We start from the raw sequence: 72,089 nt of genomic DNA, 5'->3' as shown, positions 1-72,089 counted from the left end.
TCCCCTTTGTATTCCAGTCCTCGAGATAAAGGCCAACATTCCATTAGTCTGTGATTTTTTATCTGTGCCCGAGCTTTTAGTGATTTGTGTACATGGACACCCAAATCCCTTTGCTTCTGCACCGTTCCCAGTCTCTCACTTTAAGAAAATACTCCAATATTTCCTTTTTGCATCCAAAGTGAATGATCTCACACTTCCCCACATTGAACTCCATCTGCCACAGTTTGTTCATTCACTTAAACTGTCTCTTTGTAACTTCCTGCTCCCATCTACACCACTTACTGTGCCTCCTAACTTAGTGTCACCTGGAAACTTGGATCTACAACTCTCTATTCCTTCATCCAAGTTATTGATAAATATGGTGAAAAGCTGAGTACAGATCCCTGGGGATACGATTTTTAAAATTCGCCAATCAAAGAACATTCCCTTTATCCCTACTCTCTTCTCCGACCACCCAACCAATTCCAACCCAAGTCACAAAGCAACTTTCAATTTTGTGCACTTTTATTCATTCATCTCTTGTGCTGAACCTTATCAAATGCTTTCTGGAAGTCCATACAGACAACATCCATATTCAATCCCCTGTCCATCTTGTTAGAGAGCTCAAAACGTTCAACTGGATTACTCAGACATGAGCTGCCCTTCACAATCCATCTTCACTCTCTTTGAACAGCTCATTTTGTTTCTGATGATAGATTTCAGTAATTTCCCAACAACTGACTTTAAACTGACAGGTCTATATTTTCTTGGTTTCTCCCTCCCTCCTTTCTTAAATAACGGAGTGACATTTTCAAATTTCATATCCAAAAGCACAATTCCTCAGTCTAGAGAGCTATGGGAAATTATGACTAATGCATCTGCAATTTCCCCACCCGTTTCCTTTAATACCGTGAGGTGGGAACCATCAGGTCCTGGAGATTTCATTCTTTTTTTCCAGTTATTTATTTATATGACTGTGTATAACAGGACTGAGTGTTTCAGCACTGAGTGTGTGTATAACAGGACTGAATGGCCCAGCCCTGACTGTATAACAGGACTGATTGTCCCAGCACTGAATGTGTGTATAACAGGACTGAGTGTCCCAGCACTGACTGTGTGTATAACAAGACTGAGTGTCTCAGCACTGACTGTGTGTATAACAGGACTGAGTGTCCCAGCACTGACTGTGTGTATAACAGGACTGAGTGTCCCAGCACTGAATGTGTGTATAACAGGACTGAGTGTCCCAGCACTGACTGTGTGTATAACAAGACTGAGTGTCCCAGCACTGACTGTGTGTATAACAGGACTGAGTGTCCCAGCACTGACTGTGCGCAGAGTGTATATGGGCTGTGGGCGGAGATAAATGGGTGGGGTAGAATCCATGATAGGGTGGAGTGAACTGGGGTAGTCGGTGGAGATTAATTCGGTTGGAGGAGGGTACAGAGATATGGAGAGGGCGAGGACCATGGAGGGATTTGAATACGAGGATGAGTGTCTTAAAATCGAGCCTTTGTCGGACCGGGTGCCAATGTAGTAACACACAAACAGAAACTAACGGTTCACTGCCCGGCAGACAAGTGGGGAAGACACTGATGTCCGCGGAGGAACAGTCAGGTTCACAGCAGCAGTCGAGTTCGCAGACTTCGCCAGTCAGGTCACAGGTACAAATGAGAACGGCTGGAACAAGACACACACAGTGAGATCTTACAACAGAGCACGGACGGTCTCAAAGACCACCTCCCTCCCTTGTCTGAATCCACGATCGCGTCTTCACCATCTCCCAAAATCAATCTGCAGACTTATCCTCCCACTGCTTTCTACTCACCGAATTACAGCTTCCAGATACCCAGCACAACCCAATTAATAATAATAATAATTATGTGGAGAGAATAGAGAAGCTGCGATTACTCTCTTTGGAGCAGAGAAGGTTCAGGGGAGATTTACCAGAATGGTCCCGGGGATGAGGGACTTCAGTTCCCGGGAGAGACTGGAGAAGCTGGGATTGTTCTCCTTAGAGCAGAGACGGTTAAGGGGAGATTTAATAGAGGGGTTGAAAATGAGGAGGCGTTTTGATGGAGTCGATGGGGAGAAACTGTTGACACTGGCGGGAGGGTCGGTAACCAGAGGACACAGATTGAAGGGAATTGGGAAAAGAGCCAGAGGGAGATGAGGAGAATGTTTTTAGGCAGCGAGTTGTTCTGATCTGGAATTCACTGCCTGAAAGGGCGGTGGGAGCAGATTCAATAATAACTTTCAAAAGGGAATCGGGTCAATCCTTGAAGGGGGGAAATTTGCGGGACTGTGGGGAAAGAGCAGGGGAGTGGGACTAATGGGATCGCTCTTTCACAGGGCCGGCACAGGCGCGATGGGCCGAGCGGCCTCTTTCACAGGGCCGGCACAGGTGCGATGGGCCGAGCGGCCTCTCTCTGTGCTGTTTGATTCTCGCTCACTTTAGGGCTCCGACCCACGGCCCGTTTGGCGGGGAGGCGGGAGAGTGACTCCCCCCCGAGCCCAGCTCGACACCGGCCGCTGACAGAGTTCAGATTCACGGGGCCCGCAGGAGTCCCCGAGTAACTCCCCCCGTCACCCCCCCCCCTCCCCTCTCAGGCCACTCCCGGGTGCGGGCCCTCCCTCTGTCGGCCTCGCCCCCGCCCACAGCACCGCCCGCCCGGCGTCATCCTCCCGGCGCCGGCCTGTTGCTAAGGGAACGTGGCACACGACCCGCGCGACGCATGCGCGGCTTCCCTGGCCGCAGCGCACGTACGCGGCTTGACGTCAGCGCGCAACGTTGAGTGACGCTCCCGCGTGTCACGTGATGTGAGGAGTCAACCCAAGAGGAGTGGGAGGGGGCTGAGGTGAGAGCTGTCAATCAAATTGCTCGGAGTCAGCACTCACTGCGCACAGGGTTTGTAGAATTTGTTTAAAAATGCCAAATCTGGAAGATTTAAATTAAAATAGAAATGTAGAAAAAAAGGGAAAAAATTGCAAATAAAAACAGAATTGTCCAAACTCACATAATGCCACTATTAGTCTTCTCTACCTGGGGCATAGGATGAGCAGAATGTTTGAACAACTTCTTGAATGCAGATATATGGAATGGACCAACAAAGGAAGCAGTGGGGCCTGATTGTATCAGCAAATTCCAGCGAGTTGGCTAGGTATCTGATAGCGATACCTTGGGATATGACAACCTCGAAATTGGGATCTTTATTTTTTTTGTACATGTGCACTAGCTTTTACTGATTGGTGTACCTGGACACCCAAATCCCATTGCTGCTCTACTGTCTTTAGTTTCTCATCATGAAGAAATTAATCCAATTTCTCACCTGGTGCCTGCAATAAATGGTCTTTGTTTAACTCCCCACATTTTTACTGTCCGGCTTTATTTCCACTCTTCACTGTTCAATAACAACAGACACGGTGAGACTCGATCTTTTAAAAAAAAAATTCAAAATATATTTATTTCATAAAATTGATGGATACACACAGTTCAATGTTAATATCACAGTTACAATTCAAAACAACACAATACAGATCGTACAAACTACGGTTCCATTATTACAATTCAACACACAGTACATATCGTCTAATACATGCTGCACAATACAAGGTGAAATGGCCTTACACGGTGGCCTTTCCCCATAGAGCCTTTACGCAGACCGCACCTCGCTTCACTGCATCCCACAGCACGTACTCCTGGACCTTGGAGTGTACCAGTCGGCAGTACTCGGTCGTGGACAGCTCCTTCAGCTGGAAGTCCAGCCGGTTTCGGGCGGACCATGGGGGCACCTTAACGGAAATGATGGTCTACCAGCAGCAGTTGATATCTGTCTTGGTGTATGTCCCGGGGAACTGCCCGTAGTGTACAGTGTCCTGTGTTACCGAGCTGTTGGGGGTGAAACCTCTTCGACTCCACGGTATAGAGGTCCTGGTCTCTGTGGAGAGGGTTTTCACCTTTTACCCGAATACACGGATCTATTCGCCCACATTCATGTTAGTGTTTGGCAAACACTGTCTGATGTCTTTCACACACCTGTCGAACCTTGGGGTCAGAGACGGAGGGGTAATTTCACCTTCACTGCTTGGGCGGTAAACTGACGGAGCAGAAATTAAAATCGGGCCGGTACTATAAGCAGCGGGTGATCCGCTCGACCAGCTCAGCCCCCAGCGATGGTCAAAATTTCCCTCCACGTGTTGTGAACCGATGCAGTTTGAGAAAACGGACCAACTTTTGGGCTTCCAAGATTAATACTAGGGTGTAGGCCAGGAAAGGTGTGGCCGATTTTAATCATCCCCGCCTGGCGGAAATGAGGTGGATGAGACGAGTAAATGATGCCAGGTCACGTGCCGCCCGTTTAATACTGTCGGTCCTGCCTCCGCCACCGTGGGTGGGGTCCTGTGAAAAGGGGCCAGAGCAACACTCACCTGATTCCGGTCAGACCACGTGTAATATGTAAATCAGAGTATGATGACGTACACGGGACACCATTTAATGCTGGGCACAAATGGGAGGAGGAGCCGCCCTTTCGATGGGCATTGAGTGGTACAGAACAATGAGAAGTTTGTTTTTTAACATATATTTCGTGGGGCAAGGAGGAGCAGGAGAGCTTACCCTTGGCCTGCTCTGACCTTGCGAAATCTCCCGGCCCCTGATCGTCTCAGAAATGTATCAGGAGATTTCCTTATAGATCTGTGTAACCAGGCCCAGCCTAATGTCCCATTAAACTCCCTGCAGTGAGTAAACATTGCTGCACAGCAGCTCAGAGAGGAAACGATCTCCGGAACTCCCCACTGGAGTTTGAAATTACATTAATATTTTACCAGTTTGTAACGGTCCGGGTGTTGGTCCATTATTATTCTGTTCTGATCAAAACAAATGTCCCAATGAACAGGACGCTGTCTGACACTGACAGCTCACCCTCAGTCCATCCCACCGGGCAGTGTGTGTGATGGGAAATAATCATCAACCGAAAAGGAGCATTTGATTTTATTCATTTCAGGATTAAACATTTAATATTGAAATCATATTATTTCCAGACTAATGACAGCAACCAATTTCACGTCATAATTACATCTTGTATCATTTCACAACACAGCTTTTGTTGGGTAAAATATAATTCCTGTCTGGTATTTCCAAATTTATTTAAAGTATTGGATTGATATCAGTTACTTTCATGAAGTCATTGATGTCAATGGATGGTAAAATCTTACCCCACCGCCAAACCGGAAAATCTACTCTAATTGACATTTTATTTAATTTCGGATGAAAAGTCTTGAGAGATTTCTATGATTTAACTAATGTAACAATTAGATTCAGTGGGTATTTTACCCCGTTCTTCAGCTCCTCTCTGAATTTAGTCTGGGTCACAGCATAAATACACGTGTTGGTGCAGGAACTGAGAAGTTGAAGCATGAATCCGGCTGACTCAATGTCACTGACCGTATAGTACTGGATGTTTGTTATACGCGTAGAGATAATGAAAAAAACGAGTGTGCTCCATAACAATATAAAACTGCCTGATATACTGAAGAGTAAAATGATGGATTTCCTTCGGTTCTCCATCTCTGGGTCCTTGTGATTCTCTCCTTTGCTGCGGCCCCGGAGTCCCCTGCGGACTCTGTTGGCCGCTAAAATGTGCCTGGCGGTGAGAACATTGAACAGTAAAATCAGAATGAATGGGAGGCAAGGCATCAAAACAAGATAAAAGAACTCAAACGCTGCCCATGCGGGTGAAGTGAAAATAATCGGTTTCCAGACACAACCCCGGGGTACATTGTCCATTATATATTCCGGGTCAGTTATAAAGTACCAGGGAATGTTTAGTAAACAGCTCAGCGCACTCACCACCCCGATAACAACAGCCGCCGTTTTCTCGGTACAATATTTTGTTTTCAGCTTCTGACAACAAATGGCCACAAATCGATCAAAAGTGAAAACCACTGTAAACCAGACAGAGGCCACCGTGACTGCAAAACTCAGGATGACAATGAGACGGCACACGGGGGTAATGGTCGAAAATGAAACTGGGAAATAAATCTCAACAATGCGCGACATTATGACATCAGTGATAACGACCAGGAGATCGGCCGCCGCCATTCCCACCAGGTAGCGAGTGATACATTTGGAGAGTCCGCACTTTCCTTGGGACAGGATCACAATCGCCACCAAATTAACTGTAAGAGAGAGAAACGGAATCTGAGAAATTACTGATCAGACCTGGAGCCAAAGCTGCAGTTTGAATTGATCTGGGGTGAAATTTCCAGCTTTGTTGCTGCGGTAGAAACTGATTCGCTGACCTGGGCAGCGCTTTCGGGCAGAGAAATGTTTTTAAACACAATTATCAATAACGAATTGAGAAATTAATACGAAAGTCAATAAAGAGAGCACCGGATCCACTGGAAGAGCTGAGTGAGGGCACGTTGCCGGTGGGGAAGGGAGAAGGGGTTTTACGGAACGGCAATCCAACGGGTTAAATCCGTATTTGGGCTCCAGATGGAAGGGAAAGTGACTGATGGCCGGGAAGGTGAGAGGACAGGGGGCGGTGCTGCTGGTTTGTTGCTCAGGGTTAAGAGAGCCGACAGTGGCCGGCACAAAACGGAAAGAACAAGATACGCGACGGTGAATTTGAAGTTTCGGAACGGATTGGAAGAGACAGCTGGAGGCCGAGCCAGTGAGTGAGATTAGGAGGGAGAAAAAGAAAAGGACATGTCGGAGCTGGAGTGGAGTCAGGAGCAGGTGGTTTTCGAAAGCGGATACATTGAAATAACGGGTGAGGAGACAGAGGATTCAATCTAGTGGGAGGAGAGGCTGGGATTCACAGGGAGAGACTGCAGCAGAGTGTTAGAGGAAATCTAATCGAGTGGTCCCAGTAACAAAACACGATTGATGAATTTAACCTTTAATTTCTGTGGTTATTGGTGTCAATGAACAGCTCGTTGTTTACATAATGTGTTCAATAAAATTACTTTGCACATTCAATTAAAATTAAATTGAAATGCATTAATTGAATTAGCCGCTTTCTTTATTGCATTAAGCTGACATATAGATTCTAGAATACAATATCCTAATAATTCAATGTGATCAAGAAATCACTGATTTTATTCATTAAATACATTTCAAACATTTTTATGTATCCAGTCAGTAAACAAGTAAAAGAAATATTCACATGAACAGACTGAGGACCCGATTGCAATAAACACACTCGGCGCGAGTACAATAAAACTCTCACAATCTGACAACATCCTAATAAAACCTTCAAGTCACATTTCCTCTTCATATTTGTACTGGAAGTTTCAGCAGTTCATTCCGACAAATTAGTCACATCGCTGCCGCTCTCTCTCTCTCCTCCCCTCCCTCTCGCTTTCTGTGCATGTGTCTTTCTCTCTCTGTCTTTCTCTTTTCCTCGTTGCTTTTCTCCCCTCTCGTTTTTCTTCTCAGCCCCTTTCTGTATCGCTCCTCTCTATCTCTCCGCGCTGCCTCTACACTCTTTCTCAATGCCCCTTTAACATCGGAGTAAATCCTAACATCCTGCGCCTGTTTTCACTTCACGAGCCCCGTGTTCCAACGACCCTATTCTTAGTGTCAGTTTAGCGTCTGTGAACAGTTCAATTTTTCTACAGATCATTCAAGTCTCCAGCTGTTCACCTACACTGTTCACTTCATCTCCAATTCATGGAATAAACAGAATCGAATGCCTCTTCCAGACACACCTCACAATAATTGAAATTCCTTCTCATGTAATTTTAAAGTACAGATTTAGAAGGAGGCATTGTTCAATTAACAAAACGCGAAAAACACCGGTGCTGCTTATAATCGACAGCTAAATAGAAGGGGTCATGATTCCAACAGATAAAGTGCAAACTGATACAACATAACCTCAAAATATTGCATTTCACAGTGAATTCATCCACAGTGAAGCAGAGAATGAGATGTGAAAGAATCAGCAACAACTCAGTTCAGTAACCAGAACTCTGGAGCTACGTCAGAAACACACACAATGAAATAATATCTCATAACAGTGGTAACCAATAAATACATTGAAATCCCAGTTAAACTGAACCATGTTATTGTGGAGGGAGGACATTGCGCTGCCTCCTTGTAACACTGAGACCGTGAGCTGTCTCATTATCAATTACTGAAAACACATTGATGAAAAAATATTCCAGGACAGGTTAGTTCCACAACATGAAACTGTTAACAGCTCCTCATGGTCTGATACCAGCTCTTAGCCCAGACACTGATTCTAATATATTCAGTACATAGATTATTCCAATAACAATGCCAGGAGAGGGCGAAGATGGGAAGGGGTGGATCATTAAACCCGAGGATGAAAATTGTAAATGTTAGGCGATTGGGAAATGGGAATTTGTGAGGGTCAGTGAGGCCGAGCAGGACCTGGTGCTGTTTGGAAGGTGGAATTTGGGTGACCGGCCAGGAGTGCATTGGAGGAATGGAGTCTACGGATATAATGCAATTTCTGGAGGACCGAATGTCTGGAAGTTATAGACGAACCATTATTCGACAATAAATTCAGTACAGTGAATAATCCAATAACAATGTCAGGATTGGAAATGCAAAGATCATAACTGAGATAATGCAGTTGTTACAAGACCGAACATTTTGAAGTTAAGTACATACCATTATTCAACAATACATTCAGTACAGCGAATAATCCAGTAACAATGCCAGGGTTAGATAAACAAAGTTTATTACAGATATAATGCAACTCCTACAAGACTGAAAGAGCAGAGACTTTAAACAATCAATCATTCAACTGATAGAACAGAACAGGCGGCTGTGTAAAACATGGTGGGCGTAAAAATAATTAGCCAGTACAGCAGCAGAGTTAACACCGATTTACAATGTTCATAGGTGAGTTAACAGCTTACCTGGAACTCCAATGGCTGCAAGAACAGGATAGTAAATGCGTTCTATCTGAAACATTACTGAATATCCCATTTCTGTGAGAAGCAGCGACTTCTGCTGATCTGAAAACCGCAGCTCCGGCAGGCGCTCTGCGCTGATACATTGCAATGAGCCTGATTTATACAGGGGCTAAATCTCCACTGACACGGTTATACCCCTGATCATTGCTATTACTTACAGTCACCTGAACAAACACATTACATCAGCAGCTTTGACTCCAATGGAAATAAAGACGTGGATATATCACAAACATCTCAAAGTCTTGGGCATCATCTTAATGAGACTTCTCTCAGGAATAAAGTTAAAAGCTGTGCTCAGAAAGGACTGGTCCAATAACAATGAGCGGCTTCATTTACAGTTTTCATATAATTGTATTGATCATGTTCATTCTTTCCATTTAATTCATAAATTTTACGTATTTCACCGTGTGTACACTGAATGCAGGGACAAAAGCAGACCCGTTTCACTCTGTTCCTGCAGTTTCACAGTTAAAATATTACTTTTGTGTCTCTGACACAGGGACAGTTAAAGGCCACGTTTATGATTGCAGCCGAGAAATGACAGTGGGTGATATTAGGGGTCGGACAAGAACGCGCTTCATTGCCATTCCTCTCTCCGTTATTTTACTGCAGATGTTTACCCGTTTATTTTACATTGGTTGACGGCTCCAGTAAAATTGCTCCCGTGTAACCCCGAGCTGAGCTCATGACCCGATTTGACCTCCATCACAAAGGGCCCGTGCCTCCCTCACTCGCCTTCATTCATTCCTCAGCCCATTGCCATTGAAACCCTCCTCATTGCCTCTGTCCCCTCCAGACTCCATTCCTCCAATGCACTCCCGGCCGGTCACCCAACTTCCACCTTCCAACCAGCACCAGGTCCTGCTCGGCCTCACTGACCCTCACAAACTCCCATTTCCCAATCGCCTAACATTTACAATTTTCATCCTCGGGTTTAATGGTCCACCCCTTCCCATCTTCGCCCTCTCCTGGACACCTGCATTAATCCCACCCGTGACCTCCTCATTCATTGATCACTGGCCTCTTTTGTTGGGACTACCCTCGCCGAGTTCCACTCACCTGTCTGATTATAGAATCAAAGAAAGATTGTAGCAGGGTCGGAGGCCATTTGGCCCATCAAGTCCGTGCCGGCTCTATGCAAGAGCAATCCAGCCAGTCGCACTCCCCCGCCCTTTCCCCATTGCCCCTATTTTTTTCCTTTCGAGTACTTATCCAGTTCCCTTTTGAAGGCCATGATTGAATCTGCCTCCACCACCCCCTCAGGCAGTGCATTCCAGATCCTAACCACTCGCCGTGTGAAATAACTTTTCCTCATGTCTCCTTTGGTTCTTTTGCCAATCACCTTAAATCTCTGTCCTCTGGTTCTTGACCTTCCTCCAATAGGAACAATTTTTCTCTATTTACTCTGTCGAGACCCGTCATGATTTTGAATACATTTATCAAATCTCCTCACAACCGTCTCTGTCCCAAGGAGAAAAACCCCAGCTTCTCTATTCTATCCAAGTAACCAAAGTCCCTCATCCATGGAATCATTCTATTAAATCTCTTCTGCACCATCTCTAAGGCCTTCACATCTTTCCTAAAGTGCGGTGCCCAGAACTGGACACAATATTCCAGTTGTAGCCAAACCAGTGTTTTAGAAAGGTTCATCATGACTTGTTTGCTTTTGTACTCGATGCCTCCATTTATAAAGCCTATGATCCCGTAGCTTTTTTAACGACTTTCTCAACCTGTCATACAACCTTCAACGATTTGTGTACATATACCCCCAGATCGCCCTGTTCCTCTACCCCTTTTAGATTATATTGCCACTCGTCATTCTTCCTACCGAAATGTTTTACATCACATTTTTCTGCGTTAAATTTCATCTGCCACGTGTCCGCCCATTCCACCAGCCTGTCTCTGTCCTCTTGAAGTCGATCACTATCCTCCTCACTGTTCACTACAGTTAGCCAAACCCTAACCCTACAGCTGTAGCAGGAGCTTCTCTCCCCACCCTGTCACCGTTATATCTGATGTCTCTAAAGGTTCAATCCTTGGCTCCCTCCTCTTCCTCATCGACATGCTGCCCTTTGGTGTCATTTTCTGCAGCCATGGACCAGTTTTCAGATATACTCTGTCAAAACCACCGGCTCTCTTGACCCTTCCAATGCCTTTGTGATGTCAGACTGACATTCTGTTTGAGATGAGCCACAAATTCCTCCAGTTAAAAATTGGGAAATCATAATCTTTGACCCCACAATCTCCACATCCTTGACACGGATTCCATCCCAACCCTTCCCGTTTTGACTGGTTAGCCCCTCACCAATCACCAAAACCCTTACTGACCTGCACTGGATACCAGTCTCCTCAGCCTGCAAATCATCTGTTTTCTTTCTTACACTTACATCCACCAGGCCCTCACCCCTCGCTATCTTTGTAACTTCCTCCAACGCTGCAGCCCCTGCCAAACACCCCGCTCTATCACCTCTTGCCGCTTGTGCATCTGCAGCCCATTTGCCCTATTGTTAACAGCCGTGCCTTCAGCCTCAGCTCCAGAATGCCCTCCCTAAACACCCCTTATCTCTCTCTCCCCCTTTTCAGGTGTCACCCATGGCTCAGTGATAGCAGTCTTGCTTCTGACTTAGAAGGTTGTGAGTTCAATTCCCACTCCAGAGCCTTGAACACATAATCCAACCACACATTGCAGTGGAGTATTGAGGAAGCGCTGGATTGTTGAAGGGTCAGTACTGAAGGATTGATGTACTGTTGGAGGTGCCGACTTTCGTATGACACATTAAATCGTGAAACAATCTGCTATCTTATGTATGTGTAAATAATCCCTTGGCACCATTGGAAAAAGAGCTGGGGAGTTCTTCCCGATGTCCTTGCCAATATTTATTCCTACACCAACATTAGTAAAACGGATTTTCTGGTCACTTTTCTGATTGCAGTTTGTGGGAGCTTCCTGTGCGCAAATTCGCTGCTGCGTTTCTCTACATTACCATAATGAATACACTTCAAAATTTTCGTCATGAAGAGTAAACCGTTTTCGGACGCCCTGAGGTCTTGAAAGGCGCTACATAAAGGCAAGTTATTACCTTCATTCAGACCCTCCGTGAAACTCATCGCTTGCTTCAAGCTTCTGTCATCCCTCCTAATATCTCCTTCTTTGGACAGGGGTCAATTTTTGTCTGATTATACCTCAGTAAATCAGCTTAGGATATTTATCTGTGTTAATCCGCTATATAAATACAAGCAGTTATTGTTATATTTTACCATCCTCCAATCTCTTCATCCGAACATTGGTGGCCATTCCTTCGGGAATCTAAATTCTACTGTCGTAAACCAACCTTACCCTCTCCATCTCTTCATTTGTTTCTCCTCCTTTTAGACCCTCCTTAAACGCACGTTTTGACAAAGGTTTTCGCCAGTCCTCCTGATATCTTCTTATTCCTTTATTGCCCGTTTATACCCACTCCTCCCTGAAGTCCCTTGGGAATGTTTATTACATTAAAGGCGATCTGTAAATGCGAGTTGTTATTGACTTCCATTGGAATGTGTTCATTAGTTGTCCACTGTATGAGCAAAAGTAATTTCTGGGCTAATATTCTTGTACCAGATAGAGATTTGTATAATAAACGGAATTGTAGAGATAAATGAACATTAACAACTACTCGTGGACAATGTTATGTTTGAACAACATAACTCTATTTATCTACAGACAACGCATTCTGGAGGGCGGATGCGTCTGAACTCACGGCTGTCAAAAGTGGGACAAATGGACACGGGAGGCATTCTTTCGGGAGCCCTTCATTTAAGATGAGACCAACTATAGTGACCAGGATGAAGATTTATTAGTTATTCTCTTTGGTTAAAGTCCGTAGTTCCACAGTATAGTGTGCAGTTTGGGCGCCTCATTATGGAAACAACATTAAAAGGGCACAATACAGATTCTCTCGAATGAGGCCAGGGAAGGGAAACTGCACGAGGAAAGATGTGAAATACCGGGATTTTTTGTATGGAAATGGAGAAGAGGAGACATGAATTTCAAATCATGAAGGTGTTTGATAGAGTAATAGAGAATTACTGTATCATTTGTTTGTGAAGATCAGTGATAGTGTAATAGAGAATTACTGTATTCTCTGGCGGTCAGGATCAGTGATAGAGTAAAAGTGAATTACTGTATCCTCGGGTTGTGAGGATCAGTGATAGAGTAATAGAGAATTACTGTATCCTCTGGTTGTGAGGATCAGTGATAGAATAATAGAGAATTACTGTATCCTCTGGTTGTGAGGATCAGTGATAGAGTGATAGAGAATTACTGTATCCTCTGGTTGTGAGGATCAGTGATAGAGTAATAGTGAATTACTGTATCCTCTGGTTGTGAGGATCAGTGATAGAATAATAGAGAATTACTGTATCCTCTGGTTGTGAGGATCAGTGATAGAGTGATAGAGAATTACTGTATCCTCTGGTTGTGAGGAGCAGTGATAGAATAATAGAGAATTACTGTATCCTCTGGTTGTGAGGATCAGTGATAGAGTAATAGAGAATTCCTGTATCCTCTGGTTGTGAGGATCAGTGATAGAATAATAGAAAATTACTGTATTATCTGGTTGTGAGGATCAGTGATAGAATAATAGAGAATTACTGTATCCTCGGGTTGTGAGGATCAGTGATAGAGTAATAGAGAATTACTGTATCCTCGGGTTGTGAGGATCAGTGATAGAATAATAGAGAATTACTGTATCCTCTGATTGTGAGGATCAGTGATAGAGTGATAGAGAATTACTGTATCCTCTGGTTGTGAGGATCAGTGATAGAATAATAGAGAATTACTGTATCCTCTGGTTGTGAGGATCAGTGATAGAGTAATAGAGAATTCCTGTATCCTCTGGTTGTGAGGATCAGTGATAGAATAATAGAAAATTACTGTATTATCTGGTTGTGAGGATCAGTGATAGAATAATAGAGAATTACTGTATTATCTGGTTGTGAGGATCAGTGATAGAATAATAGAGAATGAATATATCCCCTGGTTGAGAGGATCAGTTACAAATGGTCATCAATTTCAGTTCATCATCAAAGAGTTTGAGTGTAAATTCTTCATGCAGATATTTATTTGGAGCATGGAATGTTTTACCACAGAGAATGGAAAAACCAGAAAAGAGACAATTGCAACTTTTACCATTGCATCATTTATGAGAAAATTGAATATAATATTTGACATTTATGAAGAAAAAGAGCATTTGGGAGAAACTTTGCCATGGCATACGTTTTGCATTGCTTCAACCATGAACTGGCAGTGACACGATGGGCCAAATGGCCTCCTCCAGTTCTGTAAAATCCTAGATTTAGATTTGTCCTGTTCTTGGATGAGCCTGGAGGCCGGTGTGCTGCCCCGTATCTAATAATACGGTACTGTAACCCAACTATAAAATTGTTCCCCTTTATTATCTTAACTGGATATTGGTGTTTCTGCACTGCCCAATATCTAACAATACGAGAGTGTAATCAGGAAGGTATCAATATTTCCCCACTTATAATCTGACCGGAAATGTGTGTTTCTGCACTGCCCGATATCTAAGAACACGATTGCATATCCCTTCGCTGTATAAACAGTTCCTTTTTAAAATATGAACTGGATAATCACGTTTCAGCACTCCCCAATAACTAACAATATGATCGTGAAACCCAGGGATGTAACAATAGTTCCCCTTTTTGTCTGAACTGGGTATTCGTGTTCCTGCATTGTGCAATATCTACCAATACTATTGTCTAATCCAAGGATGCATCAATATTTCCCGTTTTAATCTGAACTAGATATTGGTGTATCTGCACTGCCCCATATCCAACAATACGATGGTGCAACCCAAGGATATAACAACAGTTCCCCTTGACAATCTGAACTATATATTCAAGTTTCTTCACTGCCCAATATCCAGTAATATGACCGTGTAACCCAAGCATGCATCCATAGTTCCCTTTATAATCTGTCCCGGATATTCATGTTTCTGTACTCTCCAATTTCTAACAATACGAAAGAAACGGAGAAATGTAACAAAAGTTCCCCCTCATAATTTACTGGATATTCGTGTTTCTGAACTGCCGCATATCTAACAATATGACTGTGTATCCCAAGGATGTGACATTAGTTCCTCTTCACAATGTGAACTGTATATTGGTGTTTCTGCTCTGCCCCCTTTCTATCAATATGACATTGTAAACCTGGGATGCATCAATAGTTTCCCTTATAATATGAACTGGATAATCGTGTTTCCTCATTGTCCAATATCTAATAATGCGGTTGTCTAATTCAGGGATGCATCAATAGTTCCCGTTTTAAATTGAACTGGATATTGGTACGTCTGCACGGCCCCGTATCTAACAATACGATAAAGTCACCCAGGGAAGTAACAGTAGTTCCACCTGACCTGAATTGGACATTCGTGGTCCTGCACTGCCCCTTATCTATCAATACAATGGTTCAACCCAGGGACGTAACAATAGTTCCCCTGATAATCTGAACTGGATATTCGTGTTTCTGCGCTGTCCAATATCTTACAATGCGATAGGGTAACTCAGGGATGTAATATTTGTGTTTCTATATATGTGTCACACGCCTCACCAATTTTTAAAATTCGGACACAGGAAACACTTCTTAAGATGAAGCTGATCCCAATCAATAAAATGCTTCATTTCACACCAAGTAAACTCACAAACCAATCGGTATTAATGGCTTCACAAATTCATTCAGTACGACTTAACTGTACCTATTAATATAAAATAAAGTATATGCAGCACTTCCCCACATCAGCGGGTGGTTTTGATTGACCTAAACAAAATGACTTCTGTCTGTACTCCTGTTACCTAACCTTCTGAGTCTGTGAAAGTTTGTCCTCCCCGGAGATCACTCTGACACTGGTAATTCTATGCAGTACCTACCATTTGGAAGAGGTGAACTCTGTCCCTGCCAGAAACAGGTCCAGCTCTCGCTTGAAGGAATTCGGCGAATCGGCGTCCATTGCATCAGCTGGCAGCTTGTTCCAGAGGTTCCCTATTCTCTGAGAAAAGAATCACTTCCTGACATCTAACCTAGTCCTGGCTTTGTACAACTTAAAATTGTGTCCCCTGGTCCTCCCTAAGCAAAACAACCTATTCGCTTCATCATCCTGTACACCTCGATCAAATAAACCCTAAGTCTACGCTTCTCCAAAATGCAAAGTCCCAGCTCTTTTAGCCTATCTTGATTACTAAGACGTTTCAAACAGGGAATTAATCTAGTGGCCCTCGTCTGCAGCCTTTCTAAAACCTCAATATCACCAACCATGTGGGGAGACCAAAACTGGAAAAAATATTCAAACTGAGTCCTGACCAACGTCTTGTACAAGGACAAAATTGTAGGTGTTGCTTTATAATCAATTGGAGTTCAACGTGGGAAAGCGTGAGGTTATCCACTTTTAACCTGAGAAAGTATGATCGGAGTATTTTTTTAAATGGCGAAAAGCCAGGAATTGTGGAGGAGCAGAGAGATTTAAGGGGCTAAGTCTAGGAATCAATAAAAGCTAGTGTACAGATGCGAAAAATAATTTAAAATGGTAATGCCACGATGGCATTTACCTCAAGAGGACTGGAATACATAGGAACATAGGAATATAGGAACAGGAGGAGGCCATTCAGCCCCTCGAGCCTGCTCCGCCATTTGATAAGATCATGGCTGATCTGTGATCTAACTCCAGATACCTGCCTTTGGCCCATATCCCTTAATACTTCTGGTTGCCAAAAAGCTATCTATCTCAGATTTAAATTTAGCAATTGAGCTAGCATCAATTGCCGTTTGCAGAGGAGAGTTCCAAACTTCTACCATCCTTTGTGTGTAGAAATGTTTTCTAATCTCACTCCTGAAAGGTCTGGCTCTAATTTTTAGACTGTGCCCCCGACTCCTAGAATCCCCAACCAGCGGAAATAGTTTCTCTCTATCCACCCTATCCGTTCCCCTGAATATCTTATAAACTTCGATCAGATCACCCCTTAACCTTCTAAACTCTAGAGAATACAACCCCAATTTGTGTAAACTCTACTCGTAACTTAACCCTTGAAGTCCGGGTATCATTCTAGTAAACCTACGCTGCGCTCCCTCCAAGGCCAATATGTCCTTCCGAAGGTGCGGTGCCCAGAACTGCTCACAGTGCTCCAGGTGCGGTCTAACCAGGGTTTTGCATAGCTGCAGCATAACTTCTGCCCCCTTGTACTCTATTCCTCTAGATATAAGGGCCAGCATTCCATCAGCCTTATTGATTATTTTCTGCACCTGTTCATGACACTTCAATGATCTATGTACCTGATCCACGAAGTCCCTTTGGACATCCACTGTTTTTAACTTTTTATCATTCAGAAAGTACCCTGTTCTATCGATTTTTGATCCAAAGTGGATGACCTCGCATTTGCTTAAATTGAATTCCATTTGCCACAGTTTTGCTCATTCACTAATCTATCAATATCCCTTTATGTTTTTATCTACACTGCTTACAATGCCACCAATCTTTGTGTCATCGGCAAATTTAGATATGAGACTTTCTATGCCTTCATAGAAGTCGTTAATACATATTGTGAATAATTGAGGCCCCATACAGATCCCTGCGGGACTCCACTAGTCACATCCTGTTAATCTGAGTACCTACCCATTATCCCTACTCTCTGTCGCCTTTCGCTCAGCCAACTTCCTAACCAAGTCCGTACTTTTCCCTCGATTCCATGGGCTTCTATCTTAGCTAACAGTCTCTTATGTGGGACTTTATCAAATGCCTTCTGGAAGTCCGTATAAATAACATCGTTTGACATTCCCCTGTCCACTACTTTAGTCACCTCTTCAAAAAATTCAATCAGGTTTGTCAGGCACGACCTACCTTTTACAAATTCATGCTGGCTCTCTCTGATTAACTGAAAAATCTCGAGATGTTCAGTCACCCTATCCTTAATTATAGACTCCAGCATTTCCCCACAACAGATGTTAGGCTAACTGGTCTATAAATCCCTGGTTTGCCTCTCTCTCATTTCTTAAAAAGCGGAGTGGCATGTGGAATTTTCCAATCCAGAGGGACAGTTCCTGAATCAAGAGAACTTTGAAATGTTATAGTTAAGGCATCTGCAATGTGCTCACCTACTTCCTTTAAAACACTGGGATGGAAACGATTTGGTCCTGCGGATTTGTCACTCTTTAGTGCTATTATTTTCTTCATTACTGTTGCTTTACTTATGTTAATTTTATTGAGTCCCTGTCCCCGATTCAATATTAGTTTTCTTGGGATTTCCGGCATGCTATCCTCTTTTTCTACTGTAAATACTGACGTAAAGTAATTATTCAACATTTCCGCCATTTCCCCATTGTCAATCACTATATCGCACTTTCAGTTTTTAAGGGGCCAACATTGCTCCTGACCACCCTCTTTTTCCTAATATAACTATAAAAGTTCTTCGTATTGGTTTTGATATCCCTTGCAACTTTCTTTTCATAATCTATTTTTGTACCTCTTACTTTCTGTTTTGTGACACTTTGTTGATCTTTGTATCTTTCCCATTCGCCAGGATCTGTTTCATTTTTTGCCTTTTTGTTTGCCCTTTCCTTATATCTTATACTGACCCTTACCTCTTTAGTTGCCCATGGCTGCATTTTTGGCAAGTAGAATTCTTGCCCCTCATGGGTATAAACCGGTTCTGTATCACGTTAAATGTTTCATTAAACATTTCCCACCGATCATTAGTCGTTTTACCCATTAACAGGTTTGCCCATTTACTGTGGACAGTCTCGGTCTCATCTCATTGAAGTCGGCCTTACCCAAGTCTAGAATCTGAGCAGCTGATTCACTTTTTTCCCCTTTCAAACACTACCTTGAACTCGAATACAAGGAGGTGGAAGTTATGTTACAGCTGCACAGAACTCTCTTGCGACCCCATCTGGAGTACTGCGTTCAGTCATGGGCACCGAACCTTAGGAAGAATATATTGGCCACCGGAAACATGTAATCTCCTGGGAACGGTTACAAAACAGAAAAACGATCAAAGGCCGATCAGCAGGGCGAATTCTGAAAAATTGCTCCCCGACATCTTCAGGAGATCGAAACCAGTCCAGGACATGACATTTGTCATGCGTAGGTTAACTGTAAAACCACTCACCTTCTATATGATGCGATCTCTGCCCCAGTCAAGAGCCGGCACAGATCTCTCGAGAAGGCAGAGAGAGACACAGCACCCACCACACCAGCCGGCAATGCATCCCAGATGCTCACTGCTCTCTGGGAACAGAAGACCCGCCTAACATCTGGACGATTCTTAGCTCTGTGTCGTCGAAACGCCAGGCCGCTGCTTCTCCCCAACTGGAAGGAACCTATCACTGAGCGCGCTACCCAGCCTTGCGATGGGAGCTATTTCAACGTTCGGTGCGCTCTTCCATTGAATTACATCCTGTGCCGAGCGTTAGGTTTTTCTCCAGTTAAAGTAACGCTTGCCTGTAATTTTGAGTAAAGGTGAGGCGAGTCCATGAGGGTCTTTTCACAATTGTATCCAAAATTGGAAGCATCAAGCGTTTGCAGATACCGGATTAAACCGAGGCCTCATGCATCCACCATTGAGCTACATCCCCACAGCAATGGCAGCGCCACTTCAGAAATAAACAAGTGGGCTTTCCGCTTCGTCTCTCTCGGACAACGAGATGCCCAGCGGTCTCGCATGCTCCCAATGTTCAAGCTCTGCTTCAGTTCACGGGGTTTCTGCTCCTCTTTGCTTTGAACTTTGCAAAAATAGGGAAATAAAAAAAACAATTGCTAATGGTCAGTGACTAGGCTAATGGTCAGTGACTAGGCTGAAATCCAACCTCTGAATCATAAAGTGAGATGGAAGAATGAGAGAGCGTCAAACAGGAACAAGAGGTGGGACTGCTCGCTCGACATTGCACTGTCACACATTCCGGTCAGTCGGCGGCTGCTCTGAGCTGAACTACTGAGGGGACCGTGAGATGAAGTCCTGCTCTGGGACAATTTAACGCTTGTGGAGCCTCAGAAGTTGGAACTAGTTTCATCCCTAGAGCACGATTCGTTTCTCCGCGTGTAATTTTGGTGAAAGTATATATAAACTTCTCTGATCGAAGTTTATAAGATATTCAGGGGAACGGATAGGGTGGATAGAGAGAAACTATTTCCGCTGGTTGGGGATTCTCGGAGTAGGAGGCACAGTCTAAAAATTAGAGCCAGACCTTTCAGGACCGAGATTAGAAAACATTTCTGCACATAAAGTGTTGTCGAAGTTTGGAACTCTCTTCCGCAAACGGCAATTGATATTAGCTCAATTGCTAAATTTAAATCTGAGATAGATAGCTTTTCGGCAACCAAAAGTATTAAGGGATATGGGCCAAAGGCAGGTATCTGGAGTTAGATCACAGATCAGCCATGATCTTATCAAATGGCGGAGCAGGCACGAGCGGGTGAATGGCCTAATCCTGTTCCGATGTTCCTAGGTGTAGGAGCTTTCTGATTCTGCATAGGAGCTGCAACGGTCTGTGTCGGACCTGGCTGGATCTGTGTAGGAGCTGTTTGCGTCTGTATAGGAGTTCTCAGGGTCTGTGTCGAAGCTCTTCTGGTCTGTGCAGGAACTGTCTGCACCTGGATTGGCGCTGTCTGCATGTGTGCAAGAACTATCTGGATCTGTGTTGGGGCTGTCTGGGTCTGTGTAGTTGCTGTCTGTGCTTTTTTTTATTCGTTCATGGGATGTGGGCGTTGCTGGCGAGGCCGGCATTTATTGCCCATCCCTAATTGCCCTTGAGAAGGTGGTGGTGAGCCGCCTTCTTGAACCGCTGCAGTCCATGTGGTGAAGGTTCTCCCACAGTTCTGTTAGGAAACGAGTTCCAGGACTTTGACCCAGCGTCGATGAAGGAACGACGATATATTTCCAAGTCGGGATGGTGTGTGACTTGGAGGGGAACGTGCAGGTGGTATTGTTCCCATGTACCTAATGCTCTTGTCCTTCGAGGTGGTAGACGTCGCGGGTTTGGGAGGTGCTGTCGAAGAAGCCTTGGCGAGCTGCTGCAGTGCATCCTGTGGATGGTGCACACTGTAGCCACTGTGCGCCGGTGGTGAAGGGAGTGAATGTTTAGGGTGGTGGATGGGGTGCCAATCAAGCAGGCTGCTTTTTCCTGGATGGTGTCGAGCTTCTTGAGTGTTGTTGGAGCTGCACTCATCCAGGCAAGTGGAGAGTATTCCATCACACTCCTGACTTGTGCCTTGTAGATGGTGGAAAGGCTTTGGGGAGTCAAGAGGTGAGTCACTCGCTGCAGAATACCCAACCTCAAACCTGCTCTTGTCGCCACAGTATTTAAATGGCTGGTCCAGTTAAGCTTCTGGTCAATGGTGACCCCCAGGATGTTGATGGTGGGGGATTCGGCGATGGTAATGCCGTTGAATGTCAAGGGGAGGTGTTTAGACTCTCTCTTGTTGGAGATGGTCATTGCCTGGCACTTGTCTGGCGTGAATGTTACTTGCCACTTATGAGCCCAAGCCTGGATGTTGTCCATGTCTTGCTGCATGCGGGCTCAGACTGCTTCATTATTTGAGTGGTTGCGAATGGAACTGAACAATGTGCAATCATCAGCGTACATCCCCATTTCTGACCTTATGATGGAGGGAAGGTCATTGATGAAGCATCTGAATATGGTTGAACCTAGGACACTGCCCTGAAGAACTCCTGCAGCAATGCTCTGGGGCTGAGATGATTGGCCTCCAACAACCACTACCATCTTCCTTTGTGCTAGCTATGACTTCAGCCACTGGTGAATTTTCCCCCTCATTCCCATTGACTTCAATTTTACTGGGGCTCCTTGGTGCCACACTCGGCCAAATGCTGCCTTGATGTCAAGGGCAGTCGCTCTCACCTCACCTCTGGAATTCAGCACTTTTGTCCATGTTTGGACCAAGGCTGTAATGAGGTCTGGAGCCGAGTGGTCCTGGTGTGAACCCAAACTGAGCATCGGTGAGCAGGTTGTTGGCGAGTAAATGCCACTTGATAGCGCTGTCGACGACACCTTCCATCACTTTGCTGATGATTGGGAGTGGACTGATGGGGCGGTAATTGGCCGGATTGGATTTGTCCTGCTTTTTGTGGACAGGACATACCTGAGCAATTTTCCACATTGTCGAGTAGATGCCAGTGTGGTGGCTGTACTGGAACAGCTGTCTTTGTCTGGATAAGAGCTGCCCGGGTCTGTATAGTTGCAGTCTGTGCCTTGGTAGGAGCTGTCTGGGTCTTTGTAGGAGCTCCTTAGACCTGTATAGAATCTGCCTTGGTCTCCTTAGGAACTGTCTGGGACAGTGTGGGAAGTCCAAAGATCTGTGTAGATGCTGTTCTTTGCCAATGTAGGTGCTGAATGTGCTTGTGTGGGAGTTGGCTGGGTCTGGCGAGGAGTTATCTGGGTCTGTTTAGTCGCTTAATAATTCTGTTTACGAGCTGTCCGGATGTGTGTATGAGCTGTCTGGGCCTATGTAGGAACTGTCTGGATGTGTGTAGGAGGCGTCTGGGCCTGTGTACGAGCTGCCTGGGCCTGTTTAGGAGCTTTCTGCGTCCGTGCAGGAATCAGCCGGGTCTGTGTATGTGCTCTCTGGGTCCGTGTAGGCGTTGTCTGTGTCTGAGTTGGAGCTGCCTGGGTCTGTCTAGGTGTTGTCTGGATCTGTAAATGTGCTGTCTGTGTCTATGTAGTTGCTGCCTGGTTCTGTGTAGGAGCTGACTGGGTTTGTGTAGGAGCTGACTGAATAAATCTAGGGGCTGTCTGGGTCATTGTAGGAATTCCATAGGTCTGAGTAGGACCTGTCTGGGGCTGTGCAAGAGTTACGTGAGTTAGTATTCTTGGTCTGCGTATCAGCTGCCTGGTTCTTTGTAGGAGCCGTCTGGGTCTGTGGAGGAGCTGTCTGGGTCTGTATAAGATGAATCTGGGTCTGTTTAGGAGTCTCCATAGGAGCTGCCTTTGACTGTGTAGGAGATCCCCGGGTCGGTGTACGAGCTGACTGGGTCTGTGTAGCAGCTGACTGGGTCTGTGTAGGAGCTGTCTGGGTATGTGGAGGAGCTCATTGGTCTGTGCAGGAGCTGTCTGGGTCTGTGTACGATCTGTCTGGGACCGTGTAGCTGCTGTCTGGATCTGTGTAGGAGCTGTCTGGGTCCATGTAACCGCAGTCTGGGTCTGTGCGGGAAAAAAAATCAGTGCCTGCGTCGGCGCTGTCTAGGATTGTATAGGAGCTCCCTGGGTCCGTGTAGGAGCAGTCTGGGTCTGTTTAAGAGAGTCTGGGTCTGTGTAGGAGCTGCCTGGTTCTGTGTAGCAGCTGTCTGGTTCTGAGTAGGAGCTGGCTGGGTCTGTGTAGGAGCTGCCTTTTTTTTATGTACGAGCTGTGCGGGTCTGTGTATGATCTGTCTAGGTCTGTTTAGGAGTCTCCGTAGAAGCTGCCTATGTCTGTATAGGAGCGCCCTGGGTCTGTGTACGAGCTGACTGGGTCTGTGTAGGAGCTGTCAGGGTAAGCGGAGGAGCTCTCTCTGTCTGTGCAGGAACAGTCCGTGTTTCTGTCACAGCTGTCTGGGACTGTATGGGAGCTGTCTGGTCATGTGTAGACGCTGTCTGGGTCTGTCAATCTATTATCTTTGTCCAGGCATGAGTTGTCTGGAACTGTGTATGAGCTGTCTCGATCTGTGGATGAGCTGTCTGCGCCTGTGTAGGTGCTCCCTTGGTGGTTTATGTGCTGTCTAGGTCTGAGCAGGAACTGCCTGGGTGTGTGTTGGGACTTCATAGAACTGTGTAGGAGCAGCCTGGATCTCTGTAGGAACTGCCTGCTTCTGGGCCTGTGAATGAGATGCCCTGGTCTGTGTAGGTTCTGTCTGCTTCTGTGCAGGAACTGCCTGGGTCCGTACAGGAGAGTGTCGGTCTGCGTAGGAGCTGCCTGTGAATGATTAAGAGGGTCTGGGACTGAATAAGAACGTCATGGATCTGTGTAGGAGCTGCCTGGTTCTGCGTACGAGCTATCCAGGTCTGTATAGGAGCTGTCTGGGTCTGTGTTGGATCCGTCTCGATCTGTTGAGGTGTCTCCGTAGGAGCTGCCTGTGTCTGTGTAGGAGCTCCATGTGTCTGTGTACGAGCTGCCTGAGTCTGTGTAGAAGCTGTCTGGGTAGGTGATTGAGCTCACTAGGCCTGTGTAGGGGCTGTCTGGGTCTGTGTAGGGGTTCCCTGCGTCAGTGTGGGAGTTGCCTGGGCCTGTGCAGGTGCTGTCTGGGCCTGTGTATGTATTCTGTAGGTATTTAAGTTTGAAAGTGATGTATTTCAATCCGAAACTAGGGTCTTAAATCTAAACAAAGGAAACTACGAAGGTATGAAGCGCAAGTTGGCTGTGGTTGATTGGGGAACTTCATTAAAAGGTATGACGGTAGACAGGCAATGGCTGGCGTTTAAGAATTAAAACATAATTTGCAGTAAATATGCATCCCTTTAAGGCACAAAAACCCAACAGGAAAAGTGGTCCAAACGTGGCTAGCAAGAGAAATTAAAGATCGTATTAAATCAAAGGAAGAGGCATGTAAAGTTGCCAGACAAAGCAGTAAGCCTGAGGATTGGGAGCATTTTAGAATTCAGCAAAGGCGGACCAAGAAATTGATAAAGAAAGGGAAAATAGAATATGAGAGTAAACTTGCGAGAAACATAAACACGGACTGTAAAAGCTTCTATAGATATGTAAGAAGGAAAAGGCCAGTGAAGGCAAATGTGAGTCCCTTATAGACAGAGACGGGAGAATTTATAATGGAGAATAAGGAAATGGCAGAGAAATTAAACAAATACTTTGTGACTGTCTTCACGGAAAACACAAAAAGACCTCCCAGAAATATCAGCGGAACATGGGTCTAACAAGAATGAGGAAATGAAAGAAATTAGAATTAGTAAAAAAAAATAGTACAAGAGAAATTAATGGGACTGAAAGTCAATAAATCCCAAGGACCTAATGATTTAAATCCCAGGGTTTTGAAAGAGGAGGCTATCGAGATAATGGATGCATTGGTTGTCATCTTCCAAAATTCTATAGATTCTGGAACGGTTCCTGCAGATTGGAGGGTAGTAAATGTAACCCTACTATTTAAGAAAGGAGGGAGAGAGAAAACAGGGAACTACAGAACTGTTAGCCTGACAACAGTAGTATGGAAAATGCTAGAATCTATTATAAAGAATATGATAACAGGACACTTAGAAAATAATAATAGGATTTGGCAGAGGAACTCTAAGGTAGTAATCACTGGATTTCTTCCAGTGCCACGGGCAAGCGAGAATAGAAATAGGAGGATAGAGCAGATGAATGCATGGCTGCAAAGGTGGTGCAAGGGGGAGGGCTTTAGATTCATGAGGCTTTAACAATCATTTTCCAAATTTTCCTGGATACAGGCGTAGTGCCGGAGTTTTGGAGGACTGTTAACGTTGTACAATTGTTTAAAAAGGGAGCAAAGGATAGACCGAGTAATTACAGGCCAGTCAGCCTAACCTCGGTGGTGAGGAAATTATTGGAATCAATCTGAGGGACAGGATAAATTGTCATTTAGAAAGGCGCGGACTACTCAAGGACAGTCAGCACGGGGTTAAGCACGGGAACAGTCGGTTAAGGGTAGGTCGTGTCTGACAAACTTTATTGAATTTTTAGAGGAGGTGACAAGGAGGATTGATGAGGCTAACGCAATTGATGTAGTCTACATGGATTTTAGCAAGGCTTTTGACAAGGTCCTACATGGCAGATTGGTCAAAATATAAAGGCCCTGGCATCCAAGGGAATGAGACAAATTGGATCCAAAATTGGCTCAGTGGCAGGAAGCAAAGAGTAATGGTCGATGGGTGTTTTTGTGACGAGACGGCTGTTTCCTGTGGGGTGCCGCAGAGCTCGGTACTACGTCCTTTGCCTTTTGTGGTACACATTAACGGGTTGGACTTTTAAAAAATTCTTTCATGGGATGTGGGTGTCGCTGGCGAGGCCAGCATTTATTGTCCATCCCTAAATGCCCTTGAGAGGTGGTGGTGAGCCGTCTTCTTGAACCGTTGCAGTCCGTGTGTTTAGGTTCTCCAACAGTGCTGTTAGGTAGCGAGTTCCAGGATTTTGACCCAGCGACGATGAAGGAACGGCGATTTATTTCCAAGTCGGGATGGTGTGTGACTTGGAGGGGAACGTGCAGGTGGTGTTGTTCCTATGCGCCTGCTGCCCTTGTCCTTCTAAGTGGGAGAGGTCGCGGGTTTTGGAGGTGCTGTCGAAGAAGCCTTGGCGAGTTGCTGCAGTGCATCCTGTGGATGGTCCACACTGCAGCCACTGTGCGCCGGTTTTGAAGGGAGTGAATGTTTAGGGTGGTGGATGGGATGCCAATCAAGCGGGCTGCTTTGTCCTGGATGGTGTCGAGCATCTTGAGCGTTGTTGGAGCTGCACTCATCCAGGCAAGTGGAGATTATTCCATCACACTCTTGAGCTGTGCCTTGTAGATGGTGAAAAGGCTTAAAAATAGGGGGCATGAATAAGAAATTTGCAGATGACACAAGGATCGGCCATGTGGTTGATAGTGAGGTGGAAAAATTTTGACTGCAGGAAGATATCAATGGACTGGTCAGACGGGCAGAAAAAATGGCAAATGGAGTTCAATCCGGAGAAGTGTGAGGTAATGCATTTGGGAGAGCAAACAAGGTAAGGGAATACACAATAAATGGGAGGATACTGAGAGGTGCAGATGAAGTGAGGGACCTTGGAGTGCATGTCCACAGATCCGTGAAGGTAGCAGGACAGGTAGAGAAGGTCATTTAGAAGGCATATGGAATGCTTTCCTTTATTAGCCGAGGCATAGAATATAAAAGCAGGGATGTGATGCTGGAACTGTATAAAACACTAGTTAGGCCACAGCTTCAGTACTGCGCACAGTTCTGGTGACCATATTACAGGAAGGATGTAATCGCACCAGAGAGGGTGCAGAGGAGAGTTACGGGGATATTGCCAGGACTGGAAAATTTTAGTTACGATGACAGGTTGGATAGGCTGGGGTTGTTTTGCTCAGAACAGAGGAGGCTGAGAGGTGATTTGATTGACGTATACAAAATTATGAAGGTCCTAGATAGAGTGGATAGGAAGGACCTATTTCCCTTAGCGGAGGGGTCAATAACCAGGGGTCATAGATTTAAAGTGATTGGTAGAAGGAGTAGAGCAAAAATGAGGATTTTTTTCACCCAGAGGGTGATGGGGGTGTGGAATTCACTGCCTGAGAAGGTGGTGCAGGCAGAAACCCTCAACTCATTAAAAAACATACCTGGATGTGCATCTGAAGATCCGTGATCTGCAGGGCTACGGACCAAATGCGGGAAAGTGGGATTAGGCTGGGTAGCTCGTTTCTCAGCCGGCCCAGACATGATGGGCCCAATGGCCTCCTTGTGTGCCGTAAATTTTCTATGATTCTATGACATGGATTTAGGAAAGGGAAATCATGTTTGACAAACCTATTGGAGTTCTTTGAGGATGGAACTAGTAGCATAGATAAGGGGGAACCAGTGGATGAGGTGTATTTTGATTTTCAGAATGCTTTCGATAAGGTCCCACACAGGATGTTGGTCAACAAAGTTAGAGCACATGGAATTTGAGGTAATATACAGGTATGGATTGAGAATTGGTTACAGACAGAAAACGGAGAGTCGGAATAAATGGGTCTTTGTCAGTTTGGCATACTGTGACTAGCGGGGGACCGCAGGGATTGGTGCTTGGGCTCCAGCTATTCACAGTCTATATCAATGATTTGGATGAGGGGACCAAATGTAATATTTCCAAGTTTGCTGATGACACAAATCTGGGTGGGAATGTGAGTTTGGAGGAGGATGCAAAGGTGATTCAAGCGGACGTAGACAGGCTAAGTGAGTGGGCAAGAACATGGCAGATGGAATAGAATGTGGAAAAGTGTGAATTTGTCCACTTTGGTAGGAAAAGAGAAATGCAGGGTGTTTTTAAACGGTGAGAGATTGGGAAATGTTGATGTTCAAAGAGACCTGGGTGTCCTTGTACATGAGTCACTGAAAGCTAACATGCAGGTGCAGCAAGCAATTAGGGAGGGAAATGGTATGTTGGCCTTTATTACAAGAGGATTTGAGTAGAAAAGTAAAGATGTCTTACTGCAATTACATAGGGCCTTGGTGGGACCGCACATGGAGTATTGTGTACAACTTTGGTCTCCTTACCTAAGAAAGGATATACTTGCCATAGACGGACTGCAACAAAGGTTAACCAGACTGATTCCTGGGGTGGCAGGATAGTCGTATAGGGTAGATTGGGTCGACTAGGCCTATATGAACTAGAGTTTAGAAGAATGAGAGGTGATGTCATTGAAACATACAAAATTGTTGCAGGGCTCGACAGGGTAGGTGCAAGGAGGATGTTTCCCCTGGCTGGGGAGTCCAGAACCAGGAGTCACAGTCTCAGAATTAGGGGTAAGCCATTTCGGACTGAGATGAGGAGAAATTTCTTCACTCAGAGAGTGGAATTCTCTCCCAAAGAAGGCTGCAGAGGCCAAGTCACTGAATATATTTAAGAAGGGGATACATAGATTTCTTGACACAAAAGGCATCAAGGGGTATGGGGAGAAAGCGGGAATAGGATATTGAGATAGAAGATCAGCCATGATCGTATGGAAAGGCGGAGCAGGGCAAAGGATCGAATGGCCCACTCCTGCTCCTATTTTCTATGTTTCTATGTAACATTCGGGTACTGAATGTATTGAGTGTAACAATGTTTTGATCTCCAAACGTGAACGCTTTTTGGTGTTAGTTTTTAGTTTCGGTACAATGCAGAAGGGTCTGTGTCCACTGCACTGTATCCAGAGTCAGGCTGGAATTAAAGAACGCATATCCACCTTTCATTGTACCGTGTGTGTTGAACTGCTCTCAATGAAGGAGAGACTTTCTTTTAATTGGAAGAAGACTCCTTTATTCTGCTTGTTATCAGTATTCACAAGTTTTTGATAATATAAAAGACTGACACATTGGTTCACATTTACCCAGTAAACCATCAGAGAATCAGCACAGACCACGGATCGGGGCATTTACCCAGTAAACCATCAAGTTAATCAGCACAGACCAGGGATCAGGGTCTTTGCCCAGTAAACTATCAGAGAATCAGCACAGACCAGGGATCAGGGCCTTTGCCCAGTAAACTATCAGAGAATCAGCACAGACCGGGGATCAGGGCCTTTGCCCAGTAAACTATCAGTGAATCAGCACAGACCGGGGATCAGAGCCTTTGCCCAGTAAACTATCAGAGAATCAGCACAGACCAGGGATCAGGGCCTTTACCCAGTAAACTATCAGTGAATCAGCACAGACCAGGGATCAGGGCCTTTGCCCAGTAAACTATCAGTGATTCAGCACAGACCGGGGATCCGGGCATTTGCCCAGTAAACTATCAGAGAATCAGCACAGACCGGGGATCAGGGCCTTTGCCCAGTAAACTATCAGAGAATCAGCACAGACCAGGGATCAGGGCCTTTGCCCAGTAAACTATCAGTGAATCAGCACAGACCAGGGATCAGGGCATTTACCCAGTAAACTATCAGTGAATCAGCACAGACCAGGGATCAGGGCCTTTACCCAGTAAACTATCAGTGAATCAGCACTGACCAGGGATCAGGGCCTTTACCCAGTAAACTATCAGTGAATCAGCACAGACCAGGGATCAGGGCCTTTGCCCAGTAAACTATCAGAGAATCAGCACAGACCGGGGATCAGGGCCTTTGCCCAGTAAACTATCAGAGAATCAGCACAGACCAGGGATCAAGGCCTTTGCCCAGTAAACTATCAGTGAATCAGCACAGACCAGGGATCAGGGCCTTTACCCAGTAAACTATCAGTGAATCAGCACAGACCAGGGATCAGGGCCTTTACCCAGTAAACTCTCAGTGAATCAGCACTGACCAGGGATCAGGGCCTTTACCCAGTAAACTATCAGTGAATCAGCACAGACCAGGGATCAGGGCCTTTGCCCAGTAAACTATCAGAGAATCAGCACAGACCAGGGATCAGGGCCTTTACCCAGTAAACTATCAGTGAATCAGCACAGACCAGGGATCAGGGCCTTTACCCAGTAAACTATCAGTGAATCAGCACAGACCAGGGATCAGGGCCTTTGCCCAGTAAACTATCAGTGAATCAGCACAGACCAGGGATCAGGGCTTTTACCCAGTAAACTATCAGTGAATCAGCACAGACCGGGGATCAGGGCCTTTGCCCAGTAAACTATCAGTGAATCAGCACAGACCGGGGATCAGGGCCTTTGCCCAGTAAACTATCAGTGAATCAGCACAGACCGGGGATCAGGGCCTTTGCCCAGTAAACTATCAGTGAATCAGCACAGACCAGAGATCAGGGCCTTTGCCCAGTAAACTATCAGTGAATCAGCACAGACCGGGGATCAGGGCCTTTACCCAGTAAACTATCAGAGAATCAGCACAGACCAGGGATCCGGGCCTTTACCCAGGAAACTATCAGAGAATCAGCACAGACCAGGGACCAGGGCCTTTACCCAGTAAACTATCAGTGAATCAGCACAGACCGGGGATCAGGGCCTTTACCCAGTAAACTATCAGTGAATCAGCACAGACCAGGGATCAGGGCCTTTACCCAGTAAACTATCAGAGAATCAGCACAGACCAGGGACCCTTTCAAATGTCCAATGAAATTCATTTGCATAAGCACAAACGTATAGTCTTCAATAAACCAGCGTATTCGGGCATCGTAATATAAAGTAATCATTTCATTAATTTGCTTCCCATTGAAAACTATTCCTTGATGTATTTAAGTGTGGTAACCTGGTGCAGTTTTAATAATGCAACAAAAATGGGGTTTATCACCAAAATAAGCATTTTAATAAGAATTTCCAGTCCTCCACCAGTGAGTAACCTGGTTTATAATCATTTTGAATAAATATATTGAAGCATTTACTTGTTTCATTGATGTAAACTAGTCAATTTTTTAGCAAGTTAAATATTCTTTGATGTGAAGAACCTTTTAAACGTGGCCACTAATGCCTGTGTGCCAATGAAAATGAGCACAATTTGAAGAGGTTCCTGAAACAGCGCAATCGGTGGAATCTCGCAATGCCGGTCTGGGGATCTGGTCAGTTCTGCGGGCAGAACCTGATCCCGGACCATTAAATCTTGAACCAGCGTAAAACATGGCTGAAAATAACAACGGAAGTGGTTTTGGGCGTAACTCATGGACGTTTAAAATAACCCCGTTCTTTTGCCCTGGTTAGGCCGATTCCACCCGGAATGAACTGATATTACTGGTGTAAACAAACACAAATTCGACCCCTATATTTTAAATTCTCCCTTTTAATCTACCATAAAAACCCCTCTCTAGCACACTATCTCGCTCTCTCTCTGTCTGTATGTTTCATTCTCACTCTGCTTGATTCTCTCCGTTTCATTCTCTGTCTCTCACTGTCTCAATCTCTTTCTCTCTCATGCTCCCTGCTCATTTTCATTCTATCTCTGCTTCTCTCTGTCTCTGTCTCATTCTCTCTCTCTCTCTCTCTCTTTCATCCTCTCTCGCTCTCTTTCATTCTATCTTCTTCTGACAAGGTATCTTGAAGCAAAATTGTGAAGATTTCGAGCAAACTGATTTGAATAAGTTATTTTCATCCCATATTCATTTGTGGCACAGCTCAGGTCAATTCAACGCCATTGTCTATACAAGGGACACGTGTCTCCTGACTGATCAGTCTGTGTGTGTGTGTGTGTGTGTGTGTGTGTGTGTCAGTGTCACTGGTCCCATAACTTAACCAAGGGATCACGCTCGCAGCCTGTCTCCCCTTCCGCTATGCCTCCATGTGTGTCAGTCCCATAAAGTAACCCAGGGATCCTTCTCACAGCCTATCTCCCCGTCGCCACGTGTCTCTGTGTCTCCTGGTCCCATAAATTAACCCAGCGATCCCCCAAGCACCCGGTTTCCCCCTCGCCATGTGTCTCAGGATCTCGTGGTCCAAAAACGTCACCCTGTCGTCTGTCTGTTTGTCTGTCTGTCTATCTCTGACATTCCATCTCTCCATTTATGTAGAGCGCACCCATTCTGATCAGGCCCACAGTAGTGACTGTGATTGCCAGGTTTGCCCATTTTACTGTGGGTCAAGGGCGGTCATTGTGTGGAAGTCCAGCTGATCTCTTTAATGCCAATGTTATCAATGAAATTGATCAGAATCAGGTTAAAGATAATTTCCGGGTTCGGTGCTGTTAGGAAAACATGTACTTTCCATCCAGTGGGATGTGTCGGGGACAGAATATGAAATAGGATTTAGTTCTATTGCTTGAAACTCTTCAGATCTTTCTACAATTTAACTAATTTAACAATTAGATTCAGTGGGTATTTCACCCCGTTCTTCAGCTCCTCTCTGAATTTATTCTGAGTCAGGACATAAATACACGTGTTTGTGCAGGAACTGAGGAGCTGCAGCATTCCTGCTGTGCGTTTTGTGATCAAAAAAGGACTAGTGGAGGGGTAAGAATCAATGTTTGTGATTCGCCGATAGACATTAATTACAACCAGTGTCACCCATAACAATATAAAACTGCCCGTTATACTGAAGAGTAAAATGATGGATTTCTTTCGGTTCTCCATCTCTGGATCCTTGTGATTCTCTTCATTGCTTCGGCCCCGGAGTCCCCTGCGGATTCGACCGGACACTAAAATACGTCTGATGGTCAGAACATTGAGCAGCAAAATCAGAAGGAACGGGACACAAGGGGTTAAAATGCGATGGAACATGTTATATGCGGCCCATGCGGTGGAATCATGGAAGCTCGGTTTAAGCACACAAAACCAGGGAACACTATCAATTATAATTACAGGTTCATATGCAAAGTACCAGGGGAGACTCTCCAAACAGCTCAGCACACTCACTGTTCCCAGAACCACCGCCGCCGTTTTTTCGGTGCAATATTTTGTTTTCAGCTTCTCACAACAAATGGCCACAAATCGATCAAAGGTGAAAGCGACTGTGAACCAGACAGAAACCTCGGTGATTGCAAAAACCAGGAAGGTAATGAGTCTACACACTGGAGTAACGTTCAGGAATGAAACTGGGAAATACATCCAACGAACCCACCTCAATATCGAATCAGTGATAACGACAAGGAGATCGGCCACTGCCATTCCCACCAGGTAGCGACTGATACATCTGGAGAGACCGCACTTTCCTCGGGACAGGATCACAATCGCCACCAAGTTAACTGTAAAAGAGAGAGAAAAGAAGCAGAGTAATTATTGATTAGACCTGGAGCCAAAGCAGCAGTTTGAGAGGATCTGGGGTCAAATGTTCAGTTTTGTTGCTGCACCAAGGGTGAAAAGTGATTCATTGACCTGGGCATCGCTTTCTGGCAGAGAGATGTTTTTAAACGCAATGATCAATAAATAATTGGAGAATCGATACAGAAAGTGAATAAAGTGAGCACCGTATCCACTGGAAGGGCTGAGTGAGGGCGCAGTGCCGGTGGCGAAGTAGAAGGCTTTTTACCGAACGGGAATCAAGCGGATTAAAGCCGGATTTGGGCTCCAGACAGACGGGAAAGAGAGAGAAGGTCGGGAAGGTACGGGGACAGGGGCAGATGCAGCTGGTTTGTTGCTCTGTGTTAAGAGAGGCGGCAGGAGCTGGCTCGAAACGGAGAAAGGCAGCTGGAGACCGAGCCGGTGAGTGAGATTGGGAGGAAGACAAGGAAATGGACATGTCGGAGCTGGTGGGGAGTCAGGAGCAGCTGGTTTCTGAAAGCGGATCAACTGAAACAGCAGATGGGGAGACTGAGGATTCAATGCATTGGGAGGAGAGGCTGGGATTCACAGGGAGAGACTGCAGCAGAGGGTTCTCGGAAATCTAATTGATACGTCCCAGTAACACAACTCATTTGATATATTCAACCAATGATCTCTGTGGTTATTGGCGTCAATGATCAGCTCGTTGGGCATAAAATGTGTTGAATAAATTTACATTGCTCATTCAATTAAAATTATAATAAAATTCATTAAATCATTTTCGTTCTTTATTGAATTAAGCTGACACATAGCTTTTAGAATACAATATTCTAATAATTCATAGCTGTCCAGAAATGACTGAGTCTATTCTTTAATTACATTTCAATTATGTTTATTGATTCATTCAGTGAATAAGTAAAAGGAACATTCACATAAACAGACTGAGGACCTGATAGCGGTAAACACACCCGGCGAGAGTAGAATGAAACTCTCACAATCTGACAACATCTTAATAACACCTTCAAGTCACATTTCCTCTTCATAATTGTACTGGAAGTTTCAGCAGTTCATTCCGAGTAATTGCACGCCCCGCTGCTGCTTTCTCTCTCTCTCTTTGTGTCTCTCTGTGTCTCTGTCTCTCTATCTCTATCTCTGTCTCTCCCTCTTCCTGTCTCTCCCTCTCTCTATGTGTGTGTCGATCTCCATGTGTCTCTCTGTGTGTATCACTTTATCTCTCTCTCTACTCTCTCTATCTGTCTCTCTCCCTCTCTCTATTTCTGTGTCTCTCTTTCAAACTCCCTATGCAACTTTTTCTATGTCTCTTCCCGTATGTCTCCCTCTGTTTATCTGTCTCACTCTGTCTCCATCTCTGTCTCTCTCCCTCTCTCTCGGCTTCCCTCCGTCTTTCTTCCTCTCTCTCTCTCTCTGTCGCTCCCTCTCTCTGTGTCTCTCTCGCTCTTGTAGGGTTCCTTCTCTCCCACCCTCTTGTTTTTCTTCTCAGTCTCTTTCTCTGTCTTTCCTCTCTATCTCTCCGCCCTCGCTACTCTCTTTCTCAATGCCCTTTTTCACATCCGATTTAATCCTAACGTCCTGCAGCTGCATTCTGTTCACCAGCCCCGTGTTCCAAAGTTTTGATTCTCAGTGTCAGTTTATTAAATGGTGAAGCCGCTGTGAGTAGTTTAATGTTTCTACAGATCATCCAAGTCTCCATCTGTTTACCTACACTGTTTACTTCCTCTACACTGCAAGGCATAAACCTCACGATGATTGAAATTCCTTCTCCTGTAATTATAAAGTACACCGTTAGATGGTGGCATTCTACAATTAACAAAACGCCAACATCACCGCTGCTGCTTATAATCCACAGATGCATAGAAGGGCTCACAATTACAACAGATAAAGTGCAAACTGATCCAACATAACCTGAAAACATTGCATTTTACGGTGAATTCAACCACAGTGAATCAGAGAATGAGATGTGAAAGAATCAGCAGCAAACTCAGTTCAGTAACCAGACATCTGAAGCGGCGTCAGATACACACACAATGAAATTATCTTTCATAACAGTGATAACCAATAAATACATTGAAATCCCAGTTAAACTGAACCATGTTATTGTGGAGGGAGGGCATTGCGCTGCCTCCTTCTAACACTGAGACCGTGAGCTGTCTCATTATCAATCACTGAAAACACATTGATGAAAAAATATTCCAGGACAGGTTAGTCCCACAACATGAAACTTTTTTTTGCTTCTGATGGTCTGATACCAGCTCTTAGCCGAGACACCAGATTCCCATACATTCAATACAGAGAATAGTTCAGTGACAATACCAGCGTTGGATATTCAAAGTACATTACAGATATAAAGCAATTGCTGCAAGACCGAACATTTAGAAGTTAAGGACACACCATTATTCAACAATACATTCAGTACGATGAATAATCCAATAACAATGCCAGTGTTGGATATACCAAGTTAATTGCAGATATATTGCACCTGTTACAAGAGCAAAAGAGCAGAGACTTCGGACATACCATCAACTGATAGAACAGAAGAGGCAGTTGTGTAAAACACACTGGGAGAAATAAAATGCTAAGTACAGTTGCACAATCAATAGCGATTTACCCTATTAACAGCTGAGATAACGGCTTACCCAAAACTCCAACGGCTGCAAGAACAGGATAATAAATCCGTTCTATCTGACGAATTACTGGATATCCCATTTCTGTGAGAAGCACTGACTTCCGTTGGCCGATAATCTGTAGCTCCGGCTGACACTGTGTATTGATTCATTCCAACGACCCCTGATTTATACAGGATTAAATCTCCACTGACACGATTAGGCCCCTGATCATTGTTATTAATTACAGTAACTTGAACAAACACATTACATCACCAGCTTTGACTCCAATGTACAATAATGACGTGGATATAACAGGAACACCTCAAAGTCCAGGACATTATCTTAATCGGACCTCTCTCAGGAATAAAGTTACGTGCTGTGCTCTGAAAGGACCGATCCAACAATAATGAGCGGCTTCATTTGCAGTTTTCAGATAATTGTATTGATCATGTACACTCCTGCCGATTCATTTATCAATGTTACCGATTTCTCCGCAGTGTACACTGAATCCGGGGACACAAAGAGTCCCGTTTCACTCTGTTCCTGCAGTTTCCCAGTTAAAATATGAATTTTGAGTTTCAGGCACGAGGACAGTTAAAGACAGGTTCAGGATTGATGCCTAGAAATGAATGTGGGTGATATAAGGGGACGGACACTGAACGAGCTCCATTGTCTTTCCTCTCTCCACTGTTTCACTGCAGATATTTCCCCGTTTGTCCGACATTTGATTCATGGCTCCAGTAAAGTGCGCCCCGTGTGACTGAGCTGAGCTCATGACCCGATATGACCTCCATCACAAAGGCCCCGTGCTTCCATCACCCGCCTTCATTCCTCCCTCAGCTCAATTCCATTCAAACCCTCATCCATGCCTCTGCCCCTCCAGACTCCATTCTTCCAGTTCACTCCTGGCCAGCCACCAATCCAAACCTTCCCAACTGCACCAGGTCCTGCTCGGTCTCAATGACCCTCACTGACTTCCAGTTCCTCATCGCCTCATTGCATTACATTTAAAATTCTATTTCTCTGTTTCAAATCCCTCCATGGTCGAATCCTCTCAATCCATTCCCTCCACTGCCGACCCCTCACCTCTCCACAGCGAAAATGATAGAATCACATAACACAGAAAGAGGCCATTCAGGCATTGTACCTGTGCGGCCTCTTTGAAAGAACTATCCAATTAGCCGCACTCCCCTGCTCTTGTCCCTTAAACCCACAGCAAATCCACCCGTAACCTCCTCATTCATCGATCACTGGCCTCTTTTGGTGGGACTACCCTCTCTTGGTTCCACTTACCGATCCGATCATAGCCAGAGAAGCTTCTCTTCCAACCCTTACACTATTATATCCGATGTCTCTAAAGATTCAATCCTCGGCTCCCTCCTCTTCCTCATCTACATGCTGCCCTTTGGTGACATTGACCACAGATATCGACCAGCTTTCAGATGTACGTTAACAAAACCATCACCTCTCTGGACCCTTCCAATGTGTTTGTGGTGTGAGACCGACATCCTGTTTCAGATGAGCCACAACCTCCATTATTCCTCCTTCTGTGCTGTGTGATTCGATCATTTTATGTTTGGAGAGTTGGGGGAGGGGGCGGTGGGCAGTGGAGGAAAGGGATGCAAAGGGGTGGGCCATGGAGGGATTTGAACCAAAGAGAATTTGAAATTCAAGGCGATGGGGTACTGGGAGTCAGTAAGAGTCAGTGAGGCCGAGGAGGACCTGGTGCGGGTTGGAAGGTGGAGGATGGGTGGCCGGCAAGGAGTGAACTGGAGGAATAGATTCTGTGACTCGAGTTAAAAATTGGGATGTCATGATCTTTAGTCCTACATTCTCCACATCCTTGCCACGCATTCCATCTCCAACCCCTCTCTTTTTGATTGGTGAGTCCCTCACCAATCACCCAAGCCCTTACTGACCTGCATTGGATTCCCGTCTCCTTAGCCTATAGTTTATTTTTATTATTTCTCACAATTAAATGCATCAAGACCTCACCCCTCCAAATCTTTGTAACCTCCTCCAGCCCTACAGCCCCTCCCAAACACTCTGCTCCTCCACCTCTGGTCGTTAGTGCGTCTGCTAACTACTTTGGCCTACTTTGGAAGCCGTACCTTCAGCTATATCCAAGGCGGAGAATGCCCTCCCTAAGTCCCTCCATCTCCCATTCTCCTTTCAGCTGTCAAAGGTGGGTCAGTGGTGGCTGTCTCCCCTCTGAGTCATAAGGTTGTGATTTCGAATCAGAGTCCAGAAACTTGAGCACGAAATCCAGGCTGACACTGCAGTGCAGTACTGAGGCAGCGCAACATCGCAGGAAGGACAGTACTCAGAGACCGCTATTCTGTCGAAGATTTAATACCGAGGGGGTGCTTTAATCTAGGAGGGTCAGTATTGAGGGAGCTCTGCTCTGTCGCAGTGTAAGTTCTGAGGGAACGCTGTACTGTAGTTAGGTCAGAACTGAAGGAGTGCTGTACTGTGGGAGGGTCAGCACTGCGTGAGTGCTGAACTGTCAGAGAGTCAGTACTGAGGGAGTGCTGTACTGTAATAGGGTCAGAACTGAGGGAGTGCTGTACTGTGGGAAGGTCAGTACTGCGTGAGTGCTGAACTGTCAGAGAGTCAGTACTGAGGGAGTGCTGTACTGTCAGAGGGTCAGTACTGAGGGTGTGCTGTACTGTCAGAGGGTCTGTACTGCGGGAGTGCTGAAATGTCAGAGGGTTAGGTCTGAGGGAGCGCTGTACTGTGGTAGGGTCAGTACTGAGGGAGCGCTGCACTGTTGGAGGGTCAGTGTTGAGGGAGCGCTGCACTGTTGGAGGGTCAGTACTGAGGGAGTGCTGTACTATCGGAGGATCAGTACTGAGGGAGCGCTACATGTTTGGAGGGTCAGTGCTGAGGAAGCGCTGCACTGTTGGAGGGTCAGTGCTGAGGTAGTGCTGTACTGTCGGAGGTTCAATACTGAGGGAGTGCTGTACTGTCAGAGGTGCCAACTTTCAGAGGAAATGTTAAACCGAGTGCCCATCTGCCCCCTCGGGTAGATCTAATAGTGTTCTCCACGATACCAATATTTATCCCTCAACCAACATCAATAAAACCGATTTTCTGGTCATTTACCTCATCGCTGTTTGTGGGACCTTGCTGTGTGTAAATTGGCTTCAGCGTTTCCTACATTACCACAGTGACTACACTTCAAAATGTACTTCATTGACTCTGAAGCGTTTTAGGACGTCCTGTGTTCTTTAAAGACGCTATAGAAATGCAAATAGTTATTGTTATATTTTACCATTCTCCACTCTCTTCATCCCAGCATTGGCGGCCATTCCTGCAGACATCTAAATTCTACTCTCGAAAATCAAACTCATCGGCTCCGTCTCTCCATTTACATCTCCTCCTTTCACACCCTCCTTAAATCCATTCATTGACCAAGGTTTTTGCCAGTCCTCCTGATATCTTTTTATTCCTTTTGTGCCCGTCTTCCCTCAATCCTCCGTGAAGCCAATTGGGAACGTTTTTTTTTCGTACATGGGATGTGGGCGTCGCTGGCGAGGCCGGCATTTATTGCCCATCCCTAGTTGCCCTTTAGAAGGTGGTGGTGAGCCATCTTCTTGAAAGCTGCAGTCCGTGTGGTGAAGGTTCTCCCACAGTGCTGTTAGGAAGGGAGTTCCAGGATTTTGACCCAGTGACGATGAAAGAACGGCCGATATATTTCCAAGTCGGGATGGTGTGTGACTTGGAGGGGAACGTGCAGGTGGTGTTGTTCCCATGTACCTGCTGCCCTTGTCCTTCTAGGTGGTAGAGGTCGTGGGTTTGCGAGCTGCTGTCGAAGAAGCCTTGGCGAGTTGCTGCAGTGCATCCTGTGGATGGGACACACTGCAGACACAGTGCGCTGGTGGTGAAGGGAGTGAATGTTTAGGGTGGTGGATGGGGTGCCAATCAAGTGTACTGCTTTGTCCTGGATGGTGTAGAGCTTCTTGAGTGTTGTTGGAGCTGCACTCATCCAGGCAAGTGGAGAGTATTCCAACACACTCCTGACTTGTGTCTTGTAGATGGTGGAAAGTCTTTGGGGAGTCAGGAAGTGAGTCACTCGCCGAAGAATATCCAGCCTCTGACCTGCTCTTGTAGCCACAGTATTTATATGTCTGGTCCAGTTACGTTCCTGGTCAATGGTGACCCCCAGGATGTTGATGGTGGGGGATTAGGTGATGGTAATGCCGTTGAATGTCAAGCGGAGGTGGTTAGACTCTCTCTTGCTGTAGATGGTCATTTCCTGGCACTTGTCTGGCACGAATGTTACTTGGCACATATCAGCCCAAAGCCTGGATGTTGTCCAGGTCGTGCTGCATGCGGGCACGGACTGCTTCATTTTGTGAGAGGTTGCGAATGGAACTGAACATTGTGCAATCATGAGCGAACATCCCCATTTCTGAAGTTATGATGGAGGGAAGGTCATTGATGAAGCAGCTGAAGATGGTTGGGCCTCGGACACTGCCCTGAGGAACTCCTGCAGCAATGTCCTGGGGCTGAGATGATTGGACTCCAACAACCACTACCATCTTCCATTGTGCTAGGTATGACTACAGCTACTGGAGAGTTTTTCCCCTTATTCCCATTGACTTCAAATTTACTCGGACTCCTTGGTGCCACACTCGGCCAAATGCTGCCTTGATGTCAAGGGCAGTCACTCTCACCTCACCTCTGGAATTCAGCTCCTTTGTCCATGTTTGGACCAAGGCTGTAATGAGGTCTGGAGCCGAGTGGTCCTGGCGGAAACCAAACTGAGCATCAGTGAGCAGGTTATTGGTGAGTAAGTGCTGCTTGATAGGACTGTCGACGACACCTTTCATCACTTTGCTGATGATTGAGAGTAGACTGATGGGCGGTAATTTGCCGGATTGGATTTGTTCTGCTTTTTGTGGACAGGATACCTGGGCAATTTTCAAAATTGTCGCGTAGATGCCTAACTTTTAGCTGTACTGGAACAGCTTGGCTCGAGGCACAGCTAGTTGTGGAGCACAAGTCTTCAGCACGAGGGCCGGGATGTTTTCGGGGCCCATAGCCTTTGCTGTATCCAGTGCACTCAGCCGTTTCTTGATATCACGTGGAGTGAATGGAATTGGCTGAAGACTCGCTTCTGTGATGGTAGGGATTTCGGGAGGAGGCCGAGATGGTCATCCACTCGGTACTTCTGTCTGAAGATGGTTGCAAACGTTTCGTCCTTGTCTTTTGCACTCATGTGCTGGACTCTGCCATCATTGAGGATGGGGTTGTTAACAGAGCCTCCTCCTCCCATTAGTTGTTAAATTGTCCACCACCATTCACGACTGGATGTGGCAGGACTGCAGAGCTTTGATCTGATCTGTTGGTTGTGGAATCGCTTGGCTCTGTCTATAGCATGTTGCTTCCGCTGTTTAGCATGCATGTAGTCCTGAGTTGCAGCTTCACCAGGTTAGCACCTCTTTTTTTTAGGGACGCCTGGTGCTGCTCCTGGCATGCTCTTCCACACTCCTCATTGAACCAGGGTTGATCCCCTGGCTTGTTGGTAATGGTAGTGTGAGGAATATGCCGGTCCATGAGGTTACAGATTGTGCTGGAATACAATTCTGCTGTTGCTGATGGCCCACAGCACATCGTTGATGCCTAGTTTTGAGCTGCTAGATCTGTTCTGAATCTATCCCATTTAGCACGGTGGCAGTGCCACACAACACGTTGAATTGTATCCTCAGTGCGAAGACGGGACTTCGTCTCCAAGAGGACTGTGCGGTGGTCACTCCTACCAATACTGTCATGGACAGATGCATCTGCGACAGGTAGTTTGGTGAGGACCAGGTCAAGTCGCTTTTTCCCTCGTGTTGGTTCACTCACCACCTGCCGCAGGCCCAGTCTGGCAGCTATATCCTTCAGGGCTCGTCCAGTTCGGTCAGTAGTGGTGCTACCGAGCCACTCTTGGTGATGGACATTGAAGTCACCCACCCAGAGTACATTCTGTGCCCTTGCTACCCTCAGTGCTTCCTCCAAGTGGTGCTCAACATGCAGGAGGACTGATTCATCAGCTGAGGGAGGACGGTAGGTGGTAACCAGCAGGAGGTTTCCTTGCCCATGTTTGACCTGATGCCATGCGATTTCATGGGGTCCAGATTCAATGTTGAGGACTCCAAGTCCCACTCCCTCCTGACTGTATATCACTGTACCGCCACCTCTGGTCGGTCTGTCCTGCCGGTGGGACAGGACATACCCAGGGATGGAGATGGAGGAGTGTGGGACGTTGGCTGAAAGTATTATTCTGCGAGTATGTCTATGTCAGGCTGTTGCTTGACTAGTCTGTAGGACAGCTCTCCCAATTTTGGCACAAGTCACCAGATGGTAGTGAGGAGGACTTTGCATGGTCGACTGGGCTTGGTTTGCCTTAGTCGTGTCCGGTGCCTAGTGATCCGATGCCGGGTGGTCCATCCGGTTTTATTCTTATTATGAATTTTTTTTTAGCGAGATTTTTCAGCTAAGTTTATTACATTAAAGGCGGTCTACGAATACGAGTTGTTGTTGAATTTCATTGCAATGTGTTCATTATTTGTCCACTATTTGAGCAAAAGTAATTTCTGGGCTAATATTCTTGTACCAGAAAGAGGTTTGTATAACAGACGGAATTGTTGAGATAAAGTAACATTGGCAAGGACTCTTGAACCATTTTATTGAAGCTGCACTCATCCAGGCAAGTGGAAAGTATTCCATCACACTCCTGACATGTGCCTTAAAGATGGTGGAAAGGCTTTGGGGAGTCAGGAGGTGAGTCACTCGCCGCAGAATACCCAGCCTCTGACCTGCTCTTGCAGCCAGTGTATTTATATGTCTGGTCCAATTAAGTTTCTGGTCAATGTTGACACACAGGACGTTGATGGTGGGGGATTCGGCGATGGTAATACCGTTGAATGTTATGCGGAGGTGGTTAGACTCTCTCTTGGTTTCATTTGTCCAAACATGGACAGAAGAGCTGAATTCCAGAGGTGAGATGAGATTGACTGCCCTTGACATCAAGGCAGCATTTGACCGAGTATGACACCAAGGAGTCCTCGTAAAATTAAAGTCAAAGGGAATCAGGGGGAAACTCTCCAGTGACTAGAGTTATACCTAGCACAAAGGAAGGTGCTAGTGGTTGAAGGAGGCCAATCATCTCAGCCCCAGGACATTGCTGCAGGAGTTCCTCAGGGCAGTGTCAGAGGCCCAATCGTCTTCAGCTGCTTCATCAATGACCTTCCCTCCATCATAACATCAGAAATGGGGATGTTCACTGATGATTGCACAGTGTTCAGTTCCATTCGCAACCCCTCAAATAATGAAGCAGTCAGTGCCCGCATGCAGCACGACCTGGACAAAATCCAGGTTTGGGCTGGTAAGTGGCAAGTAACATTCGCGCCAGACAAGTGCCAGGCAATGACCATCTGCAACAAGAGAGAGTCTAACCACCTCCGCATGACATTCAACGGTATTACCGTCGCCGAATCCCCCACCATCAACGTCCTGTGTGTCAACATTGACCAGAAACTTAACTGGACCAGCCATATGAATACACTGGCTGCAAGAGCAGGTCAGAGGCTGGGTATTCTGCGGCGAGTGATTCACCTCCTGACTCCCCAAAGCCTTTCCACCATCTTTAAGGCACAAGTCAGGAGTGTGATGGAATACTTTCCACTTGCCTGGATGAGTTCAGCTCCAACAACACTCAAGAAGCTCGACACCATCCAGGACAAAGCAGCCCGCTTGATTGGTACCCCATCCACCACCCTAAACATTCACTCCCTTCACCACCGGCGCACAATGGCTGCAGTGTGTACCATCCACAGGATGCACCGCAGCAACTCGCCAAGGCTTCTTCGACAGCACCTCCCAAACCCACGACCTCTACCACCTACATGGCCAAGGGCAGCAGTCACATGGGAACAACACCACCTGCACATTCCCCTCCAAGTCACGCACCATCCCGATTTGGAAATGTATCGTCGTTCCTCCATCGTCGCTTTGTCAAAATCATGGAACTCCCTTCCTAACAGCACTGTGGGAGAACCTTCACCACACGGACTGCAGCTTTTGAAGATGGCGGCTCACCACCACCTTCTCAAGGGCAATTAGGGATGGGCAATAAATGCCGGCCTCGCCAGCGACACCCACATCCCGTGAACGAATGAAAACAAATCTGCAGACATCTCAATGAAATCGGTTTGTACAACTGTGAGTCAGTCTTTAGGGAGTTTTCTTTTTAAAGTGAGACCAGTTACAGTCACTAGGATGAAGGTATTTAATGTTTTTGTCTTTTTTCTCTTTTGTTGTATCCCTTTTCCTGCTCTCTGAGGCTGATGACCAGGGGACAGGCTTTGAGCGGCCCTTCAGTTACATTATGCGACCAGTGATACTGAGAACACACATTCAACAATCATGTGCTTACCCATTTATGTCACTTTTTTCTATCAAATCAAACACTCCGAGCTATAACAGAGAATGTCCGTGAATCATTCCCTTTTATCCACAGTGTATTGTAAATGAGTGCAGCCGGCACTGAGTGAGAAACTTGAGAGTTTGGTAAGTGTGGGAATTTAAGGGTTAATCCCTTTTAAAATCTATTGTTAATTGCAATTAACTTTTAAGCCAGATCAACTATTTATGTTCAATTTTAAACTTTACATTTGTAAGCTTCTGTCAAGCTTAAGCAGAGACAAACAAGCAATCTCTCCTACTGGAGAGCTGCTGTAGTTTGTTAATTGGTAAGCTAGATTAAACTGGTTCTTGAAACAGTAGCACAACAGGGCTGACTCATCTGAGTCACGATCAATGGAAATACAGGGGCCTGTGAGGGCAACCGGCACTGAGTGGAGCGGACACGGAGTGAGCAACTTGTGAGTTTGGGAAGTGTGGGATTTCGGTGAAGTGGTGGAAGGAGGTGCTCCTTTGCCTTGCTTCTCCTAAGTTATTCCGCAGAGCGGCGGCGGACCTGAGCAGCAGCAGACCTGCAACAAGAGAAAACGGCAGTGTGTGACGTCTCAGGTGAGGCAGGCAAATGATTGGCAGTGACTGTGGGCTAAATTTTAGGTTAACATATAGCATATAACTAAATTTTGTAAACTAAGCTTAACTTAATTAATCTAATAAATTAAACGAGGTAAGTAATTTTATTAACACTAAGTTAGATAAATAAATAAATAAAATAATGGGAGAACAGGAGATGTGTTGCTGCTGCAATATGTGGGAGCTTGTGGACATTTTTGTCCAGGGCGACTAAATCTGCAGCAAGTGTCTGAGGCCCGAGGAACTTTAGCTCCGAGTCGAGGAACTGGAGGCCGAGCTGAAGGCATTGCGAGACATCAGGGATGGAGAAAGCTACCTGGACTTTTTGCTCAGGAGGCAGCCACACCTCTTTGAGTAAATACTTTAGAATTGTCACGTGGTCTGGTACAGGAGGGGGTGACCTCGAGTGAGGCAGGTACGGGGATCCAGGAGGTAGTATTGAATGAGCCTCAGTCCCTACACTTGTTCAATAGATTTGAGGTTCTTGCAACCCTCGTGGACAAGTGCGGGGATTGCGGGGAGGACGAGCAAACTGACCATGGCACCGTGTTACAGGAAGCCGTTCAAGTGGGAGGAGTATAAAGGAAGGGGTTAGTAGTAGGCGACAGTATATTTAGGGGGATAGACACTGTTCTCTGCAGTCAGGAGCATGAGTCCATAAGGCTATATTGCAGACCCTGTGCCAGGATTAAGGACATCTCCTCCGGGCTGGAGAAGAACTTGGAGTGGGAGGGGGAGGATCCAGTTGTCGTGGTCCATGTATGCATCAACGACATAAGTTGGACTAAGAAAAAGGTTCTGCTGAGAGAATTTGAGCAGCTAGGGTCTAAATTAAAAAGCAGAAACACAAAGGTAATAATCTCTGGATTATTACCTGAGCCACAAGCAAATTGGCACAGGATAAATAGGACCAGAGAGATGAATGCGTGGCTCAAAGATTGGAGTGAGAGAAGTTGGTTTCTATTCGTGGGGCACTGGCACCAGTACTGGTGAAAGACAGAGCTGTTCCGTTGGGACGTACTTCACCTGAACCATGCTGGGACCAGAGTTCCAGCGAATCGAATAACTAGGAAGGTAGATAGGGCTTTAACCTAAATAAGGCGGGGTGGGGGCGGGAGGGGGAGGATCCCGGTGGTTTGAAAGCGAGAATGCTCAAGAGGAAAGACGAGGAAGCAGGGCAGGAAAGTGATTGGGGTAAGGATAACCAGATTGTGTCAGGAAGGGACAGAGCGTACAAACAAAAGAGTGCACGAACAAATAGGGTCCGGGTAAGAAAAAATGGTAATAAGACAAATTGGGCCATCGTACAAAAAATGGTAAGATATTTAAAATGTAAAAAAGCAAATCTAAAGGCACGTTATCTGTACGAACGAAGCATTCGTAATAAGGTAGACGAAATAATAGCGCAAATAAATGTAAACGGATATGATTTAATTCCGATTAAGGAGACATGGCTGCAGGGTGACCAAGGCTGGGAGCTGGTTATCCAAGGGTATTCAATATTTAGGAAGGACAGGCAAAAAAGGGAAAAGGAGGTGGGGTGGCGTTGTTAGTAAAGGATGAAATCAGAGCAATAGTGAGAAAGGATATTGGCTCAAAAAGGCAAGATGTACAATCTGTCTGGGTGGAGTTAAGAAGCACCAAGAGGCAGAAAACACTGGTGGGAGTTGTCCACAGGCCTCCAAACAGTAGTGGTAATGTAAGGGACGGCAATTTGCAGAAAATAAGGATACTCCATTTCGACAGGCCGAAACAAATTAGCAATAATACTGTGGAGGATAAATGCCTGGAGTTTGTATAATATGTTTTTTTAGACCAGTACGTTGAGGAGCCAACCAGGGAACAGGCTACCCTAGATTGGGTATTGTGCAATTAGAAGGGCTTAATTAATAACCTTGTTGCGCGGGTCATTTAGGGAAGAGTGAACATAACATGATAGAATTCTTCATTGAGATGGAAAGTGAAGTAGTCCAATCCGAAACTAGGGTCCTAAATCTAAACAAAGGAAACTAAGAAGGTATGAGGAGTGAGTTAGCTATGATAGATTGTGAAGCTTCATTAAAAGGCATGACGGTGGATAGGCAATGGCCGGCATTTATGGAGCAAAAACGCAAAAGGAAAAGCGGCCCAACCATGGCTAACAAAAGAAATTAATGATAGTATTACATCCAAAGAGGAGTCATATAACTTTGCCAGAAAAAGTGGCAAGCCTGAGGATTGGGAGCAGTTTAAAATTCAGCAAAAAAGGACCAAGAGATTAAATAAGAGGGGAATAATAGAGTGTGAGAGTAAACTTGCAAGGAACAAAAAAGTGGACTGTGAAAGCTTCTACAAGTATGTAAAAAGAAAAAGATTATTGAAGACAAATATAGGTCCCTTACAGTCAGAAAAGGGAGAATTTATAGTGGGGGACAAGGAAATGGCAGAGCAATTAAACAAATACTTCGGTTCTGTCTTCACGCAAGAGGACACAAATGGTAGTGAACCAAGGGACTAGTGAGAAGGAGAAATTAAAGGAAATTAGTATTAGTAAAAAAAAGTGCTGGAGAAATCAATGGACTGAAAGCTGATAAATCCCCAGGGCCTGATAATCTGCATCCCAGAGTGCTAAAGAGGTAGACATGGAAATAGTTGATGCATTGGTTGTCATCTTCCAAAATTCGATAGACTCTGGAACAGTTCCTACAGATTGGAGGCTGGCAAATGTATCCCCACTATTTACAAATGAAGGGAGAGAGAAAACAGGGAACTACAGACCGGTTAGCCTAACATCAGGAGTAGGGAAAATACAAGTGTTTATTATAAGGGATGTTATAACAGGACACTTAGAAAATATCAACGCGATTAGACAAAGTCAACCTGGATTTACGAAAGGGAAATCGTGTTTGACAAATATACTGGAGTTTCTTTTTAGGAGGTAACTGTAGAATAGATAAGGGAGAACCAGTGGACGTGGTGTATTTGGATTTTCAGAAGGCCTTTGATAGCGTCTCACATAAGAGGTCAGTGTGCAAACTTAAAGCACATGGGAATGGGGTAATATACTAGCATGGATTGAAAATCGGTTAACAGACAGGAAACAGAGAGTGTGAATAAATGGGTCTTTTGTGGTGGCAGGCAGTGACTAGTGGTGTACCGCAGTGATCAATGATTGGGTCCCAACTATTAACAATATATATCAATGATTTGGATGAGGGAACCAAACGTAATCTTTTCAAGTTTGCTGATGACGCAAAACTAAGTGAGATTGTGAGTTGTGAGGAGGATGCAAAGAGGCTTCAAGGCGATTTAGACAAGTTGAGTGAATGGGTAAATACACGGCAGATGCAGTATAACGTGGATAAATGTCAAGTTATTCACTTCGGAAGGAAAAACAAAAAAGCAGAGTATTATTTAAATGGTGATAGATTGGGAAATGTTGATGTACAAAGGAACCTGTTTGTCCTTGTCCACCAGTCACTAAAAGCAAACATGCAGGTGCAGCAAGCAGTTAGGAAGGCAAGTGGTATGTTGGCTTTCAATGCAAAAGGATTTGAGTAAAGGAGTAAGGAAGTCTTACTGCAGTTATGCAGGGCCTTGATGAGACCACACCTGGAGTATCGTGTGCAGTTTTGGTCTCCTTCCCCAAGAAACGATATACTTGTCATAGACGGAGTGCAGCGAAGGTTCACCAGGCTGATTCCTGGATGGTAGGAGTGTCGTTTGAGGAGAGATTCGGTCGACTAGGCCTGTATTCACTAGAGTTTAGAAGAATGCGAGGGGATCTCATTGAAACGTACAAAATTCTGATCGGGCTAGACAGACTGGGTGCAGGGAGAATGTTTCCCCTGGCTGGGGGGTCTAGAACAAGGTGTTACAGTCTCAGGACACGGGGTAGGACATTTAGGACTCAGATGAGGATCAGCCATGATCATATTGAATGGCGGAGAAGGCTCGAAGGGCCGAATGGCTTGCTCCTGCTCCTATTTTCTATGTTTCTAGGCCAGTCATTTTAACCTCGGTTGTGGGAAAACTTTTAGAAATGAAAATTCGGGATAAAATTAACAGTTACTTGGACAAGTGTGGATTAATTAAGTAAAGCCAGCACGCATTTGTTAAAGACAAATCTTGTTTAAGCAACGAGATTGAGTTTTTTGCTGAATTAGGGAGTGGAGGAGAGGCGTTGGATGTGGATGGTGTTTGAGCAATTCATGGGCCTTCGTGCGTCCAAAATCAAAACTATCTGCGTAACTCCAACTGCGCCCTCTTTCTTGCCCTTTACCTTTCCACCTTCGTAAGCTCCCAGCCCTCCCACTTCAACTAACTGTGTCCTCACTATTCTTACTCTAAGCAGTTTCTGTTCTCTCTTGCTCCACCCTTCAGCTCACCACCTTGTTCATGAAGCCCACGATCTGTTCCCTCGATCTCCGACAGCCCACGCCACGGATGATTCAAATTCAGCTTCTCTTTCACATGTTTCCTGACGTTATCACTATCACCCAGCACAGCAGCTTCCTTCAGAATCATTGTGATCACCCCCTCCGCAGGCCGTCAACCCTCAGCGCACCCTATTTCTACACTTGAAACATAGGAAGATCATTTTAAAGATCTTAATATACGGGGCTATGGAGAGAACGTAGAGGACTGGGGTTAGATTTGAATTGCTTTAGCAAAGAGCCAACCAGGCCGCAATGGACTGAAATTACCCCATCTGTGCTTTACAATTCTATGGTTCCTAGTTTCCATGGCAATTACTGCCCTATCACCACCTCCCATTCCTCCCCTAAGTCCTGAATTGCTTATTGGTTTGTAATTGCGCTGAAAGCTCTGTCCCCAGGTTTTATTCGAGTATCTCTGAAGCGGCTTCTGTCCCGTCCACATTGCTGAGACAGCACTGGTCAAAATCACAAAAGATAACCGGAATGATTACAACCTGGGTTATGAATCTCTCCTCGTCCTCATCGACATCTCTGCCACTCACCGCACCATTCGGCACACCGTCCTTCTCCAACTCCTGGGCACTGCTCTGCCCACGTTCTGCTCTTTCCTGACTCGCACCACATTGCTGTTAATGGCATTCCCTCTGTTAAACTTCAATGTACCGAATTGATGAATTCTTGTTCCCCTCTGCTTCACAATCCTTATGCTACCTTCGATGAAGCAAGTGCTCAGTTATCACATATAGGCCAATGACACGCCACTTTACCTCGCTACCTCCACTATTGATCCATAATCTGTACCTACATTGGGAGGTTTCCTCCCAGATTTCAAAACTGTTACGAACTCAACTTATTCCAGCCGAATTTCAGCAAGCATTAACCCATCCTCTTTACCTCTCAGCAGCAATTCGTTCAATTGCATCAAACTCTCTGCATGCTGCCTCAAGCTGAGCAAGGGGATGTTAACACAATGGCTTGCTCGACTTGATCCCGGTTTTGGACCAAACATCTAAATTGACACCAAAATGAAAGGCAAATCGTGTCTGACAAATTGACTTACTTCTTCGAAGAAATAACTTAGAGTGTTGATGAAGGTATTGCAATTGATGTTGTGTATATGGACTTTCAAAAGTCGTTTGATAATATAATAGGCTTGCTGGAAAAATTGAAGCCTCTGATATTAAAGAGACAATGGCAGCATGGATACCAAATTGGCTAAGGGACAGAAAGCAGACAGTATGGTGAACGCTTGTTTTTCAGACTGGAGGGAAGTATGCAGTGGTGTTCCCCAGGGGTCAGTATCAGGACCACTGCTCTTTTTGATATCTATTGATGACTTGGACTTGGGTATAGAGGGTATACTTTCAAAGTTTGCAGATGACATGAAACTCGGAAATGTAATGTGGAAGATAGTAACAAATTCAGGAGGACATCGACAGAATGGTGAAATGGGAGGACGAATGAGGAGAGGCACTATAAACGAAATAGTACATTTTTTATTGGAGGTGCATGAACAGAGGCCCGTGGGTGCACATACATAAACACATCTTTGAAGGGTTGCAGGTCAAGTTGATAAGGCTGTTAAAAAATAGCATAGGGGATCCTTGGCTGTATAAGTAGAGGCGTGGAGTTCAAAAGCAAGAAAGTTATGGTAAACCTTTATAAATCACTGGTTAGGCCTCCCATGGAGTATTGTACACAATTTTGGGCACCATAGTTCAGGAAAGATGCCAAGGCCTTGGGGAGGATACAGAGGAGATTAACCAGATTTGTACCAAGGGTGAGGGATTTCAATTTTGTGGGGAGACTAGAGAAGCTGGGATTGATCTCCTGAGAGCAGGCAGCGTTAAAGGGGGATTTAATAGCGGTGTTCAAAATTATGAAGGGTTTGGAAAGATTAAATAAGGAGAAACTGTTTCCAGTGGCAGGAGAGTCGGTAACCAAAGGGCACAGATTGAAGATAATTGGCAAAAGGACCAGAGGAGAGATGAGGAGACAATTTTTTGCTCAGTGAGTTATAATGATTTGGAATGCATTGCCTGAAAGAGCAATGGAAGCAGATTCAACAGTAACTTTCAATAGAGAATAGGGTATATGTACTTGAACAGGAGAAATCTATAGCGCTATGCGGTAAGAGAGTGGGGAGGTGTATTAATAGGATAGCTCTCCCAAAGAGAAGGCGCAAGCATGATGGGCCGAACGGCTTCCTCATGTACCCTATGATTCTTTGAGTCTTTGATCAGGTAGGTTTTCTTTCTTGATGTCAAACGCAATCCAGTAACGGGTTGTTTTGTTTTGAGAGGAGGAGATGCGAGCCCCTCAACAGTTCTCACCCTTCACTCACAACTTCTCTTTATTTACCACAGACATTCCTAACTGCTGGACAAAGGTGTTAACCAAAGTCCAAAGATAACTCCTTTCGCACAGTTCGGTCCAATTCTGAAACTAATCCCCAGATGTTAGAGGTTTAGTGGGAGCTGTCCTGAGGATGGAAGGGAGTGGTGGGAGCACGGATAGTTCAAGAGTAGACTGAAAGGATGGAGGGAACAGTGTTTGGTTTGTGATAAACTCACAGCGAGACTTCTGCAGGTTGAAGGGCCTGTATTCAGACCAGCTGAGAAATGCAGTTTCAGCAGTGACTCTTTTCAAATCTGATTGGCCAGAATTATGACGATTGACATTATGCCTTTGACTTCTTCAACTGTGATATGTTTCTGCCGCTTATCAGTTGGCTGCTACCGGGCTCCAATTATGATAGGTAGGAACTGCACTTTCAGATTCTGTTTGCATAGGTCGTCATGGCAGTTTGTTGGGCTTGTGTGACATCTTCTACTTCACTGGTCCAGAGCCCTGACACTGTAACTTGCCAAGCCATTCAGAGATTTTCGTGATGCTACAGACACGAGTGTTACCATACCACTGTATCCAAAGAAGCCTGTTAATGGTATTCTGAGTGTCTGTGAAATCTTTAATATTTCTCTAACAAATGAAAAGGTTTGCTCAGTATGTTTCCTCCTGATTTACTGATATGAATAAACTTCGAACATGTAAATAACTCCTTAATCCCCTTGATCCCATCTGCCTCCAATTGCGACTTTCAATAGTAAAACCCTATGAAATAGCACGGACATCAGCTCTCCTCATGTTCGCAACTCAAATTCTCGATTGTATTTATAAAGTTAAAATCCCGTGGGTGGCCTTCAGATCCCTCGGTGCCGTACACACCGTTCTGAGCTTAGATTATTTAAAGATGACTATCGAAGTGTTGGGTCCGCACATGTAATAAATACACTGAGTCCTGTTAATGAGGCTGTTTGTCCGGCTCAGTCCCAGGGCTACAGGGGAACCGTTGTTTTCTGAAGAAATTCCAAAGAAATTTGTAAGTGTTTTGAAATATCCATTTAAATAGATTCTGTTACATAACGAAGCGTTGGGGAGAATGGTTGATTGAATCTGTTTGTTTAACTGAACGTGACTAATATCTCTGATGGTGCTCTCAATCTAACTGTCCCGGAGGAGGATCCCCTCTGGTATAAGTAAGGGATCCTTTGACCGAATAGACACTTTTCAGTCACAGCCTCGTGTCCAACGCTGCAGACATCGCTCCTTCACACTGAACATGGACTATCCAGTCATCTTTGAGATAGAACGTATTTACTATCCCGTTCTTGCAGCCGTTGGTATTACGGGTAAGGAAATAGAACTAGTCATCGTGTAAACCAATGTAACTGTTACTGCTCGAAATGCCGGTCTTGCCCTGTAACTTATTGGTCTCGATATGTTTTGATTGATTCAATACATATACAACACGGATTAATGAACAGAGAGACAAATACAGAGAGAGTGTGTTTGCCAGAGAGATAGATAGAGAGAAAGAGAGTGAGAGATAAAAACAGAGATAAAGAGATAGATACATAGAACAAGGCTAATTGGATCGCTCTTTCAAAGAACTGGCACAGGCACAATGGGCAGAAAGGCCTTCTTCTGTGTTGTATCGTTCTATGATTATTTGTCTTGATGTGTTTGTGACATAATCGCCTATTCCGTTCATTGTACAGTATTTTTGTTTCTATTTAATAGGAATTCATGAATTAAATTATGAACTGTTTTGAATTTGCAACCCGAGAAATAATGTCAGATAATTACCCTTTACTATGTGCTCGAGAATTCCTTATCTCGAATAGACGCTAGCATCAGACAGAATACAAAACTTATTCGGGCTGTGAGAAAGCAAATCGTTGTCTGTGCTGAAGTCTGAAATTATCTTTTGTTTTGCCAGAAATATCATGTTAACACGCAAGGACAACCGAAGTATTTGTAAACCGATAAATAATCAGCTTAGTCCATAGAATTGTCTCCGAGTTCACAAGGTTCAAGGTCCCACATAATGGTGGCTCGGTGCTGCTGATAGTGAATTGACCACAGTCATTACATTGATTCAAAACAATCTTTGCCAATGTCAAAAGTAGACTATTTGCTCAATATCAATGAATGGTTCTTTGGTCTGTGATAATTGATTGCTTTTCGTTCCAGTTTAGTTACAGAGATAGTACTGGGCCATCTAGCGTTAACATGTCCTGCCTGAGACTTATGAAAGTGGCCTCTTTGATGGTGAGCGCGGTGCCCAGAGGTCACCTATGCAGCAATTCTATTGGATGTTAGGTAGCGCTCTCTGATAAGTGTGCTTCAGTCTTGCTACCAGAAAATTTACTGCTTAAACTAGATGGGATTGCCAAGCAATGGGAGATTTATCTGCAATAAATGTTATAAAATATGATTAGACAGACAACAAAGGGCGTCCCCACTGATTGTTGATGAAGGAGACATTCAGCACGGCAACACTTTGCAGGTCATTATTTGGTTTCTGAACAAAACGGTACAACTGAAACAGGTATCAGAGTAACATAGTAGGCACAGCACAGGTGGAGGCCATTTGACCCATCGTGCCTGTGCTGGCTCTTTGAACGAGTTTTCCAATTAGTCCCATTCCCCGGCTCTTTCCCCATAGCTTCTAAATGTTTTCCCTTCAAATAATTATCCAATTCCCTTTTGAAAGTTCTTATTGAATCTGCTTCCACCGCCCTTTCAGACAGTGCATTCTAGATCATTACAACTGGCTGCATAAAAAATGTTTCCTCGTGTCCCCTCTGGCTCTTTTGCCGATCACCTTAAAACTATGTTCTCTGGTCACCGACCCTTGTGCCACTGGAAACAGTTTCTCCTTATTTATTCTGTTAAAACTGTTCCTGATATTGAACACCTCTATCAAGCCTCCCCTTAAACTTCTCTGTTCTAAGGAGAACCAGCCCAGCTTCTCCAGTCTCCCCACACAACTGAAGTTCCTCATCTCTCTGCTGCATCCCCTCGAAGGCCTTGACATCCTTCCTAAAGGGTATTGCCCAGAATTGAACACGATACTCCAGCTGAGGCCGAACAAGTGTTTTATAAAGATTTAGGATAATTTCCTTGCTTTTGTACTCCATGCCTCTACTAATAAAGCCTAGGATCCCATATGCTTTTTAACAGCCTTCTCGACTTGTCCTGCCAACTTCAAAGATTTGTGTATGTAATTCCAAGGTTTCTGTTCCGGAACCACCTTTAAAATTGTACCATTAAGTTTATATTGCCTCTCCTCAGTCTTCCTACCAAAATGCATCACCTCACACGTCTCTGCGTTAAATTTGATCTGCCATGTGTATGCCCAGTTTACTAGTCTATCCCTGTCCTCCAGACGTCTGTTACTATCTTCCTCTTGATTACTACAGGTGGATTTGTGTAAAATGTAAATACTCTGCATAAGGATTGCAATTTAAATAGAAATGGACATTGTGTAAACGGAATCTGTGCATGTTGAGTAACGCAGTTCAACACTCGCCAATCCTAGATTTTCCTAATCACTGGGGAAATTAATCGAGGGCTGGCGATTGTAAACCTCCATGAGTGTGTTTGGGATCTCTGCATCCAACAGTGCTGGGAAATGAGACATCATTGATTCAAGCTCAGAGAGAGCCCGGGACTGTAGAGCAAGGAAATGAGACAGCATTGATTGAGGCTCAAAGAGATATCGGGACTGTAGAGCTGGGAAATGAGACAGCATTGGTTGAGGCTCAGAGGGAACCGGGAACGAATAAATGGAGTACAATCATAGAATCATAGAAAGGTTACAGCACGGAATGTAGCCATTCGGTCCATCGAGTCCGTGCCGGCTCTATGCAAGAGCAATCCAGCTCGTCCACTCCCCCGCCCGATCACGGTAGCCGTGCAAATGTTTTCCTTTCAAACACTTATCCATTTCCATTTTAAAGGCCATGATTGACTCTGCCTCCACCACCCCCTCAGGCAGTGCATTCCAGATCACGACCACTCACCGTGTAAAAGTTTTTTCCTCAAGACGCCTTTGGTTCTTTTGACAATCACCTTAAATCTATTTCCTCTAGTTGTTAACCCTTCCGACAATGGGAACAGTTTCTCTCTATCTACTCTGTCGAGACCCTTCATGATTTTGAATGCCTCGATCAAAACTCCTCTCAACCTTCTCTGTTCCAAGGAGAACAATCCCAGCTTCTCCAGTCAATCCACGTAACTAAAGTCATTCATTGCTCGGAATGATTCTAGTAAATCTCTTCTGCACCTTCTCTGAGGCCTTCACATCTTTCCTAAAGTGCGGTGCCCAGAACTGGACCCAATACTCCAGTTGTGGCCGAACCAGTGTTTTATATCTTCTTTGTTTTATGGCTTCTTCAGTCTTTTATGACTTCTTTGCTTTTGTACTCTATGCCTTTATTTATAAAGCCCAGAATCCCATATGCTTTTTAACCGCTCTCTCAACCTGCCCTGCCACCTTCAACGATTTATGTATATACCCCTAGATCTCTCTATTCCTGTACCCCTTTTAGGATTATGCCCTTTAGTTCATATTGCCTCTCCTCATTCTTCCTACCGCAGTTTTCTGCGTTGATTTCATCTGCCACGTGTCACGCCCACGCCACAAGCCTATATAAAGCCCCTTGAAGTCTATCCCTGTCTTCCTCACTGTTCACAACATTTCCAAATTTTATGTCATCTGCAAACTTGGAAATTGTGCCCTGTACACCCAAGTCAAGTCATTAATATATATCAAGAAAAGCAGTGGCAGAGTTGAGAAGAGATCAGAGGAAACTTAAGTAGACGGCGTTAGAAATGCACAAAAAAGGAAAATGAGACCAGGAATTTTGCAAGAATGTCACTTGATTGAACCCCTTCCCTTCTACTTCTCTCTCTTAAATTAAAAAAAAACACTCTACCAGCTCTGCGTTGTTTTATTTTCTAGCTCCGCTCGGATTTACCTCTGCTCCTCTAAGCTGCCATGCCGTGGATTCTCTCTAACTCTCCGAGTGATCTATTTTGTACTGAGTGTGGTGATAATTTCCTTTTTTTTTCTCTCTCTCTTACAGTTAACTTGGTGGCGATTGTGATCCTGTCCCGAGGCAAATGCGGTCTCTCCAAATGTATCACTCGCTACCTGGTGGGAATGGCAGCGGCCGATTTAACGGTGGTGATCATTGAAGTCATTCTGAAGCGAATTAACAACATTTATTTGCCAGTAAATTTCTTGTTCATCACCCCAATATGTACCCTGAAACTTGTCATGAAGATTGTAGCGCTGGACTGTTCGGTGTGGTTCACGGTCGCTTTCACCTTCGACCGTTTCGTAGCCATTTGCTGTCAGAATCTCAAACCAAAGTTTTGTACCCAAAGGACGGCGAGCCTGGTTGTAGCGACCGTGTGTGTGCTGGGCTGTTTGAGGAGCATCCCCTTTTACTTTGTGTACCAGCCCCAACTTATAATTAATAGTGTCCCGTATTTCTGCGTTTTAACCGCTGCCTATCATACCTCGCTATTATGGGCGGCGTACGAGTGGTTCGACAGTATTTTAACCCCTTTACTGCCAATCTTTTTCATCCTGTTGTTCAATGCTCTCACCATCAAACACATTATAATGTCCAATATAGTCCGCAGGGCACTCCTGAGGAACGTCGATAATCACAACGATCCAGAGACCGAATTGTGTATGTAATTCCAAGGTTTCTGTTCCGGAACCACCTTTAAAATTGTACCATTAAGTTTATATTGCCTCTCCTCAGTCTTCCTACCAAAATGCATCACCTCACACGTCTCTGCGTTAAATTTGATCTGCCATGTGTATGCCCAGTTTACTAGTCTATCCCTGTCCTCCAGACGTCTGTTACTATCTTCCTCTTGATTACTACAGGTGGATTTGTGTAAAATGTAAATACTCTGCATAAGGATTGCAATTTAAATAGAAATGGACATTGTGTAAACGGAATCTGTGCATGTTGAGTAACGCAGTTCAACACTCGCCAATCCTAGATTTTCCTAATCACTGGGGAAATTAATCGAGGGCTGGCGATTGTAAACCTCCATGAGTGTGTTTGGGATCTCTGCATCCAACAGTGCTGGGAAATGAGACATCATTGATTCAAGCTCAGAGAGAGCCCGGGACTGTAGAGCAAGGAAATGAGACAGCATTGATTGAGGCTCAAAGAGATATCGGGACTGTAGAGCTGGGAAATGAGACAGCATTGGTTGAGGCTCAGAGGGAACCGGGAACGAATAAATGGAGTACAATCATAGAATCATAGAAAGGTTACAGCACGGAATGTAGCCATTCGGTCCATCGAGTCCGTGCCGGCTCTATGCAAGAGCAATCCAGCTCGTCCACTCCCCCGCCCGATCACGGTAGCCGTGCAAATGTTTTCCTTTCAAACACTTATCCATTTCCATTTTAAAGGCCATGATTGACTCTGCCTCCACCACCCCCTCAGGCAGTGCATTCCAGATCACGACCACTCACCGTGTAAAAGTTTTTTCCTCAAGACGCCTTTGGTTCTTTTGACAATCACCTTAAATCTATTTCCTCTAGTTGTTAACCCTTCCGACAATGGGAACAGTTTCTCTCTATCTACTCTGTCGAGACCCTTCATGATTTTGAATGCCTCGATCAAAACTCCTCTCAACCTTCTCTGTTCCAAGGAGAACAATCCCAGCTTCTCCAGTCAATCCACGTAACTAAAGTCATTCATTGCTCGGAATGATTCTAGTAAATCTCTTCTGCACCTTCTCTGAGGCCTTCACATCTTTCCTAAAGTGCGGTGCCCAGAACTGGACCCAATACTCCAGTTGTGGCCGAACCAGTGTTTTATATCTTCTTTGTTTTATGGCTTCTTCAGTCTTTTATGACTTCTTTGCTTTTGTACTCTATGCCTTTATTTATAAAGCCCAGAATCCCATATGCTTTTTAACCGCTCTCTCAACCTGCCCTGCCACCTTCAACGATTTATGTATATACCCCTAGATCTCTCTATTCCTGTACCCCTTTTAGGATTATGCCCTTTAGTTCATATTGCCTCTCCTCATTCTTCCTACCGCAGTTTTCTGCGTTGATTTCATCTGCCACGTGTCACGCCCACGCCACAAGCCTATATAAAGCCCCTTGAAGTCTATCCCTGTCTTCCTCACTGTTCACAACATTTCCAAATTTTGTGTCATCTGCAAACTTGGAAATTGTGCCCTGTACACCCAAGTCAAGTCATTAATATATATCAAGAAAAGCAGTGGCAGAGTTGAGAAGAGATCAGAGGAAACTTAAGTAGACGGCGTTAGAAATGCACAAAAAAGGAAAATGAGACCAGGAATTTTGCAAGAATGTCACTTGATTGAACCCCTTCCCTTCTACTTCTCTCTCTTAAATTAAAAAAAAACACTCTACCAGCTCTGCGTTGTTTTATTTTCTAGCTCCGCTCGGATTTACCTCTGCTCCTCTAAGCTGCCATGCCGTGGATTCTCTCTAACTCTCCGAGTGATCTATTTTGTACTGAGTGTGGTGATAATTTCCTTTTTTTTTCTCTCTCTCTTACAGTTAACTTGGTGGCGATTGTGATCCTGTCCCGAGGCAAATGCGGTCTCTCCAAATGTATCACTCGCTACCTGGTGGGAATGGCAGCGGCCGATTTAACGGTGGTGATCATTGAAGTCATTCTGAAGCGAATTAACAACATTTATTTGCCAGTAAATTTCTTGTTCATCACCCCAATATGTACCCTGAAACTTGTCATGAAGATTGTAGCGCTGGACTGTTCGGTGTGGTTCACGGTCGCTTTCACCTTCGACCGTTTCGTAGCCATTTGCTGTCAGAATCTCAAACCAAAGTTTTGTACCCAAAGGACGGCGAGCCTGGTTGTAGCGACCGTGTGTGTGCTGGGCTGTTTGAGGAGCATCCCCTTTTACTTTGTGTACCAGCCCCAACTTATAATTAATAGTGTCCCGTATTTCTGCGTTTTAACCGCTGCCTATCATACCTCGCTATTATGGGCGGCGTACGAGTGGTTCGACAGTATTTTAACCCCTTTACTGCCAATCTTTTTCATCCTGTTGTTCAATGCTCTCACCATCAAACACATTATAATGTCCAATATAGTCCGCAGGGCACTCCTGAGGAACGTCGATAATCACAACGATCCAGAGACCGAATTGTGTATGTAATTCCAAGGTTTCTGTTCCGGAACCACCTTTAAAATTGTACCATTAAGTTTATATTGCCTCTCCTCAGTCTTCCTACCAAAATGCATCACCTCACACGTCTCTGCGTTAAATTTGATCTGCCATGTGTATGCCCAGTTTACTAGTCTATCCCTGTCCTCCAGACGTCTGTTACTATCTTCCTCTTGATTACTACAGGTGGATTTGTGTAAAATGTAAATACTCTGCATAAGGATTGCAATTTAAATAGAAATGGACATTGTGTAAACGGAATCTGTGCATGTTGAGTAACGCAGTTCAACACTCGCCAATCCTAGATTTTCCTAATCACTGGGGAAATTAATCGAGGGCTGGCGATTGTAAACCTCCATGAGTGTGTTTGGGATCTCTGCATCCAACAGTGCTGGGAAATGAGACATCATTGATTCAAGCTCAGAGAGAGCCCGGGACTGTAGAGCAAGGAAATGAGACAGCATTGATTGAGGCTCAAAGAGATATCGGGACTGTAGAGCTGGGAAATGAGACAGCATTGGTTGAGGCTCAGAGGGAACCGGGAACGAATAAATGGAGTACAATCATAGAATCATAGAAAGGTTACAGCACGGAATGTAGCCATTCGGTCCATCGAGTCCGTGCCGGCTCTATGCAAGAGCAATCCAGCTCGTCCACTCCCCCGCCCGATCACGGTAGCCGTGCAAATGTTTTCCTTTCAAACACTTATCCATTTCCATTTTAAAGGCCATGATTGACTCTGCCTCCACCACCCCCTCAGGCAGTGCATTCCAGATCACGACCACTCACCGTGTAAAAGTTTTTTCCTCAAGACGCCTTTGGTTCTTTTGACAATCACCTTAAATCTATTTCCTCTAGTTGTTAACCCTTCCGACAATGGGAACAGTTTCTCTCTATCTACTCTGTCGAGACCCTTCATGATTTTGAATGCCTCGATCAAAACTCCTCTCAACCTTCTCTGTTCCAAGGAGAACAATCCCAGCTTCTCCAGTCAATCCACGTAACTAAAGTCATTCATTGCTCGGAATGATTCTAGTAAATCTCTTCTGCACCTTCTCTGAGGCCTTCACATCTTTCCTAAAGTGCGGTGCCCAGAACTGGACCCAATACTCCAGTTGTGGCCGAACCAGTGTTTTATATCTTCTTTGTTTTATGGCTTCTTCAGTCTTTTATGACTTCTTTGCTTTTGTACTCTATGCCTTTATTTATAAAGCCCAGAATCCCATATGCTTTTTAACCGCTCTCTCAACCTGCCCTGCCACCTTCAACGATTTATGTATATACCCCTAGATCTCTCTATTCCTGTACCCCTTTTAGGATTATGCCCTTTAGTTCATATTGCCTCTCCTCATTCTTCCTACCGCAGTTTTCTGCGTTGATTTCATCTGCCACGTGTCACGCCCACGCCACAAGCCTATATAAAGCCCCTTGAAGTCTATCCCTGTCTTCCTCACTGTTCACAACATTTCCAAATTTTGTGTCATCTGCAAACTTGGAAATTGTGCCCTGTACACCCAAGTCAAGTCATTAATATATATCAAGAAAAGCAGTGGCAGAGTTGAGAAGAGATCAGAGGAAACTTAAGTAGACGGCGTTAGAAATGCACAAAAAAGGAAAATGAGACCAGGAATTTTGCAAGAATGTCACTTGATTGAACCCCTTCCCTTCTACTTCTCTCTCTTAAATTAAAAAAAAACACTCTACCAGCTCTGCGTTGTTTTATTTTCTAGCTCCGCTCGGATTTACCTCTGCTCCTCTAAGCTGCCATGCCGTGGATTCTCTCTAACTCTCCGAGTGATCTATTTTGTACTGAGTGTGGTGATAATTTCCTTTTTTTTTCTCTCTCTCTTACAGTTAACTTGGTGGCGATTGTGATCCTGTCCCGAGGCAAATGCGGTCTCTCCAAATGTATCACTCGCTACCTGGTGGGAATGGCAGCGGCCGATTTAACGGTGGTGATCATTGAAGTCATTCTGAAGCGAATTAACAACATTTATTTGCCAGTAAATTTCTTGTTCATCACCCCAATATGTACCCTGAAACTTGTCATGAAGATTGTAGCGCTGGACTGTTCGGTGTGGTTCACGGTCGCTTTCACCTTCGACCGTTTCGTAGCCATTTGCTGTCAGAATCTCAAACCAAAGTTTTGTACCCAAAGGACGGCGAGCCTGGTTGTAGCGACCGTGTGTGTGCTGGGCTGTTTGAGGAGCATCCCCTTTTACTTTGTGTACCAGCCCCAACTTATAATTAATAGTGTCCCGTATTTCTGCGTTTTAACCGCTGCCTATCATACCTCGCTATTATGGGCGGCGTACGAGTGGTTCGACAGTATTTTAACCCCTTTACTGCCAATCTTTTTCATCCTGTTGTTCAATGCTCTCACCATCAAACACATTATAATGTCCAATATAGTCCGCAGGGCACTCCTGAGGAACGTCGATAATCACAACGATCCAGAGACCGAAAACCGAAAGAAATCCATGATTTTGCTCTTCACTCTATCCGGCAATTTCATTCTACTCTGGGTCACGTACGTTGTCCATTCCTTAATTTGGCGGGCGGAAAACTACAATTATACATACAAATACTACACTAACCCGATATACATCAATCAGCAAACGGGATACATGCTGCAGCTTCTCAGTTCCTGCACCAACACGTGTAATCTATGGACTGACACAGAGGAAATTCAGAGAGGAGCTGAAGAATGGGGTGAAATATCTGTTTACACTGAATGGCAGATTATGCAAATAACGAACAACTGACATCAAACTGTAGCAGCTTTTGTAGATTTACAACCCAGTCTCCTCCTCTATTCTATGACACCACGCCGGCAGGTGATGGGATGAAAGAGACTGACTGTCTTGAGAGGGGAGGGAGTTGGTCCATTATCTAGGTAGGGAGAAGAAGGCAAGTCGGGTTTTGATGTGGTTTAATTGAGCAATGCCGAAAGGGGAATTGTATGCACAGTAAGAAAGCGGGGCACGGGAAGCTCGCCAGTTGACTGATGGGGTTATGTAACATTAATCCCACTGGGATACAGGCAATTGCCTTCCTCAGCGAAGGTCTGGGCCTCGCATTGCTTATTAGTAGAGTGCATTAAAACTAAAATACAACAAAATAAAACAATGTCTACGATAAACAGAATCTGGTCAATGTGAAGGATTTGATAATAAGAATGGCCACTGGACTCTGGACCACATCTGGTCAATGTAAAGCATTTAATAATAAATAATGTACAATGGAAAATGGGCCATATCCGGTCAATGTGAAGCATTGAATAACAATGTATATTGGACACTGGGTCAAGTCTGGTCACGGTGAAACATTATATATTAATACGCAGTGGACACTTCACCAACTTCTGGTCAATGTGAAACATTTAATAATAAAGTACACTGGCCACTTGGTCATATCTGGTCAATATTAAACATTTACAAAAATGTACAATGGACACTGGATCACATCTGGTCAATGAGCAACATTTAATAATAATGCGCACTGGACACTGGAATACACCTTGTCGATGTGAAGCATTTAATAAAAATGCACACTAGACACTGGATCACAGCTGGTCAATTTGAAGCATTTAGCAGTAATGTACACTCGACATGCGGTCACATCTCGTGAATGTGAAACATCAAATAATACTGGCCATTGGACATTGGGCCACGTCTGATCAATGTGAGGTATTTAATAATAAGGCGCACTTGGCACTGGACTGCACCTCTTCAATGTGAAGCATTTAGGGTCAAATCTGATCAATCCGAAATATTTAACAACATTGTACATGGGACACAGAACAACATTTGGACACTGAGAAACATTTAACAATAATGCAAACTGGACACTGGGTCGCATCCTGTCAACATGAAACATTTAATAACAATGCACACTGGATACTGGGCCACATCTGGTCTATAAGAAACATTTAGTAATAATGCACACTGGACACTGGGCCACATCTAGTCAATCTGAAATATTTACTAATAACACACACTGGACACTGGGGTATATACGGCCAATGTGAAACATTAAAAATAATGCACACTGGACACTGGGTCACATCTGGACAACCTGTAACATTTAATAATAATGCACATTGGGCTCTGTGCCACTTCTGGTCGATGTGAAAGATTTACTAATAAAGCACACTGGACACTGGGTCATATCCTGTCTATAAGAAATATTTAGTAATACTGCACACTGGACACTGGGCCACATCTAGTCAATCTGAAATATTTACTCATTACACACACTGGACACTGAGGTATATACGGCCAATGTGAAAGATTTACTAATAATGCACACTGGACATGGGTCTCATCTGGTCAACGTGCAATATTTAATGATAATGCACACTGGACACTGAGTCACATCTGGTCAATAAGAAACATGTAAAAATAATGTACAATTGACACTGGTGCACGTCCAGTCAATAAGAAACATTTACTAATAACGCACACTGGACACTGGGTCACCTCTGGTCAATGGGAAAGATTTACTGATAATGCAAGTTGGAGACTGGACCACAACTGCTCAATGAAAAATATTTACTAACAATGCACACTTGACACTGGGGCATATGTGGCCAATGTGAAACATTTAGTAATAATGCACACTGGACACTGGGCCACATCTAGTCAATCTGAAACATTTACTAATAACACACACTGGACACTGGGGCATATATGGCAAATGTGAAACATTTAATAACAACGCACACTGGACACTGGGCCGCATCTTGTCAATGTGAAACGTTTAATAATAGTGCACACTGGATGCTGGACAACATCTGGTCAATGATAAACATTTAATAATACTGTAAACTTGACGCTGGACAACTTCTGGACAATCTGAAATATTTATTAATAATGCACACTGGAGACTGTGGCACATATGGCCATTGTGAATCATTTAATAATTATGCACAATTGTCACTGGGGCACATCAGGTCAAGGTGAAATATTTAATTATAATATACACTGGACACTGGGTCACATCTGGTCAATGTGAAACATTTTATAATAATGCACAACGGACAGTGGCCCCATCTGGTCAATGAGAACTATTTATTAATAATAATGCGCACTGGACAATGGAATACATCTTGTTAATGTGAAGAATTTAGCAAAAATGTGCAGTGGAAACTGCGTCACCTCTGGTCAATGTGAAACATTTTATAATAATGCACAACGGACAGTGGCCCCATCTGGTCAATGAGAACTATTTATTAATAATAATGCGCACTGGACAATGGAATACATCTTGTTAATGTGAAGAATTTAGCAAAAATGTGCAGTGGAAACTGCGTCACCTCTGGTCAATGTGAAACATTTAATGCTAATGCGCACTGAACACTGGGTGACAACTGGTCCATGTGTAACATTGATTAATACTGCACACTGGACACTGCATCACATCTAGTCAACGTGTAACATTTAATAATGCACACTGGACACTGCATCACATCTAGTCAACGTGTAACATTTAATAATGCACACTGGACACTGCATCACATCTAGTCAACGTGTAACATTTAATAATGCATACTAGACACTGGGCCACATCTGGTCAATGTGAAACATTTAATAATAATGTACACTGGAGCACACCTGGTCAATGTGAAACGTTTAATAATAATATGCACTGGACACTGGACCACATCTGGTCAATGTGAAACATTTAATATTAATGGACAGAATTGACACTGGGCCACATCTGGTCAATCTGAAACATTTACTAATAATGTACACTGGACACTGGGGCATATATGGCCAATTTGAAATATTTAATAAAGTGCACGCTGGTCACTGGGGCACATCTGGTGAATGTGAAACATTTAAGAATAATGCACGGTGAACACTGGGTCACATCTGGACATTGTGTTATACTGTAATGGGAGAAGTCAATTTGCGTTCTAGATGTCTATTGTGGCACTTTAGTTCCAGAAATCGATCGGAATGGGAAAAATCCGTTGGGTTCTAGATGTATACTGGGAAAAAAGTAATCCATTATTGTTCCAGAAATCTATTTGAACGAGAGTAATTCACTGGGGATCCAGAAATCCATCGGGGTAACAGAGAACTGCTAGGCCAGAATAAATCCACTGGGGGTCTAGATATCTATCGGTTTGGAGAAATCCATTGGGGTCCGAGAAATATGTTGGGATAGGAGAAATCCCTTAAGGTGCCAGTAATCTATTGATATGGCAGAAATCTATTAGAATCTAGTGGGACAGGAAAAATCTATCGGGTTTCTCGAAATATATTGAGATGGGAGAAATTCATTGGAGTTTCAGAAATCTAATGAAATGTGAGAAATCCATCAGGGTTCTTGAAATGTATTGGGACGTTAGAAATCCATTAGGGTTCTAGAAATTTACTGGGACGTTAGAAATCCATCAGGGTTCTGGAAATTTACTGGGACGTTAGAAATCCATTAGGGTTCTAGAAATTTACTGGGACGTTAGAAATCCATCAGGGTTCTAGAAATTTACTGGGACGTTAGAAATCCATCAGGGTTCTGGAAATTTACTGGGACGTTAGAAATCCATCAGGGTTCTAGAAATTTACTGGGACGTTAGAAATCCATCAGGGTTCTAGAAATTTACTGGGACGTTAGAAATCCATCAGGGTTCTGGAAATTTACTGGGACGTTAGAAATCCATTAGGGTTCTAGAAATTTACTGGGACGTTAGAAATCCATCAGGGTTCTGGAAATTTACTGGGACGTTAGAAATCCATTAGGGTTCTAGAAATTTACTGGGACGTTAGAAATCCATCAGGGTTCTGGAAATTTACTGGGACGTTAGAAATCCATTAGGGTTCTAGAAATTTACTGGGACGTCAGAAATCCATTAGGGTTCTAGAAATTTACTGGGACGAGAGAAATCCATTAGGGTTCTAGAAATTTATTGGGACGAGAGAAATCCATCAGGGTTCTGGAAATTTACTGGGACGAGAGAAATCCATTAGAGTTCTGGAAATTTATTGGGACGAGAGAAATCCATTAGGGTTCTAGAAATTTACTGGGACGTTAGAAATCCATTAGGGTTCTAGAAATTTACTGGGACGTTAGAAATCCATTAGGGTTCTAGAAATTTACTGGGACGAGAGAAATCCATTAGGGTTCTAGAAATTTACTGGGACGAGAGAAATCCATTCGGGTTCTAGAAATTTACTGGGACGAGAGAAATCCATTAGGGTTCTAGAAATTTACTGGGACGAGAGAAATCCATTAGGGTTCTAGAAATTTATTGGGACGAGAGAAATCCATTAGGGTTCTAGAAATTTATTGGGACGAGAGAAATCCATTAGAGTTCTGGAAATTTATTGGGACGAGAGAAATCCATTAGGGTTCTAGAAATTTACTGGGACGAGAGAAATCCATTAGGGTTCTAGAAATTTATTGGGACGAGAGAAATCCATTAGAGTTCTGGAAATTTATTGGGACGAGAGAAATCCATTAGGGTTCTAGAAATTTATTGGGACGAGAGAAATCCATTAGAGTTCTGGAAATTTATTGGGACGAGAGAAATCCATTAGAGTTCTGGAAATTAATTGGGACGAGAGAAATCCATTAGGGTTCTAGAAATTTATTGGGACGAGAGAAATCCATTAGCGTTCTGGAAATTTATTGGGACGAGAGAAATGCATTAGAGTTCGAGAAATCTATTGGGATGTGAGAAATGCTTTGCAGTTCCAGAACGCTATCTGGACGGGAGAAGCCCACCGGGGTTCTAGAAATCTACTTGGACGCGAGTAATACATTGGGGTTCCAGAAATGGATCAGGACAGGATTAATCCATTGGGGTTCGTGAAATTTTCTGAGACTTCAGTAATCCATTGCGGTTTCAGAAAGCTATTGGGACAGGAGAAATCCGTCCTGGTTCCAGAAATCTATCGGGACTGAGATAAGTAGCAGATTAAAGGTAAATTATTGAAGTAAACGAAAGCTATGCGTTTGTGCGTAATTGTGTTTGTGAGTGTGTCTGCGTGAATGTTTGTCTGTGTGTGTATGCCACTTTGTGTGTGTATGTGTGTGCGTGTTTGCTTGTGAGTTTGTGAGTGGGGCGTGTTCTAGTCTAAAATTTAAAATATTGGACGATACAGAGAGCGAACGTTGCTCCGATTGTTTCCTCCTGAGTCGATTGAGTGTGGTTAGTGGTTTAATTTAGTAAAACAATGAAAGCTAAATTGACAGTTCAACACTTATGTTCTCGTCTCATTGTTTCGCTGCTTCTCAGCACCCTGAGGGGCCATCAGAAGGGTTAAAAACATGAAGTAAATTACCGGCTTACAAAAGAAGAACATAAGAAGAGGCAAGGAGCAGAAAAGGCCTCAAGTTCAATGAAGCTTATGCTTCCACTACCATAACTCTCTCATCACAAAATCCAACTGTATTATTATCAAACGGTATAATTTTAACCTACCCGCTGGTTGGCAAACGGACTGGGTCGAAAGGTCCGCCTGTTTTACATGCCGCCCGATTTAATTCTCCATTGAGCATTGAGATGGTTAGTAGAGAGGAACAATAGAGACGACAGTTACTTAGTTCGTGTGTTTGTAATGACCGCCATGCTACATGTTGTTGAACCCACCATCCCTCCAGAAGCCTGACACCCAACAGAGCAAGGATGAGAATCACCACAGCGGAGCCAACGTCAGCCTCCAGCCCAGAGGATTTGTATAAACGTGAGAAAGGGACACCCTGGAAGCAAGTTAACCAGCAATCTCTACACGTGCTTGGTGGAAGACTAAACCAATAAATGTACATGAGGAGTGAGTGAATTTGAATCTATTTGGTAATTTTCATGGTCAGTTGAACCGACGCTGTGATTCGGAGAACTAAAGGAAGGAGCTGGGATCGGCCATAGTATTTCCTTATATGAGTTGGTTAAATTGATAGTAAATATTACAGGAGCAAGTTATGAGAATGAAACTGATATCAGCAATCACTATCAGACACCGCCTGGTCCATAGGTACAAATCTCACTGTGGATCAATTGAAAATTGTCAAATTAGCCTTACTCCTCGCCCTCTGAAGCCCTCAGTATCATTACACTGCGACAATTCAGTGTTTGTGAATGGAGAATCAGTTTCTTGATTTATATCCTGTGGAACAGTTTGTCTGCCGACCACTTGGGTGAGTGGCCCCTTATGTGGCACTTTATCAAACGCCTTTTGGAAGTCCATATACACAACATCAACCGCAACGCCCTCATCGACCCTCTCTGCTACCTCATCAAAAAACTCTATCAGGTTAGTTAAACACGATTTGCCTTTAACGAATCCGTGCTGGCTTTCCTTTATTAATCCACACTTGTCCAAGTGACTATTAATTTTGTCCCGCCTTATCATTTCTGAAAGCTTTCTCACCACCGAGGATAAATTGACTGGCCTGTAGTTGCCGAGTTTAACTTTACACCCTTTTTTGAACAAGGGTGTAACATTTGCAGTCTTCTGGCACCATCCCCATATCTAAGGAGTATTGGAACATTATGGCCGGCACCTCTGCAATTTCCACCCTTAATTCCCTCAGAAACCTAGGATGCATCCCATTCCGACCGGGTGACTTATCTACCTTAAGTACAACTAAGCCATTCCAGTACTTCCTTTGATCATTTTTTAGCCCATCCAGTATCTCAACTCGCTCCTCTTTTAATGAGACTCTGACAGCATCTTCTCCCTTGGTAAAGACAGATGCAAAGTACTCATTTAGTACCTCAGGCATGCCCTCTGCCAACACGTGTAGATCTCCTTTATGGTCCCTAGTCGACCCCACCCCTCCTCTTACTACCCGTTTGTTATTTATATGCATATAGATTCTCTTTTTGGATTCTCTTTTATGTTAGCCACCAGTCTATTCTCACACTGTCTCTTTGTCCCTCTCATTTCTTTTCTCACTTCTCCTCTGTACTTTCCACATTCAGTCTGGTTCTCACTTGGATTATTAACCTGACATCTGTCAGACGCCCCCTTTTTCGGCTTCATCTTACTCTCTATCTCTTTCGTCATTCAGGGAGCTCTGGTTTTGGTTGCCCTACCTTTCTGCCTCGTGGGAATGTGCCTAGACTGTACTCGAACCATCTCCTCTTTCAAGGCCGCCCATTGTTCGATTACAGTTTTGCCTGGCAATCATTGATTCCAATTTACCCGGGCCAGATCCGTTCTCAATCGATCGAAATCAGCTCTCCTCCAAACAAGTATTTTTACTCTGGATCGCTCCTCGTCCTTTTCCATAAACAATCTAAACATTATAATACTATGATCACTGATCACTAAACGTTCTCCCATTGACATTTGTTTCACTTTTGACCCACTTTATTCCCCAGAACTAAATCCAGCAATTCCTTGGTGGGCCGGTAACATACTGATCAAGAAAGTTCTCCTGAATACACTTCAGAAATTACTCCCCCTCTGTGCCCGTTACACTATTACCATCCCAGTCTATATTAGGATAGTTGAAGTACCCTATTTACACGACTCTATAGTTCTTGCACACCTCTGTAATTTCCCTGCAAATTTGTTCCTTTATATTCTTCCCACTAGTTGGCGTCCTAAAGAATACACCCAGTGGTGTAATGGTGCTTCTATTGTTTCTTAACTCTAACCTAATTGATTTTGTTTTCGACCCCGAAGCATATCCTCTCTCCAGCACTGCAATATTCTCCTTAATCAGTACTGCCACTCCCTCTCCTTTCTTTCCTTCCCTATCTTTCCTGAATACCTTGTATGCATGAATATTTAGTACCCAATCCTGCCCATTTTTGAGATACGTCTCCATTATCACCACCACATCATATTCCCATGTGGCTATTTGCGCCTGCAGTTCACCAACCTTATTTACCACGCTTCCTGCGTTTACAGACATGCACTGTAAAACTATCATAGACCTTCTCGTATTCTCTTAGTCTGATCCCACTTCATATTTACTATTTGCTCCTTTAGTTCTATCTGTCTCTCCCAATCATTTGTGCACCTTGCTTCTTCTTCCTAATGCTACATCCTGGTGCCCATGCTGCTGCCACATTAATAAAAACCTCCTCCACAGCACGAGTGAACCTCCCCGCGAGGACATTGGTCCCAGCTCTTTTGAGAAGCAAACCGTCCGTCTTGAACAGGTCCCTCCTACCCCAGAACTGCTTCCAATGTCCCAAGATTCGGAAGCCCTCCCTCCTGCACCATGTCCCTAGCCACACATTCTTATATCTGTACTCACTAGCACGTGGCACTCGGAGTGACCTCCTCCCGAGCTCATTAAAATCTAACCACAAGATTTTACACCGTTCTTTCCTATGTTGTTTCATCCCACATGGACCACGACTTCTGGCTGCTCCCCTTCCCCCTGCACCCTCTCCGTGATGGTCTTTAAACTGGCGCCAGCGAGGCAACACAACCATGAGGGACTCACATTGGTTGTCACAGAAACGCCTGAATGTCCCTAAACTATCGAAACCCCTATGGCTACTGCATTTCCACACTTCAGTGTGCACCCCCCCCCCCCCCCCCCGCCCCCCGTTCAGTCCCATTGCCCCATGGTGCCATGCTCAGGACTGCACTCCTTCGAGGTGTCGTCACCCTCACTGGTATTCAATGCTGAATACTGGTTTGAGAGTGGCACACACCCAGAAGAATCCGGCACTGCCTGTCTCTTGCATGATGAACTATCTGTGTCTGTGGGCTGACCAACTACTGGAACGCACGGTCCAGGAAACCTTCAAACTCCCTTATGCTCTGCAGTGACTCTAGCCGCCCCTCAAGCTCATAAACACTCAGCTTGTGATTTTAAAATAAAATTGTTGGACTATAACCTGGTGTTGTATTATACCTTACACTTCCCCCACTAGACATCATTCCCCCCTCACCAAATTCTAAAGTTCCCAATCTGTTCGCAATCCACTCCATTCGCCCTGTGCTCCAGCTCTCACTATGCACATCATTAACAAATAACACGCACTGCATTCTTCGTGAATTTAGTACTGTTTCATTTCTCAAACCTTTACAGTATCTTTATAATTGATACATACAGTGAGCAGTTGGGAATATGTTTGGAAAATTGTATTTGTTTACCTCTGAAATGAATCCTTAATTAACAGTTTTGGCAGAATTAAAACGTTTTTAATGACTAACGTAAAATATTATCCCGATAAAGAGTGGCGTTAATTGAAATCGGACCCTTCCCAGCCAGCGGTAAGCGAAAGTGACTTTTCTGCAAAATGAATAACAAACAGGG

At 44.6% G+C, this 72,089-nt stretch overlaps 1 protein-coding gene and 1 pseudogene across 1 annotated transcript; one reads left to right on the top strand and one right to left on the bottom strand.

The window, feature by feature from the left end:
- LOC137316688 (zinc finger protein 585A-like) overlaps positions 1-3,844 on the top strand; it is a 188,808-nt pseudogene extending 184,964 nt beyond the window's left edge.
- A 20,071-nt stretch (positions 3,845-23,915) lies between these two features.
- On the bottom strand, positions 23,916-49,389 carry LOC137316687 (probable G-protein coupled receptor 139). The gene is made up of 3 exons (XM_067980532.1): positions 49,251-49,389; positions 32,345-33,201; positions 23,916-24,221 (listed from the first exon to the last, which is right to left on the bottom strand). Exons 1-3 carry the CDS (start codon positions 49,387-49,389, stop codon positions 23,916-23,918), a joined length of 1,302 nt encoding a protein of 433 aa, XP_067836633.1.
- Between the last annotated feature and the right edge of the window lie 22,700 nt (positions 49,390-72,089).

Source organism: Heptranchias perlo, unplaced genomic scaffold, assembly GCF_035084215.1.
Source record: "Heptranchias perlo isolate sHepPer1 unplaced genomic scaffold, sHepPer1.hap1 HAP1_SCAFFOLD_60, whole genome shotgun sequence".
NCBI lineage: Eukaryota > Metazoa > Chordata > Chondrichthyes > Hexanchiformes > Hexanchidae > Heptranchias > Heptranchias perlo.
Note: the sequence above shows the minus strand (reverse complement) of the source record. Positions and strands in the feature narration are given on the sequence as shown.

Bases quoted from the DNA above. Each gene is read 5' to 3' on its own strand.
- LOC137316687 (XM_067980532.1), bottom strand. From the start codon at position 49,389: ATGATTCTGAAGGAAGCTGCTGTGCTGGGTGATAGTGATAACGTCAGG. The intron at 33,202-49,250 runs GTGAGCTGAAGG...TCTCTTTTACAG, and splicing joins TGGGCTTCATGAACAAGGTG to TTAACTTGGTGGCGATTGTG. The intron at 24,222-32,344 runs GTGAAATACCCA...AAATACCTACAG, and splicing joins GAGAGGAGCTGAAGAACGGG to AATACATACACAGGCCCAGA.